The 72,089-nt window shown below is 36.9% G+C and overlaps 4 protein-coding genes and 1 long non-coding RNA gene across 5 annotated transcripts; 2 read left to right on the top strand and 3 right to left on the bottom strand.

The window, feature by feature from the left end:
- Positions 1 to 40,591: 40,591 nt before the first annotated feature.
- LOC108853099 (uncharacterized) lies at positions 40,592 to 41,176 on the top strand. Its single transcript, XM_018626559.2, has one exon. The coding sequence runs from the start codon at positions 40,749 to 40,751 to the stop codon at positions 40,989 to 40,991; it is 243 nt and encodes an 80-aa protein (XP_018482061.2). The 5' UTR covers positions 40,592 to 40,748; the 3' UTR covers positions 40,992 to 41,176.
- Positions 41,177 to 49,898: 8,722 nt separating this feature from the next.
- On the top strand, positions 49,899 to 54,189 carry LOC130510558 (uncharacterized). Its single transcript, XM_057006985.1, has one exon. The coding sequence runs from the start codon at positions 50,442 to 50,444 to the stop codon at positions 54,069 to 54,071; it is 3,630 nt and encodes a 1,209-aa protein (XP_056862965.1). The 5' UTR covers positions 49,899 to 50,441; the 3' UTR covers positions 54,072 to 54,189.
- Positions 54,190 to 54,898: 709 nt separating this feature from the next.
- On the bottom strand, positions 54,899 to 56,239 carry LOC130511169 (uncharacterized). The gene is made up of 2 exons (XM_057008042.1): positions 55,946 to 56,239; positions 54,899 to 55,874 (listed from the first exon to the last, which is right to left on the bottom strand). Exons 1-2 carry the CDS (start codon positions 56,237 to 56,239, stop codon positions 55,041 to 55,043), a joined length of 1,128 nt encoding a protein of 375 aa, XP_056864022.1. The 3' UTR covers positions 54,899 to 55,040.
- LOC130510739 (meiosis-specific protein ASY2-like) lies at positions 56,161 to 57,645 on the bottom strand. Its single transcript, XM_057007335.1, has 2 exons — positions 56,592 to 57,645; positions 56,161 to 56,511 (listed from the first exon to the last, which is right to left on the bottom strand). The coding sequence occupies exon 1, from the start codon at positions 57,536 to 57,538 to the stop codon at positions 56,840 to 56,842; it is 699 nt and encodes a 232-aa protein (XP_056863315.1). The 5' UTR covers positions 57,539 to 57,645; the 3' UTR covers positions 56,161 to 56,511; positions 56,592 to 56,839.
- Positions 57,646 to 59,750: 2,105 nt separating this feature from the next.
- LOC130511949 (uncharacterized) lies at positions 59,751 to 60,739 on the bottom strand. Its single transcript, XR_008945462.1, has 2 exons — positions 60,454 to 60,739; positions 59,751 to 60,127 (listed from the first exon to the last, which is right to left on the bottom strand). It is a non-coding gene; the product is annotated as an uncharacterized LOC130511949 (long non-coding RNA).
- Between the last annotated feature and the right edge of the window lie 11,350 nt (positions 60,740 to 72,089).

The following is a 72,089-nucleotide window of genomic DNA, read 5'->3' as shown; positions in this document are numbered from 1 at the left end:
ATAAACCATGAACCCTAAATCATAAACATAACCTTAAACTCTTGGTAAACCCTAAACCCTTGGATAAATTTTAAATCTTTGGATTTCTTAAAAAAAATATTTTTAACACAGTCAATAAAACACTAAATCCTAAATCCTAAATACTAAAACCTATATACTAAAATCCTAAACTCTTGGATAAACCCTAAACCCTTGGATAAATCCTATAGGATTTATTCAAGGGTTTGGGATTTGCCGAAGGATTTAGGGTTTACCCATGAGTTTAGGATTTATGATTTAAGATTTAGGGTTTAGTGTTTGTTGACGGAATTAATAATATTAGTTTAAAAAGACGTTTTTTTTTGTTTGCAATTACTATTATTTTTATTTTTTATTTTATTTTTAATTTAAAAATATAATATAATTTGATAATATTTTATTTCTTTGTTAAAAAGATAGTGGATATGAAATAAAAAAATTCTATTAATTAGAGAACCTATAGATTAATCATAGGGGTGAACCCAAGAACTTCTCGTGTCAAATTTTTTTTATTTTAAGACCTGAAACAGAACTTGTCTGCAAGCATTTTAACCTACACCACTCGAGAGAAATGGTGAGGATCCAACCTACACCACTCGAGAGAAATGGTGAGGATCCAATGATCAGTCATTGAACAGTTCAACTGAAATTAAATCAACAGTTATTTACAAAAATAAAGCTTATAAATCTAAGCACCATTTTTCTTATGACTGAAGGAAAAGATCTCGTACTTGTTTTCCCTCAAGTGTAGTCACCAAAATTAAATGAAATCAGTGAATTAACCCATTTTTGAAGCTATTTATCAGTTGAATAGCTGTCACAGATCAGTTCATCATAAAAGTAGTCCGAACGGATTCTTACCAAATCGCGAACATGCAAAACGTCAAGATCCAAAGAACCTGGAACGCAATGCATCTTAAGAAATACTACCACTGATCGAAACGTGGAGAATAAACAGCTACGATATGGCTTGATCCCCGAAAAATGGTACGTAGGCAACTCGCCAACCGGCGAGTTCAGCTATCACCCCATTCAAAAAGGGGGGGGGGGTGGGTGGGTACGTATACTCTCGTATACTCCCACAATTTTCATAAACTCGACATTTTTTGAAATTATTTACAGAAAACGCGATCTTATGGTTATCACCAATCTCTTATCGCAAATCACTAATTACTAACGGCTACGATGGCAAATCCAGTATTCGCCTACAATGCCTTAGCAAAGAGCAAATAGTTACAGCATCAAAAAGTGGCAAAATTATCCGAATACTTTAAAGAAAAGCATTCCTCGGGCCAAACAACCAATTCATCCAAAGCCCGTAAACATAATACGGCATAAGAAAATACAACTTCCAGCACTGCGAGACGTCGCTTCGTGTTCGAATAAACATTTTTGGCATTTTCAAAACGAATTCCTCGTTTTAGAAACTCAACACAAACCCTGAACTCCTTTAAAAATGGCAACATGCTTCCAAAACGGTATTATTTCGTTGTTGCTGATCACAAAAAATGAACTTCTACTTCCTAAACAGACATTAGCCACCCTCGAAAGGATATGCTCTCTTACATCCTACAAGGATAACATAGCGCTCTATATAAGAAATCCAAAATTTTGGTTAGCACCTCTAAACAGCCTTTGGAAGTAGCTCGATTCGTGCCTAGACAAATCATATAAGCCGATAATAATTCGCGGATTTTAAATTAGTACGAATCAGGTTAAAATCGCAAACATGCAAAACGAAAGCCGACTTGTCATCGTAAAGCCTTAGTCCGAGAGTAAACCTAGGTCTTTCCCTAAACCCAGCCATGCTGGATCTTGACATCTCATAGGCATAGTATCAACACCAGATACGAGATCCCAAAATTTGTCTCTTCACTTAAGTCTATTCATTTTACGAGCTTTCACATGAATCAATAAACTGCGAAAAATCCCGCGTTATACAAACGATAGGTACGGTGATCATCCGAGGGGAAGGAATGAGATGACAACTCACACCCTCTCCCTCTAACTTCCAAAAACAGAAGTTCTCTCAGTTTATAGAATAATCCGAAAATTTTAATAGAATGAGCCAAAGTTTTACAAGAGCCCTAATAGGACAGGGATTCGAAACCACCAAAGGCCAGTCCTAGAACATACATCATGGCCTCGTAACAGCTGAAACATAAAACAAAATAAAAAAAAATTCCCGAAAGGATTGATACCCTAGGTACTCCTCGGAGCACCACCTTCATCCTCAACCTCATCAGAACCGGGGACCGAAACACCATCGCCTTCCTCATCTACGTCACCATCGCCTCCCTCGATCGCGCCGCCACCTGTCTCGTCTGCATCGCCTCCGCCCTTCTCAGCTATGCAGCCTTGTCCCTCTGGATCATCTGAACACGGCGCAAGGGTACACTCGGACTTCACCCCAGCAAGGATCGAGTCGAAGTCTCCTTCGGAAGCCATCAGCTCTTCCTTACGAGACAACAGCCTGGCTTCTTCAGAGTCCAAAGTCGGGACCTCTTCACCTTTAAGCAGCTGGAATTCGCTCAGACTCCCCTCGATACCTGCCAAGGCCAAGTCCTTCTTACGGACAGCCATTAGAGACTCGAATAAGACAACCATTCTCGACAGGCGGGCATGAAATTCAGCACGAGGGTCAGCGGCCTCTACCGACTTGTGAGTCCCTGATTCCTCTTGACTCTAGATATTTTGTTGGAGACAACGAACATTGGAAGCTTTGTTTCTCTTCTCCTTCTTCACCTTGAGCAACGAACTCGCAGTCTTCCCAAGGTCCCACTCAAGATCGCCGATTCGGACTTCGAGCTGAGATGTTTCGGCAGCGTGAGTGCTCTCGATGGTCTTTAGCATGGCTTCGGTGCGCCTCGACGTTTCCTGCGATATTGCTAGCTCCTTTGTCAGACTTTCGACCTCTGATCCACAGTCGTTGATCATCCCATCGATCAACGATACAAACTTCCCATAAAAGAAAATCAAGGATAACCATAAAAGGAAGTTGCTTGTGATCAATAAAAAAAAATCATATTCACAAACAAACCTTGGCACGATGCTGCGACAATAGTCCCGAAGGCTCGCCTTCCTCGCCCTTGGTGCATCTCCTGCTCTTGACCGCCTCGGTTGCGGCACTGGTCCTTTTGCGACCTTTGGGTAACGGTGCAACACTGGGCGCGGGAAGTGCCAAGACGGTCTCCCTCTTGTCAGAAGGCGGAGGCATTGACTCCACCGCTTCCTCTTTTTTCGACAATGATAATCGGCGCAGTGGAGGAACCCGAAGGATGATCCAGGTCGTCCGGTGCTTGTTTTGATGTGACGTCTCGTCCTACAGAAAGGGCATCATCACATGGGGATTTGGAACCGGTGGCCGAGGCCGAGAGTGCGGAGAAGAAGGAACGGCTGATACCGCAGCGTGAGCTCGGCTAGACTCCTTCTCAGCACTGTGTCGAGATAACTTGTCCTTAAAGGAAAGGAATCCAGCGATAAAGGACGTGGTAGCATCGGGAACGGCCAAGGTCGGTAAGTTTGGACTGGCCTCACCCATCTCAACGTTGGAATCCTTCTTTTCATTTTGGGAGGAAGACATTTTTGCTTGAGAGGACTATGAGAGAAAAGTTTAAAGAAATAAGATGTATGGAGAATGAGGAATGATGGGTTGCTACTTATAGAAGTATGAGGGTGACGTGGATTTACGCAATAAAATAATAAACCGCGAGAAAACATATTCTTAACCGAAAATTCCTATTAAAAACACTTCAATCGCCCGCAAAACCGTCTCCGAAGCTTGCAGGCTGGGTGGCTAACTATTGGTGTCGAAAACGGTTATCTCGAAATCAACGGTTAAGATCATCGCTCCTTACAAATTCTTTCCGGAAAATCCACTCGAAAGAGATATCAGAACAGTGCAAGTGTCTACGGACGACGACACCAGAACCAAAAGTACGGAAAAAGACGATCGGAAGGTCCGAGAGCCAGCCAGGCCACCTCGCCCAAGGGCGAGGAAGACCAGACCAAGGTCACCTCGCCCAAGGGCGAGGACGACCCGACCGAGGTCACCTCGCCCATGTGCGAGGACGACCCGTGTCTTGGTCACCTCCCCCATGGGCGAGGACGACCCGTGTCTCGGTCACCTCACCCATGGGCGAGGTGGCCTGTCTCGGTCACCTTGCCCATGGGCGAGGACGACCCTGTGTCTCGGTCACCTCGCCCACGGGTGAGGACGACCCATGTCCCTTTCACTTCGCCCTAGGGCGAGGACGGTCCCATCCCGGTCAGTCCAACTTGTATCAACTCCCGTACCCTCCGTATGGTCGTATCATCCAAGCCACGAACCTAGTATCTCTTGATTCGTCTTGATTGGAGTTATTATCGAAGTTTTACGACTAAAATTGTGAAGGTTTGTTTTTCTCGTAAAAATACATCGTATAAAACAGGAACGGTTAGCTCGAACATTTATTTCTTAAGCTATACGGTTCTTTTACGGAAACGATGATCTTTCTGAGAAATCGTGTAAACGTCTAAAGGCCTGAAAACGGCCTGGAATGACTTTTAACGTGCCTAGAGGCCCACCTATGATTTTTAGGATTCAAGCCCAAGGGGACTATGACGGTTTATCTTTTCTCCCGAAATATGATAAATGTCAAGTTTCCGAAGAAAAATGTTAAAGTTCGAGGATAATTATGAAGATCGACGAAAATGGAATATTCCCGAAAAGAGATTAACTTGGGCCAAAGGCAAAGGAGTAAAAAAGGCCAGCAAACTATAGAGCTCTATAAGGAGGGATGAAGAAATTAGGTGGTTAGCCTAGCACGGCAAGGCTTAGGACTTTTTGCTGCCTTTAGTTCTATTTTTTATGTCTTAGCATATCTTTTCTCTTCTCGGAGAAATCTTGTATCCATATCATTCAATCAATAAAACGCCCCTGAGTGACTTTCTCTTTACGTTTTGCTATCTGTTTACTTTTTCGATTTCGAGTGATTACGCAGAGAATCCGGACCTTCATGGAAAGTCTAGTTCACTTGACTCTCCTCCAATTTATTCATTAAAATCTATGGAGCGAATTTCGGTTCCCACAATAATTTTTTGTAACGTAACAAGTTCTATGATTTCCACAAGGCATCAATCTGATAATAGAGTCCAGTTCTACAGAGGTAATCCACTTTGATACCAAATAAAATTTCAAGGCATACCAAAAACTAGAAGTCGGGTTGTTCGTAGTCAAGTGGCTGCTGAGCTCTGCCTTCGGGCCCTGACGTCTGGGGTTCGACCCCTACTTACCTCAGTTTGAGGATTAAAAGGTCCAAAAAGTGACCAATTGACAAAAAAAAAAAACCAAAAACTAGAAATACATGCAGAATCAAGAACATGCTTCTTGTATATTAATAGAAATTTGTAAAACAGTCTCTTCTGTTTCGGTTAAATTTATATTGAGTTGTATACATACTGAGAAAAAAAAATTATAAGATCAAATTATTTTTCACTGCATCAAAACGTACGTTTTTCTAAGTATTTGACATTTGAGGACTGCATAAGTTCATTGGCTGAAAAAGTGTTAAGCAGTTCCAAGCCAGGTTTGAAAATGCAGCGCCTTAGCCCGACTAAGCGGCAAAAAAGCACTGTCCGGTGGCCAAGTGCAGAGATTTTGACTTATTCGGCCAACAAATCGGATATATCAACATAATTTATTTTATGGGGGGTTTCCGTGGTTTGTGATTGATTATTTAGTTGGGTACTTATTAAAACTGAGTTTTTAGTGTGAAATGCAAAGGAAATCGACAAGAATCAATGAGAGAAAGAAGAGGCGGCTGGAAATTAGGTCAAAAAGTTGCTGACAAAAGGTAGAAGGCGAGAGTAGTTTTGTACATCTACTGTTTATTAAACAAAAAAAAAGAAAAGATAAACGAAGAATGCCTAAACGGGTATCGAACATTTTTCCTCAATATCTAGCACGCTTAAGGATCCACTAGACCAAGGCATATTTACGTGTTATGCCCGGATTAATTTACGATTAATCCCAACTATTGATTAGGCGCTAGGCCAGGATCGATCGCACGCGTTGGCCTAGCGTAATCCCGAACAAGGGTTCCAAGTAACGGACTAGAACACTTTCGTGTGACATCAGTATTGTGTAAATGGCTATCCCCAACTTGTAGATGAAAAAGTGGAACAAATATAGTAACTACTCAAAACTTCAAATTTGAAGTTTCATATTTTTATTTGTATTTTATTCCTTACAATTACATATTAAATTTATGATTCTTAAATATTTTGTCAATTAAATCTTTCAATCCTTAAAAAAATTATAAGTCATAAATATTTCAAATTATCATTTACAATTTAAATTTTACACATAAAATTAAATAAACTTTAAAATAAAGACCTATTATTTTTAAAACTAGATTTACAAAACAACAATATTACAAAAAAACTAAACAAATGCACTTATTAATCATATATAAAAATATTGCAGAAACTAGTTTTTAGGATAATTTGGTATTTTACTTGTAATTTGATATTTAATTGTGTGTTCTATGTAAAATTTTATATAGTGTAAAATTTTATGAACTAATATTTATATAATATTTTTACATAAGTGATATTTATTTTTAAAGTTGTATGAATTTAAACTAAGTATGATAAACATAGGACTTTATTATAAAATATAAATACTTATGAAGTTAAGTTTGAAATTTTGATTTTGGAGAATACTACCTTTAAATTTCAAATATGAAGTTTTGGAAACTTTAAAATAGGGTATCTTTTTTTGGAGATGCTCTTATAATATTTTAATAAGACTTTAATTATAAAGCAAAAATATTACAACAAACTTAATAAAAACTCTTAAATAAGATACATGAAGACATAATTATTAGACAAATTTAAATATTACGAAAACACTAATAGTCTGATAAAATTGTTCCGGAACCTCAAAAATTTTTAAAAATATTTTTCCAAAATTATTTTTGTGTACTCGAAGATAGACATTATGGATATAATTGTATGGAATAATATGATATTTTTTTGTATTTTAATATTTAATCATGTATTTCAATTTATAATTGTATATATTTAATGTAAGATTTTATTAATTAATATTACTTTAATATTTTTAAATTTTATATATGTACAAGATTTATAAAAGCTTTATGGATTTATATTAATTATAACAAATATAAGGATTATAGTGCAAATTAAAAAAAAATTTGAAGTTAAGTTTGAAGTTTTTCTTTTGAAAAAAAATACTTAGAAACTTCAAATTTAGAGTTTTGTAAAATATAAAATAGAGTGTATTTCTGAATATCCTCTCGGTTGATAAACAGGGTTCTTCTCATAAGTTATTGTGCACTTATCCATAGAGACAAAAAAAATTATATAATTGAGAAGGATAACACTTGCCTCCCCATTTCCACCGCCAAAATCCGTCGTAATATTATAGCATAAACAATAGAATTATTTGGTTATTTTGATTAACAACGTATAAATAAACTTTTATCAAAACGTTCCCTTGAAACTTAGTGTTCATACTGAAAAATACTTTCGCTTAACAAATCCTAGCCTAAAACTGAGAAAACAAAGAATCTGATGATGCTTTTCAGTCCTCACATTTCTTTTAATTTTCAATATATTGCACAAATATATATGATAAATGACAGATCAAAAGAGATATGGATATATGTAAAACTGGGAATTTCCAAGTGGTCATTCTTTTATTATTATTATTTTTTTTGAAATTGTTGGAAGTGTTGATGCCCATCTTATTATATATGATCCAACAAATTGCAGATATGCCCATCAACAAATTTTGTGCGTATTATTTGTCAATTCTTTTTGTTGGGTGTTATAGATCACAAACCATGTGCAAGAGTTGCTTTCAAGTTGCCATGGAAGATAACCTAATACAGCGAATCATGGTTTGAACCCCATTGACCACACGGATATTAACTATTGTTTTCGATTCATTAAAATATATAAGAGAGGGTATATCCGTAGACTGTACCTCTATTCGGGAGTTAGGTCTATGTCTTTAATAGATCCAGATTTAACCTCTTTTTATCAAAAAAGTTGTCATGGGGTAAAAAAAATGCATATATACCTATTTTTTTTTCTTTTTTGAATTGCATATACCTATATTATATGTTACATACGACATGAATAATAATGAAACTTATATCGCGATAATATAATTATGAGTCATATATCAAATCCAAAATCGTTATACATATAACATACAAAGAGATGCCAAAAGATTTAAAAGATCTAACAAGGTTAAATGATTATAATCGTTGACAAAAAAAATATGACTAATAATTTCTTTAAAAAAAAAATAAAAAGACAGAAGAGTAAAGTTTACAAAACTATGCTTATGAGAATATTAAAGAGTTGACATATCACTTATAATCAATGTTCAAAATTCGCTAGGCGTAACGCGTGCGGTCGGATAGAGCCTAGCGCCGAATCAACTAATCAGAGATTATACGGGGATTAATCGGGCCGTAATTTGTGAACTTTTATACATTTATAAGATTATACTGTAAATACCGTGTCACTTTAGAATAATATTACTTTGGTCTAGTGGTATTTTGTACATTCATGTCCGTAGAGGTGAGGGGTTCAAATATCATATGTGTATTTTTAACTTTTTGTGTGATTTAATGAAGGGCAAAATAGTCTTTTCGGTGTCATCTCCCTCAATGTGACTTTGCAACCATAAAAAACGTACGCAGACATTCATTTGTAACCATTCTTTCATTTTTTTCTTTCAAGTTCCCTCATAAATCTAAGAAAAATTCATCAGATATTTAGCAAAAGTGAAAGCTATAGCCAGTTTTTCCAACATTGACAAGTTTATTGCCGAATTGATCCAAATCGCGGCGGTCCTCCTCAGTGGAGCATCTTTCCGCCGAGTAGGCGGCCGCGTACACCGCGTTTTTCAACATGGCTTATAATACTTTAGGTCACTTTCAAACTGTTGGGGTAGCTACGACTCCTGTTTCAGAATGGAAGATTAAACTTAGTTTTTTTTTGCTATACGCCCAGAAAAAGTATCAGGTCTTGATAGCCTTACAAAATTTTGTTCTATCAAAAATTATGGAACATTATAAAGAATGATTTGATTCATATGGTTAACGAATTAATTTTTTCGATGGAATTATGGCTGATGTTTGTCCTATCAATGATGTCAATGTTTGTCTGATCAAAAAGAAAGAAAAAACAAATAAAATGTCCCAATTCCAACCTATCAGATTTCACAATGTGAGCTATAAAATATCCAATATCTTATGTCATAAGATATGTCAAAGATTAAAGAAAGTATTAGCAGAACAAATATCTGAAACAAAATCAGCTTTTTTTACTGGATGACATATATCTGATAATGTACTAATAGTGTAGGAAATGTTCCATGCGCTACGTACATTTCCTAGAGGAAGGAATAAGTGAATGGCAATTAAGACTGATATGAGCAAAGCTTATGACCAATTGGAGTGGTAATTTATCAGTGCAGTCATGAGGAAAATGAGATTTTCAGAGCTATGAATTGAATGGATGTTGTGGTGGGTATCATTATAAATTACCATGTTGAGGAAAATATCATGTTCTTTTCTACGGTCAACTGAGAGAAAATATAATCCCTAAGAGGGGTTTATGTCAAGGAGATCCTTTGCCTCTTTTCATTTTTATCTTATGCACGGAAGCGCTCTTTAGTCTTCTCAATCATGAAAGAGAATTAAGGAAAGATAACGGAGATGCTTGTTTCACACGCTAGCCCCCTGGTATCACACATTCATATTGCTTATGATAGCATGTTCTTCTGTAAGGCGGAGCCCCGTGAATGCGATGAAGTCATGAAAGCAATCAAGACAAATGGGAAAGCTTCAGGACAATGCATTAACTTTGACATCAGCCTTACTCACTACAAGAAATTTGGGTTTTAATAGCAGAACAACATAGCATTTTTTTCGATTATGCTATGGTTGACATACCTCTTACCTTTAGATAGCGTTTGTTAAAATACAAATGCTATATTTGGTGTCCAATTTTAATTCTGCAAACGATTTTTCGAAAAGCAATATATATCATTTTCAGTTTTGAAACGCTATGCATAATTAAAGTGGGAAATAATTGATTTTCCCTCTCACTCTTGTTTCATTTTCCTCTCACTCCATTTTATTTTTCTCAAAAAATTATAAACCTTAAAAACCCTAAACTTGAAGCACAACCCCTAAACTATAAATAAGAACTTTAAGCTCTAACACTTTAAAATTAAATCTTAAATTTAACTTCAAATCTTAAATATAATTTCAAAATTTAATATTTTTAGAAGTTAACGTCAAATCTCAAATCAATACCCTAAGCCTTTAACCCTCGCCCATCTCCACCTCGTCTATGTCATAACCTCATCTCTGTCAGTTTCTTATCTATGTCGTAACCTCGTCTCCGTCAGTTTCTTATCTATGTCATAATCTCTCTCTCTCTCTCTCTCTCTCTCTCTCTCTCTCTCTCTCTCTCTCTCTCTCTCTCTCTCTCTCTCTCTCTCTCTCTCTCTCTCTCTCTCTCTCTCTCTCTCTCTCTCTCTCCCTCTCTCTCTCTCTCTCTCTCTCTCCCTCTCTCTCTCCTCTCTCTCTCTCTCTCTCTCTCTCCTCTCTCTCTCTCTCTCTCTCTCTCTCTCTGTTTTGATACTGATTCATCGTTGATTGATTAGATGATACGGGTTTAGGATTTTTGTTCCTAAAGTTATCACCTTTTTCAGTTAAAAGACTTGTTTTTTTAAAATTCTCAAGAAAGATGATATAGTAAAGCTCTGAGCTTCCTGAGCCTGCTCTATTGTATTAATTCCAGTAGAGATGGTATGCAGAGGAAATATTGGTTCTGTCTTGTTGCTGTCCATATATAGTGAGACTTTACTGTTTCTTTCTACTCTACTGTTTTTTTTTAACAAATCTGTTTTTGTTACATTACATGTAGTTGTTGTTAAGTTTCCATGTGTGTGAAATGATATCCTTGTTCTTTTATGATGTATTATCGGTTTTAATTAGAGGATCAATTGTTCTGTTCTGAGACTTGCCTTTTGATTCTTAATGTAGAGAAATGGAGGCAACAAAGTCACCGAGATCATGCGACAAAGCCTGTGGAGGTGGAGATGGAGCCGCCTAGAATAAGAAGAAGAAGAGAGGCGGAGAAGGAGAGAATTCAGAGACACAGAGGAAGAGGAGGATGCCGCGAGGTGAATGGGAGAGGAATTTAGCGGTGGTGGTTGAGGTGGAACCAAGCAAGAAAAATAAGAGAGTGGTGGTGGCACTAGAAGATAGAAGATGAACTTTAAGTTTAGAAATTTTAGGTTTTGTTTTTAATTATTTTTTCAAACAATTTGGTTTAGTGTTTTTTTATTTTGACATAGCGGTCATAGATGTGTAACCAATTACGACATAAAATAGTTTAAAAATAATTTTAATTTTCTTATTTATTTTAATAATGTTTATAATAAAAAAATCAAACACTATCAAAAGATATTTAGTTGTATACAAAAAACGTTATAATAAATCATAATACGGTAGCAATGCAAGAAAACACTATCTAATGTGCTCGGCCTATTATAGCGGCCGATGATACAGCGTACCTACTAACACTATCGTATTGTTACATAGCTTTTTCTGGCAAAATTATTACTCATTGTCTTGTAGTGACTCTTTGGTAAGAAGATATCAGTTCCGATGAAAAATGCAATCAAGGTCTCAATAGGGATAGCAAATGAGGGAGGGATGGGATTTTATCTTGGGATCCTAGAGGATATCAGTGGCTCCAAACGGAAAATATTTGCTTTCCTGAAGGAGAAATTACAAAATTGACTTAATGGATGGACCTGGAAATGGTTATCAAGAAGAGGAAAAGATATTCTGATAAAATTTACATTATTGGCGCTGCGTACTTACGTAATGTCAACCCTCCTGTTTCCAGTAGAGACTTGTGAAAACTTAACTAGTGTCATTACACAGTTCTGGTGGAGTTCAAACCCTCCAAAAGAGGCATTCACTAGACAAACTGGGAGAAATTGTGCAAATCTTGGATCCATGAGTTCAATCTTGCTCTGCTACGGAAATAACTTTGGAGACTAGTGCAAATCTTGGATTCATTTCTAGAAAGGGTACTGAGAGGAATATATTACAAATGTAGTTCGCCTTTGCGACTAAAAAACGTCGATAATCCCTCATATTTCCGCAAAGCCATTAATAACTAGGGATAAGTCAAAAAGACAACTCAGGGCATGAGCAGAATTTGGGAAGACCTTTGGTTGCCAACAGCGCCAGCCCGGCCGGCTAGACCCATAGCACCAGTGGTTCACCCAATGACACCAGTAAGTCAACTCTTGACGGAGAACCGAAAATGATGGAACTCGTAATTATTGGAAAAATATGCCAGCACAAAAGATATCTCATTGATTAAATCCTTGGCCATAAGTCAGGAACATCAGAGAGATGAATTTTGTTGGAGCTATACAAAGAGTAGGAGATATAATGTTAAATCTGGCTAATGGGTAACAACTAACATTCTTAACAGAGTTATGATTGAGCCAGTACCAAAACCAAGTATTGTCAATCTACAAGCATAAGCTTGGAAGATTAAAGCTCCTTTGAAATCAAACATCTTATATGGCAAAAACTCTCAGGACAAGAGTGGTAACAAGTAACTTAACATATCCTCATATTTGATGTGATAACCATTGTCCTAGATGTGGCACTGAAAATAAAACAGTAAACCATGCCTTATTTGAATACCCGCCAGTGTTATAAACATGGGCACTAGCAGCAACCGCATCTCCCAGGGCGAGTCAATACACAAATATAGATTACTTATTGTGGAGGGAAAATTATATTGAGGATCCTCAACTAGATTAAAATCCATACCCATGGATCATATGTTATATTTGGAAGACGCGAATGTCAAGTTGTTCAGGGGAATATACAGGGACGCACTTGAAACTGTTAGAGACACATAAGTAGAATGCCATGCATGGTTTGAAGTGAATAGTAAATCAGAAGAGATACCACCAGAAAACCAACCTCCAGATTTAGCGATAGACTCAGGGAGATGCATGATAGATGAATCATGGACACATGGTGCACTCTTCAGTGGTTGTGGATGGACATGGAAATAATTTAGTTGAAATATTCAACTTTTGGGAACAAAGAACCAACGCAGAAGAATCTCACCATTACACTCAGAAATTGAGGCTCTCTTATAGGCAATGGAATGCATGTTCCAGTCTTCGACATGTTAATCTTTTGGTGGCACCGATTGCGAGGACCTAGTATCGATGATTTAAGATCCTGAAACATGGCCAAACTTTTCCACCGATGATTGAAAACTGAAGAATAGATTCACTGCTTTCTCAATTAATTTTGTACCTCATGCTGAAAATATATCGTCTGATTCATTAGATAAGATATCAATGTCATTTAAAAGGATTTGTACTACATTAGTTGTTCTGTTTTGATTTGGTTTCCCAGATCACCTCAAATTTGAATAATAGAATAGCCGTTTGATGAAAAAAAATGTTGGGGTAGTTTTTTGCTAATAAATGATAAAATTACCCAAAAACAACTAAAAGAGCTGTTATTAGATAGTGGATTTAAAGTTAATCCTCTTACAATCTCCTATATATTAATTGAGAAGCAATGCATCATTTGAGGTAGCCACGTGTCATCACTATGATAATTCTTAGAATCCTTAGAAACTAAATTAATCAATCTAAACATATATTATTTTATATTAAATTTATTGTCAAATTGATTAGTAGTGTACAAAAATATTCACCAATCTTTCTTTCAATAAAGCTACAGAATTACTAATATGATTACCATATATATGACAATTAATGATTTTGAATAATAAATATTCTATAACAATTTTTGTATACTCCATCATTGTTTTTACACTATAAAACAATCAAATTAACAACACAATAAAAATTTAAATTTTCTTATATGTTATATTTTGAATTTTTTAAATTACCATAAATCAATAAAATTGTTAAAAGTCTCAAATTGAAAATTTGTGAACAATAGTTTAATTTTGTTATAACAAGGTAGAAATGATCATAAATCATATGAATATAAAGTTTGGTTTAATAAATATTAAGATATCTATTTAATACTGTGTAAATTAAATTATATACCATATAAAATACATAAATATGTTAATTTTGAAATTTAAATATAAAATTTTCCTTTTATAAACCAAAACTCATCTACTGAATAAAATCTAACATAGCTGACTTGGAGAAAAAAGAAAGAAAACGTATCACACTATTATTCGAGAACATGCTTAAGTGAAAACATTATAATTTGATTGGTTCACTATTTCATAATGTTGACTCAGCTATTCACAATGGTGACATGGCATTAATTATTAATTCTCTCTAAACTGTTTTTAATTTTGCGGGATTACCTTCCCTAAACCGTTTGTTAATTACTGCTTTAAATCAATCTTGATTACTTTTTAATCTATTATGTGGTTATACTAATCAAACCTCCCTCGGTTAGTATCCTCAAATCTGGGTTTGGTCCCTAACCATTGAATTCTCTTAAGTCATATTCTTTTAAACCTTATTGTACATACAAATGATGCATGTTTAATTGTTTAAGCACATATGATATGGTTTCTTTCACAAAAATTAACGGAATGTATTTTGTTAAATCAGGATATTAGGTAGCTAGAAATATTCTGAACACAGCGGAAGACCAAGGGGAACCAAGCATTAAAACGCTCCAAGCATTTGCTTGGAAGATACGTGCTCCAACAAAGCTAAAACATTTCATCTGGCAAGCGATATCTGGACAATTAGCAGTTACAAGCAACTTAACAAATCGCCATATACGATGTGACAATCATTGCCCTAGATGTGGAGCAGACGATGAAACTATAAACCATGCAATATTTGAGTGTCCTCCAGCGTTACAGACATGGGCACATGCAGCGACCCCGACTCCACACTACAAGAAAACGTCTCATATATAGCATGACGAAAACGCTATCAGAAGATAGCACAGCGTTATGGCGAACGCTGTATCTTCCACCGCAATCTTTTCTCGTGAACTTTAGATAGCGCTTTTTCGTACGCTATTTAAATATATTATTTCAATAGCGTTTATTTGTTTTGCAATTATAATACTTATAATAGCTTTTAATATTTGCTATTATTTATGTAAAAATAGCACTATTTAGCTGTCATTGCTAGATTTAATATAGCGGTGCTCTTTTGTTATTGTTTCTGTAATTTAATCTGGGTTTTGTTGTATAATTGGAATCAACAATATATCCTTTTTCTTTTTTGCTCTGCCATATTTTTATCATATATGTAGACAATGTCATTTGCCAAACCATAAAAACAAGAAAACCCAAGTTCTGATTATCAAACCATCGAGTCTTACACACAACCAAACCAGAAACAAAGTATTCAACTAGCCAAACAAGTTCAACAATCCAAGTGAATCCAATATAAGATACTGGTTCACATATAAACAATCTTGTCATTAGGCCAAGCGACAGTAGAACCTAATGCATCAGAAACAAGCTGGAATTCTGAGTTTGGTCTCCATACACGGGCATCATCGATCTTACATACCTCAACCCATACCTTGCTGGTGTTTGGACCCAAAGGAACAAAGTGGACTTTGTCTTCTGGATTGTTTGATAAAACTTTGCCCTCTGCAACAGTTTTCCCTGATCCAAAGCAGTCTAAGAGCAAGCAGTGCCTCTTCGGAGAGCCACTTGTGTTTGAGCTGTTAGCCACACTCTACAAGTGAAAATTCATGCAAACATAACTATAAGAAGAAAAAATGAATGTCAAAGCTATATAATTATGGGTAGAGTTTTACCTTAGGTGATGAATATTTAGATGATGACTTAGAAAAAACTGGTCCTTTACTAACTGATGGAACCTTCAATGATGAATCTTTAGATGGTCTTGCTCCTTCACACAGTAGAACCTTCGAAATTGGCCATGCTATGTAATCAAACAGTGCATCGCCAATCACTTTCATGTCTTCACTTGGTCTCCACAGATAAGCCTCTTTATCAATCACCTTGTCAATCTTCACTTTTGCAGCATTCGGACCCAAATTAATATTATTGACCATCTCTGCTGGGTCAGTTGAAATCAAATAGCCCTCAGCAATCACTTCAGCATTATTAGTCCAAGCAATAATCTGGATTCTATCTTCCATTGCCTTAGAAGCCTAAGTAGTCATGCAAATACATAATACACCGATCACCTAACAAATAACATATCTAACCATATAATTTGTTAAACACACAAAAAAATGATAAGAAAGTTACCGAGGAACCAGCAGTCTTCTCTACAGTTGGCGATTCCATTGAGTCGAGAATGACCTTATCGAATGGCCATGCAATTTTGGTTCCCACTGCTTCCCCAAGTAAGGTGATAGTTGTTGTAGGCCTCCATACATATGCTTCTTTATCCACAACGAAGTTGACAATTACAGCTGCGGCATTAGGCCTAAGTGGAATACGGCCAATCTTGTAAGTTGGTTCGACAGAGCATAGATCTCCTTCACCGACAACAACCTCATCTTCCGAATACCAATCGAGTAATTGACACCTAACTTGACCTTTGCTTGTACCAGCGTTGGTTGATGGTGAACGATCCTCCTGAACTTTCTGAGAAGATATAAAAAATGAAATAATTGGTAGCAGTCAAGAATGCGGCTTGCTAGCTAAGTCATGAACCAAATAATTGACTTTTCACTTACACTTTTCCCTTTAGCTAAGTCATGAACCAAGTGTCTCAAATCTTCAATCTCAGTTACCAATGCTGCTTGCTTAGCTTCAAGCTTCTCCACATGTGCATCTCTAGCCTGTAAGAAAGCTAGCTTGGTAGCATTAATCCCTCTTCCCATTCCTCTGACCCTTCCATTCTTGTCTTTACCTAGAACCTTACCCACAGCATCTTCTTTAAGACTAATAGTGGAGTTTGAACCCATCTCACTATCAATTGTTTTAATTTGTTCCTATTATCAAATTTGTATGGAGAAAAAGTGAATATATATTAGTATATATAACTGAAAAAGGTTTGATAACTTCTTACAATGGTTTCTTGAAACTCTGGTCTCACGGGTCTTCCATCTCCATGGGTATGTCCAGCTATCCAGATTTTGCTTCTAGTAATCTGACTCAGGTCAGATGCCTTTTTCTTCTACAAGTAGCAAAGAAAGTAAGGCATAAATAGTATTAAACTCACCAATACAGTACATCACAGAGACATACCATTTCATCACCAAGGCGACCCATTCCTTTGCGACTGGTGGTGTGTGGAATCTGACGCATCCTCATATCTCTGAACTGGTCACTTCGTTCCTACAATCACAATCCAAGAATTAATATAGCAAAACATTTTTTTAAAATGGGAAGATTTAAAAGAACCCACCTTGAAAGAGGGATCAGTCCTACTCTTCACCCACTTTATCCAAACTGAGTCACTGTGAATGTTGCTTGGTTTTAAGGATCGTAGACTTTCCGTGTTCATTGTAGAACGCAGTTTCTTAACTAGCCTTGACTTAGAAGCTCTAAAAACGCAACCCATTTGGTGGAAGACAGAAGTCTTTTGCCACTCTTTGGTCAAATTGAACCTCGCCTGCAATATTTTCCTAAATTGTCAAATAAAATATAAAGAAATGATGCATTAAGTTTGTAAGAAGTAATAAGACTTGTACCTGCACCTCCTCCCACATTGTATCTTTTGCCCTCTCATCAACGTGCCTCCAGTCGTCTACAAGCACCGGTACATACTCTCTCACAAGAGGTCCAAGGAAAGAAGAAAGAGTAACTGATCCTTTACCAACAGGTTCACCAAAGCTGTTAAATTGAACTTCCACCTTCTCCTCATGCCTTTTAGCCACTTTGTTCATCTTTGTTGGACCTCTAGTTCTCCTTTTCTTGTTCTTTGACTGGTCTGTTAAACATTCTTCTTGTTCTTTTTCAACCTCTAGTTCGGGTTCTACGGCATCTGCTTCTTTATCTACTTCTTCTTCCGCATCTGATTCTTTATCTGCTGCTTCTTCTGCTTCTGCTTCTGCTTCTTCAGAATTTTCTATGTCATTATCTGCTTCTTCTTTCTCAAGCTCATCCTCAGGATCTTCAACATACCTCCAAGCATCAGGGTCTTCATCCTGAAGATCCCCAATCTCAGTTATTCTTACTTGAGCAGATGGACGTTGTCTTTTACGGCTGGCTTCTTCCCTGACCATTTGTCGCAAGCTTCCTTGAGCAACAGTATTTTGAGGTTTTTTATTTCCTTTTCTCGTAGATCCGTTAATAGGAGTAGCGTCAAGCCCCATCTGACGTTTGCTGCGTCTTGGATTGCCTGTCTTATTCATGAGTCTGCAAATAAAGACAATAGATATTTATTATAACCTGCTAATCTGCTATTACTAAACTCCACTAATCTGCTACTACTAATCCAAACTCTACTAATCTGCTATCTACTACTCCATTATGTACATCCCTTCACAATCATCCCTAACACAGAAACTCTCATCGTCAGAAGCTTCATTCTCTGAATTTTCACAGTGCTGAATGGATGATGTGGGTGCAACAAACTCTGCTTCTGTCTCCAACTCATGGTATCCCCTTGGTGGCGCCTTCATAACTACATACCAAGGTGATGAGTCATCTTCTCTGGAATAAAACACTTGTCTAGCTTGAGCCGGCATAATATAAGGATCTTGGCGAAATGCAGACTGGTTTATATGTTGGTTCACAAGAGTGAAGCCCTCTTCTTCTTTCACACCATGCCCTTTGTTGGCCCATTTACACTTGAAGAGTGGAACCTGGAACATGTGATAATCCAATAAAATTATCTCTTGTATAACTCCGTAGTACGCCACAATGTCTGCCTTTTGATTAGTATCTCGAGCACTGGAACGACACATGGTGAATGCTTCATAGAACACTCCACTGTTCTGAGTCTTCCTCTGTAAATTAGCGGTATGAAAGCGATGACCATTAACTATATATCCCTTATACGTTTGAGCTTCAGCTCTTGGTCCAAAAGCTAACCACTTAAGCTTCTTAGAATGATCCTTTGAGTTACTTGGGATCTAATAGCAAAGAAATAGAAAACAAAGAACTAGTTTTAAATAAAGTATAAGATAATATAAATAAAGTATAAGATAGTATACTTTGGATCATATACCTTCTCTTTAACCCACTGCGTGAACGTTTCCCCATGAAGTTTCCACAAAAAAGTTTCATTTCTTCTGCACCGCATATCTTTATCTTGTAACTCTTCCAAGTGCATACTATATTCAATTTGAAAAGTCAATATCATCGATAAAACTTATAGAAAATCAAGGAAGTAAAGGTCATGATACTTACTCAACATATGGTGTGAACATTTGTGTGTTCATCATAACGTATCGATGTGCTATCTCCCGCTCTTTCTCTGTAAGTGTAACTGATTCAGCCTTGTGAAATGGACGACCTTCAAGGATGACCTCATCTTGTTCAAGATCTTCATTGCGGTTTACATTTTCAGAAGCTGTTACAGATGTCTTAAGAAACTCCAAACAGAAGGCCATGCATTCCCCTGCCATGTATCCCTCAGCCATACAAGCTTCTGGTCTAGCATAGTTTTTTACATATGCTTTGAGTGTCTTCATGTACCTACATATGAAACAGATTCCATATTAGTCCAAATATTCATTAAGCTAAAAAAAAAAAAAACAGAGTAAAATTAGTTTTAAATAAGTACCTCTCAAAAGGATACATCCATCTAAAATGGACAGGACCACCTAAACGTGCCTCCCTTGCTAGATGAACAGGAAGGTGGAACATGATATCAAACAAAGATGGAGGAAAGAACCTCTCCATTTGACACAATGTCTCCACAACCTCATTCTCCAATGCTACAAGCTTCTCCGGGTCAAGCACACGCTGACATAATTGATTGAAGAAGTTGCATATTCTATTCACTGCAATACGAGGCCCATTTGGAAGCAATCCTCTTAGAGCCACAGGTAACAAGTTTTGCAGTAACACATGGTGATCATGAGACTTCAAGCCACCAACTGTTGGTGGATCAACTGAAACACAGTTGGCTATATTAGCACAGTAGCCATCTGGTCCTCTAAACTCAGACAATCTCTTGCAGAACTTTTTTTTCTCCGTCTTGGACAACCAATAAGCAGCAGGTGGCAGGAAGTTTCTCTTCCCACGTACTTGTGCGTGCAAGTTTTTTCTTATCCCCATATCTTCTAAATCATGTCGGGCCTTCAAGCCATCTTTTGATTTAGCACTTTGCATCAGGAGGGACAGTATGGCATCAGACACATTCTTCTCAACGTGCATTACGTCAAGGTTGTGACGTACAGGCAGATCCTACGCAATAGATTCAAGAACTAAGTTAGACAGTGATAAAAATTAAAAATATTTGAAGCTTAGAGAATCATCCCTAACCTTCCAGTAAGGTAGATCGAAGAAAATAGACCGCTTCTTCCACCTCCATCGATCACTTTCTTCATCAACTTCATCTTCTGAAAGCTCTTCATCCTCAACCAAACCAGATCTCTTTCTTTCTCCTTTGTTATCTAAAGGCCTACCAAAATCATTCCTAAACTCTTTCAACTGCTCAAATATCTCAACCCCTGACTGAATTCTAGGTACTGTACCTTCTTCTACAGTGTTATCAAACCAACTCTGTCTGCGTCTGTACGGATGACCTGGTCTGAGTCGTCTCCTATTGCGCAAGTAGACATGTTTTCTACTAAATTTAAGCCACCTAAAAGGTGTATCCTTCCCACAAACATGACAAGCTTGTTTACCTTTGACTTTACAGCCTGCCAACGTCCCCAAACCAGGATAATCACTGATAGTCCACATCAACATAGCTCTGAGATTGAAAGTTTCCTTGGAGAAGGAGTCATAAACCTCAATACCTTCACTCCATAAATCATGTAGATCTTCTATCAAAGGTTGAAGATAGACGTCGATGTTGTTACTTGGTGCAGACGGTCCAGGAATCAACAGGGTGAGCATTACATTCTCTGCCTTCATACACAACGTAGGTGCCATGTTGTAGTTGACAAGTAACACTGGCCATGTACTATGCTTTGTGCTCTGATTCGAGAACGGGTTCATCCCATCTGTAGACAGACCAAGTCGGAGATTTCTCTGTTCAGACGCAAACTCCGGCCATTTTGCATTCGCCTGAGACCAAGTTATTGAGTCCACTGGGTGTCGGATCGTTCCATCTGCTGAAGCATTACTGAAATGCCAACGCAGATCCTCGTCAATCTTTCTTGACCTATACATCCTTCTAAATCCGTCCTTGATCGGGAAGTATCTTAGAACCTTAACCGGAATCCCATTCTTTTCCTCCTTTGTGTGCTTATCCACTTCCCATCTAGAAGCTTTACATCTAGGGCAGCTTGTCAAATCCTTATACTGCCTCCGGTATAGGATGCAGTCATTCTTGCATGCATGAATCTTTTCATAGCCAAACCCAAATATCTTCAAGTAGTTCTTCATCGCATCGGTTGATGTTGGAAGGACGTTATCTTCAGGTAGCATGTCGTGAACTAGCTTCAGGAGCTGATCAAAATAATTCTCTGACATTCCGCTCTTCACTTTTATTCTGTAAAGCCCCATGATCGCAGACACTTTGGTGTAGTTAGGACATGTGTTGTAGAGAGGAGTTTCAGCATCTGCCAACTTCTTCGTGAACTCTAACTCTGCTTCATTTTCAATACCATCCTGCTGATCTGCTTTGTCACTCCGGGGCTGTAAATTGTCATCGCCATCGAATAAAGTAGCTCTAAACAACTCATACGCTTCAAACTCAGAACTCTGCTCATCAACTGCCTTCAATTCACTTATCTCCCCGTGCTTACCCCAACTTTTGTTTCGCTTGTACTTCTGATCCATCCCTTTGATAACCAGATGATCCAAGACTGTAGCTATTGGTTGGTGGCACAAATTACGGCACTGGAGACATGGACAAAACATCTTTGCAGGATAACCCAACCTCTTTGCTGACCCATAAACAAAATCTGTTGCTCCTTTCTCATACTCAAGGCTAGTCCTATAAATGAGAAAACATTTGACAATTCAGTAATAAGAAACTCAGTTGTAAGTGAAGAAATTAACAATAATAACTTATAAATCCATACCTTGGAAGCCAAACCCAAGACTTGTCCATTTCACTCCCCAACCACAGCTCCACGGTCAAAGGGTTTCAAATAAGAAGGATATATGTAAAGTATATCAGCCCAGAGATACTAACACTCAACAGAGATATACGAGAGAATATGAAGAATATATATAAAGTACCTCTTGTTTGCAAAGATCTTGTAAATGATAGTCTGCAAAAGAAAGGAAAATATATATAGGTCAGTGAGAACAAAATCACTTAACGCCACAATCGGACTAGAATCAAATGAAGATATTACAAATACCTTAGCTTGAAGGGAACACCAAAACGGACTATGAAACCTGTATGAAAAGCGATAATCAGTTAGCAGAAACATCGAAACCCATGTCTGAAATAAAAACCCTAAAATTTCACATACCCGAGCTTTGGAGATAGATCTAGATTCCCCGAAAGTTCCCTGTAAAAATCCCAAATTAGGTCAACAATCAGAAGTTATTAACATTTTAAAACCCTAAATCTATATGATTATCGATAACCCAAACAGATCAAACCTTCAATCGAATTACGAAGAGAGTAGCTAGAGCCCCAAGAGTTTTAAATCGAGATCGAGGAGAAAGAGGAAGGAATAAAGATAGAAGCTGTTGAGATCGATAGGAGATGAGATAATATTTCTTGATTGTGAGAGTTTTTCCCGATACAGAGATAGAAGTGAAACCAAGAGTGAGAGGGAAACTATCGAGAATGGAGGGAAGTGGTGAAAGTGGTGAAAGTACTGAAATTTCTCTAAGTGTTTAGCCGGGAGAATGAAATAATTTTCCGCCATCAATATACACAGCGTTTCAGGATTACAAAAGCTATCTAAAATATGCTTGTTTAAAAAAGCGTAACACAAATTAGGATCCGGAAAATATATCATAGCGTGTCCATTAAAAAACGCTATCGTAAAGTAAGCGTTGTGTCAAAGATTGCATTTTGGCCTAGAACGCTATCTTCTTATGCTATCTTTGCCCCCTTCCCTTGTAGTGCCACCGTCGATGTTTCCTACCACAAGTCATTACACGAACATAGACTATCTTTTCTGGAGGAAAAATGATATAGAAGATCCTGAGCTGGATAGAGACCCATATCCCTGGATTATGTGTTATATTTCGAAAGCAAGAAATGACAAACTATTCCGAGGAATAGACAAAGACCCGGTGGAAACTGTCCGACATACTGAATCAGAATGCTATGCTTGGTTTGAGGAAAATAGTAAACAAGAAGAACACATGACTAGAATGCCTCCAGCACAACAATCAAATTCTGAGAGATGCATGATAGATGGTTCATGGACACATGACGAACTCTTTAGTGGTTATGTATGGACATGGAAAACTGCAGAAGGAACAACACAACTATTGGGAGCAAGAAACCAACGACGAAGAATCTCATTACTTCACTCGGAGCTTGAGGCCCTTATATGGGCGATGGAATGCATGCTTCAACTATCCAGGTGCAAAGTTTTTGGCACTGATTTTCAGGATCTAGTCTCAATGATTCAAGACCCAGGAGCATGGCTCAACTTCTCCATTGAACTGGATGAGTTGCAGAAGCTGAAGAGCAATTTCCTTGATTTCTCAATTGTTTTCTGAAAATGTATCATCTGATTCTCTAGCTAAGATAGTAAGATCCTTCTATAGGGACCTTTACTACATTGGTTGTTATATTCCAGTCTGGTTTCCCAGACCATCTCAAGCTTGGGTAATAGATCAGTCGTTCGATGTCAAAAAAAAAACGAAATGTAATTCCAATTTCAAAGTTACATGTTCTATGATTTATGGATTGTATTTTGTGTTTGTATATGTTTACAGTTTAGGGTTTAGGGTTCATCATTTATGTTACTACATAATGTATGAAACACAATATTATGTCGTTTATATATTTATAATATTTTTAAGTCTGGCTGATTTGTACTGACGTATAATTTCAAACTATGTCATTATATTGTTTCCAAAAGTCACAATTACAATTGATATTCAAACTACGAATTCACCATTGTAAAAGAGAATACCTCATGGTATATGCCATAAATCATTTAAACATATCACGCATTATGGTGGCTAAGATACTATATTTATTGTTAACCATTTAAACATGAAATTCGAGATATTTGGGTATATTTGTCGGTCTCCTAGTTTAAGCAGGCAAATCGTTTTATTTTTTTCTTCTATTTAATTTTTCGAGATTCCTTCCCAACTACTCTTTCTTTTTTGGGAAAATTGTTTTTTTGGGCCAAAAAAATAGTAACTATGTCCCATTAGTCTAATCTTATATTGGTTATGTCCTATTAGACTAATTTTTTTCTAAATGGCAATACTGCCCCTAATTTCAATTAAAATACGAAATAATAATGAAAAAAATATATTAAGTATTAAATTATATTTTCAAACGAAAATGATTAAAAGAATATATTAAATGCCAAACATATCAACTTATTTTCTCATACATCTCATTGCTCATACAAATGAATCTTGACCAAGAAAATCGAGAAGTCAATTGATATGCGGTGAGTACTCTTGCTGTCAACTATATTTTCATGTAATATTTATCGTAATTTATCGAGTATTGTGTATTCTATTATTTCTGCACAATAGATTTCTTACTAAAACAAATGAAGCTTCACTATGCTGTATATCAAAAAAGTAGGAAAGCAATGTCTAATAAATTAAGTAGTCTTGTCACTGTATTGCCCTTAATATTGATCTATCATTATTCTATCAATTGTTTTATATATGGATATGTTTAATATTGGTGTGTTTGATATAAACTGAATGCCAAACATTTCAACTAATAAACATTTCAACTAATATACATAGACGGAAAGAACACTCACTTCATTTCAACATATTTTCTTTCCGTCTATGTATTTCCCTTATTGATATGTTAGTATCAAATTTATAAAACAAAATTCATATATTTATGTCTTTTTATCTAATGTAGAAGAATGAAAAATACTATGAGAAGCAAGAAAATATGAGTAATAAGCAAATGATGTAGGATGCGTAAGAAAGTTTATGGTCCATATGTTTTCAAATTTTATGGAGGAACACATCATGTCATTTCCGAGAACTTACACAAAGATTAGGAAAGTATAAGTTTCTTGCATCTCTATAAATAGTGTAAGACTAGCTAGGTAAAGACATGCGCATTGCGCATGATGAAATTTTTAGGTATATAACTAAATTTACCATACATTTTCAGAAATCTTGAGTTGTAAATTATATTTTAGTATTACATTTTGGGACTGTACATTGATATAGACCATGATATGTGGAAAATTAATTAGGTTCAGAAGAAATTATGAGATCATAAGCTGAAAAACTAATCATTTGGCCTCATCTATGTCAAAAATAAATAAATTATGATTTTATTCTATCTAATTCATTTATCGGCAATGTCAATAAACTTCTTTTATCTTTATTAATTACTAGTGGTTTGTCCGCGCTTCGCGCGGAGCGGTTGTGTATTGTGTTTATATATATTTTGTTTATGTTGTACTATTTTTTGCTATGGAGATTAGTATTTGTGCTTAATTCTTCATGAAATTAGCAGTCATCATTTTGCTATCCACGATTAGGATGAGTTTGTTTTGTCTATATGTACCATTTTATATATATATATTTATTGGTGTATATATTGTTTTATTTGCAATGTATATACGTGGTTTAAAATGAAGTACAAATATTTTTATTGATTTTCCCGGCAGAAATGAAGTATTTCATTTGTTGTTGTGATTTGTTTTTTAAGAGAATGTAACGGTGAGATTGGAAAATATTCATAGTAAGGAAAAATAATTATTGATTTTGGGTGTTAATTATAAATGAAATAGAAAATATTACAAAAATGATATTGGAGACTAAAACATGATTAACCCCCTTATTTATTGTATTAAAGTTGGAATCATAAATTATTTTTCCTTGAATATGGGACAGTTTATGTTTGTTCTAAGTCATTTTTTTGAATGAATTGTTCGAAGTCATTGATCAATGCAAGGGAAATGAAAATTGTGGCCGCAAGTGAGAGAGCTAAGATTGTTTCTGTAGTCGTAATTTTCAAAACATATTATGCATATATCGTTTTTCTCTTCTGTAGTTGTAGATTTATTGGCTCCCTCTAGATATGTGATGATAAGATCAACGTCAAGTCTTGCAGTATTGTTTTGTTTGTAGTCTTTGATAGTAAAAGTAACTTGAAAATCGTTAGTTAAGATATTGTCATTGTTTTTCAGTACATTCATCATGTATTGGGTATTTTCTTGAATAAGGAACACTGAGTTTGGGTGGTGAATGTCATGGTATGTTAACATGAATTTTATGGCTTCAGTTGTTGAGTCATTAAATATATCTCGATTTTTGATAGTAGACAGTAGCTGAAAATCAATGATGGATTGTTGTGTGTTGGGACGGTGAATGTAGATTTGGAGTGTTTGCCGTTGATTTTCTCCTGAAGTTCATGTTTGGTGGGAGAAGTGATGAGAGAGAAGTGGTTCAGGATTCATTTTTGGTTACGTTTTGGGAGCATAAGGTGGTGTATAGGCCTGACCGTTCGGGTCTTCGGTCGGGTTCGGGCCGGTTCCTTTCGGGTATGGGTCTTTTGGGTCCAAAATATTTGGACCCAATAGGTACTTCTAAATTTTTGGTCCGCATTTGGATTGGTTCTTCTCGGATCCGGGTCGGTTCAGATCTATAATTAAAATATTGTAATATACCCATTATTTTTCGGGTCCGTATCGGGTCCGGTCTGGTTCGGATATTTAAGATCTAAAGAGAAACAAATACGCAAATTTCATCAAAATTTGTCAAAATATGTCATGTATATCTAAAATTTACAAAATAACTTAAAAATAAACTATTAAAAACTAAAATAAACATTTTTAAATTCTAAATTAACATTTAAATTTTCATATTACTTGAAAATATTACAAAAATAATAACAAATATTGTTAACAAGCAAATATTTCAACTAAATCATAAAATAAAATATAGAAAATAGAACACAACAAAACAAAACAAAACATAGTTTTGGATATTTATGTTTTTAAATTGGGTATGAATTATAAGTTTTTTGTGTTGCGTTCAACCTCATTAATAATGAGTTTTTTATGTTGTGTTCAACTTTCGACTTTTAGTAGTTAAGTGTGTATAGGAGACGGTGTTTTAAAACCATTGGAATCATAGGTTAAATTTGTATGAGTTTTATTATATGGTTTATTTCATATAATTTATGTTTGTTGGAAATTAGTTTTGTTTAGTTTATGCAAACGCTGGGTGATATGGATTGTTGACTTGTTGTTTTGTTATACGTAGTAACGTAATGATTTGTAATTGTATGAGTGTTATATATTGTCATATATTGTGGTTTAATAAAAATTGGAGACTAATATGTGAAAGGGAGTTATAAGAACGACATTAGTATATAAATTTCTGAGTTTGGTAAGTAAATTTGTCTTGTATACTTGATGTAGTTTTTGTAATATTTTTTTTTCTAGTATCAAATCCTGAGTAATAAATTTTATATTGTGTAACTGTAGAAGCGGTTTTCTATAGTAATATGTGATAACTAATTTTTCATGTGATTGTGAGATGAATTAAAAGGAATTTATTTGAAGTTGATAATGAAAATATAAATATGAAATGCAGAAATGATATAATCACTCTAAATGATGAAAACAAATTTTGTTATTTGTTTATAACCCAATGAATAATTGGAAAACCCACATATGCTCGAGTTTAAAATATAAAAAAAGAAGGAAAAAGAAGAGCCGAGAGTTTGAAGCAAAGGCAAAAAAGAAGCTCTTCCATTGCTTGCCACGTGTCGCAATTTGGAATAGGGTGTGCTGAGGTGGCTTAATGAGGAGAGTTTCAAGTCAACTTTATTAGTATAGATCTGAAAAGGGTTAAAGTTCCTTCTGCAAAATGCAACATGCTTCCTTTAGAAAAACTTTTGAGATTTTTATCCAACCAATTATTTTGTTACTGGACGACCGACCACCTCTGGTGGGAAAAATGATATATGGGTGATCATGGATAGACTCATCAAGTTTACTCTTATCCTAGTGATTAAGAAAACATATGGAGCTGATCATTTGGCACAAATTTGCATAAGAAAGTTTGTGAGGTTGCATGGAGTTTTCGTCAGTATTGTATTAGATCATGATGCAAAAGTTCACATCGACATTTTGGAAAACCTTTCAGAAGACACTTTGGACAAAGGTTCACATGAGTAAAACTTATCATTCGCAGACCGATGGACAGTCAGAGAGGACTATTCAGACTTTAGAAGATATCTTCAGGACTTGCGAAAAGTATCTAACTTTAGCAGAGTTTGCCACAACAACAACTATCATTCAAGTATAAGATGGCATCATATGATACACTTATGGTAAGCCCACCACTTTGTTGGAGAAAAGTGTGAGAGATACGACGAGACTTAGTACAAGCAATGGTTCAGGAGATAGTGGAGCAAGTTGATATGCTCAAGACTTGGCTTACGGAAGCCCATGACAATCAGAGAGTTATGCAGATAAGCGCCGCAAGGATTTGGAGTTTTGGGTGGGAGACTTAATATACCTGAAAATGAGGACTTTCAGAGAATATCTAAGACTCAAAAGCTAAAGAATCTTAAACCAAGATATATGAGACCATACCCCGTTGTCGATCGGATTGGAGCAGTGGCTTATAGATTGAAGATATCAGTAGAGTTGTCAGGGTTTCAAGACGTAATCCATGTGTAAGTTTTGAGGAAGGTCAGGAGAGAGAAAAAAGCTAATTTTGAAGCAGCCGCCAAGTGATCATGGTAAAAAAAATTGTATGCACTTTGTCAGCTAGTGGAGATTATAAACCGGAAAGTAAAAGAGGTTCAGGGGATGATGACCATGTTGGTCAAAGTTTGTTGAGAGAGAGAAAAAATCCAGGAGGAGATATGGGAGACCGAGACTCAAATAAGGATTGACTGTTCAGAGCTTTTTTTGGGACAGTATTGGACAGCGAATCATGATTTGAATTCAGGGACAAATTCTTTATTAGTGGAGCAGAATTGTAACGATCCAATTTCTTAAAACCGGTTTGCCTGTTTTGATCAATTTCTTGACTGATATACCATGGATTTTCCTATTTTTACCCATGGTATATAAGTGTTTTATATACTTTTTATTATGTATTGGAGTCTATTTAGAATATTTACATGTTCAGGGACGATTTAGAGATATAAGGTGATTTTGGTGCCTTTTGGAGTCTTTCGCAATGCAGAACTGCACATATGCTTCAGTTTTTAGCTCTCGATGGAGACCTTCCCACCGTTGGATTTAGCCCATATTTTGACACAGGATAGAGCTTTCAGTTAGATTTCCAATGCCACCGGTCAGAGGTCAAGCCGCATTCTGTAGCAGAGGTTATGACCGTTTTATTAAAGAGTGGTCAGTCTACCTCGCGAGAGGAAGCTGTCGAGAAGAGGATTTTATGTCGATCGATGCAGCATACTGCATGTCGATCGACAGGGACATCAGTATGTGGGCCGAGTATATTTCATGACCGACTGAAGCCAAGGAGTCAACACAAATTATCAGAATGCCCTTGGACGACCAGAAACCCTATTTATGATATTTCTAAGCCATTGTTGACGGCTACGCTTTAGACGCTTTATACGCTTTCTTTTGATTCATTGTTCTTAGTTTAGGAGAGAAGAGAGGAACTCCTTCAGAGTCCTCTTGGAACTCCTTTTCTTTTGGTTTATTTATCTATTGCAATTTCATCTATTCATTTATGATTTCTGTGACAACTATCATGTCTGAATAGATCCACCTGTTAGGTTTAGGGTTCAGATAGGTTAAAGGGATTAGCCCCAAATATAGAATTGCTAAGTTGTGATATTCATCATTGAAGATTGTTCTTAATGCTTGTTTAGGAGTAATTGACCTGAACTTGATCATAGAATCATTAGGCACAAGCGAGAGCTTGGTCTCTTATCGGACTTGTCTTCTCTGAGCTAGGATTGCTAGATAACAGCGAGAGCTGGTTTAGAAACCCTAGTGAACATATATTCAACTCGCGCTCAAAGCTTACTAGTATCGTATCGATTCTTCTATAGAGATATCGATCGGTACGACACAAGGCTTGTCGATCGATACGCCTAATCCGGCATCGATCGATGCTTTCCTAGAGTTGACATCGAGAGTTGGAGTTCTTGGATCTAATAATAGATAACCTAGGCAACGAGAGTTGATCGGTTATTCTTATAGGTTGAGTTCTATAATATCATGCCTTAGTCTCTATATCATTATAATCTCTAACACCTGAATAGAAGCCCTAGATCTAGCTACCATCTTTCCATCAAACAACTCTTTGCCAAGCTGAACAATTATATTGTTCATCTTGTTTACTGTTTTATTTTATTTACTGCTTTACCATATCTATTTACTGCTTTATAAATTATTAGCCTAGCTTAATCTTATAATTATTAGATCTAGTGTGTGCCTTAACTCCTTGTGGATTCGATCCCTAAGTACTACAATCGAACCTCTTATTTGAGAGAGTAAGATCACTTGTTAGGGTAATTTGAGTGGTATCAAATTTGGCGCCGTTGCCGGGGAGCTTTGATCGCCATTAGATCTTTTCTAGTTAGATTTAGTCTAGGTTTTATTATTATTCAAGAAAAAACTCATAATTTTTTTTTTGTTTCAGGTACATAGATATGAGTACCAGTAGCAACATGGGAATATGGCTCTTATTAGCAGAGCCACTGGATTTGGAACGTGTGATCCATAAGTCTAAGAGGGCAGTCGACACCCTCTAAAGCAGCGATCAACATTGTAGAAATCCGATTGTCGATCGACGCTGACCATCAAGTATCGATCGACACCCCCCTTTCCGAAGCGATCGACAGCGTGGATCAAGCATCGAACGACACGATTCATCCTGTGTCGAAAAACACTGTTCACGCGGGTACTGTTCACAGAAGTACTATTCATCCCGGTACTGTTCATTCGAGCACTGCTCACCGAGGTACTGTTCATCCGACATCGATCAACACTGTTCATCCGACGTCGATCGACATTGTTCATCCCGTATCGATCGACACTGTTCATCGCGACACTGTTCATAAAAACACTATTCATCCGAACACTGTTCTTCCGAACATTGTTCATCCTGTATCGATCGATACTGTTCATCCGAAATCGATCGATACTGTTCATCGCGATACTGTTCATCAAAACACTGTTCACTGCGACAATGTTCATCCGGTTACTGTTCATTCGGACACTGTTCATCCGACGCCGAGAAATTATGTTCATCAAGAGTTGACCGACACCACTTGCGGGGAGACAAAAGAGGTCAGAGCACTCATACTTAAGATTGATAAGAGAGGTATCTGGCGAGACGAAGAAGGTCGTCCTTGCAACACCAGAGGTCAATTGATTAATGTAGAGGGTGTTGTAATCCCTGATGTGATTGATGTTGCTGAGACAAACGACTTTAATCTGACAAGCCAATGGTATGATTGGGTAAGTGTGAACCCTTTTCGAGGTCTTCCTCACCAAGGTCTTAGAAACCACATAGAAGAGCTCGAGGATCTTGTATCAAGAAGCGAGCAGAATGAAGTGTCTGAATACCATATGCTTTGTAAGATCTTCCCATATTCTATCTCTGGAGATGCGTTTAGCTGGTTCAGTCAACTTCAACCAGGATCTCTAAGCAGCTGGGGTGACATTGTGAACGCCTTCTTCGACAAATTTCTCTATGATACTGCAGAAAATCTAGAGATTGAGATGAGATCTATGCTAGAATATATGGTAGAGGATGATGAACATATTGGATATGAAGAGCTGAGCAGATTAGAAGAAGCCGATATTGGTGACACAAGCTCAACATCGATCGACCCCATGACCTCCACATCGATCCACACCAGCACCTCAGAATCGATCGATACATACTTTTGTCATCGACCGATAACACTCGAAATCCCTAAAAAATTGAGTAGTCCTCAGGACATTGCAGACTCGACAGAGAAGATCATTGATGTACCAAGTTGTTATCCTGCCTTAGATATGGACATAGATATTACCATGGATGATTTATTGGAGCTAGAGGATAGAAAACAACTTGGAGATTTGGATTCGAGTAGAGAAGTTTCTACAGAAGATTTCTTGGAGCTAGAGGATGAAGAACATGACTCAGAGATGAATCTTAAGGATCCATAAACTTCACTAAAGGTTAGCATCGTTCAACACCAACCTGATGAGATCGCTCGATACCCGCCCTTCACCATCGATCGACACACGTCCTTCATCATCGATCTACACCCACCCTATATCATCGATCGACACACATCAAACTGCATCGATCGATACTCATTGTTGGACGAGCTACCAGGATGCACAGTTAAGCTGGAACCAATTGAGGAGAGAATGCACAAGTCTGAGACCTCATACCTTGCTGTCCCTAAACATATAAGACCCATATGCGCAGAAGAAGCTGTTGGGATTTGCAAAAGAATGAAGAGGATACATGACCCTGTGAAGATTGTGGTTCCATGTACCGTGGTTGAAGCTGAATCTCCTATACCACCAGATAGAGGTATACATCTAGATTCCTACAATGGAGTACTTAATGATCATCAACATGTAGTAGCTTCTCAGAAGGGGATGAGGTGTAGAACTGAAGTTGACAAAGGCCCCAGAGAAGCAGCATCGATCGACACTGACCATACACCATCGATCGATATCGAACGTATAACAGAGCATAAGGAGTTTGATGTGTGTGGAAATATTTTTGATGGAGATACCACCACGCGATCAGACAAGTCTGGGGGAAAGAAGAGGAGGAATTGGGAAGAAGGGAAAACGAACAAAGAGAAATCCTCAGTTACCTTTGATTCTTCACTTCTGAGATGGTGTTAGGAAATCAAAAGTGCGCAGGAGAAACTTCTCACAGCCGTTTGCAAAGCTTCGAGCACTTCTTATTGCTGAGATGATAGACAAAGGAGAAAAGTCTATGGAAGAGGCTTTTACACAAGAATGATAGAGCCTCAAAGATTGGACATTGAGATCTGTTTTGGAGCATATTATCATTCTCATCCGCACTAAATCAGATCTCCAGAAGTCAAGCTAATGACTAAAAATAAGCGCTGAGTGGGAGGCAACCCACTGTTAGGTTTATTTTAAATATGGTTTTATTCTCATATACTACTAATTTTTGTTTTTAATTATTGCAGGTAAAAAAAAAGAGGTGAACAGTACGCATGATATTGTAGCTATAGTACCGAGCGACACTGTAGCGAGGACATCGATCGATACTGTAGCAAGCAAACCGAACGACACTGTAGCAGAGTTACTGTAGCAGAATCACTATAGGAACGCTACTGTAGCAGAGTCACTGTTCATCAAAAAAAAATTATTATTGGTTTTATATTTATCTGTTACTGACTTTTAGTGTTTTATTTTAGTGTTTTATGTTAAGTAAAAATACAGGGGATAGAATCAAGGAAGATGAGTTTTCACAGGAATCGACCATGGCTGGCCAGCATCGGTCGACAGAGCATCACTAGCATCGATCGATCGCCACTTAACTGTGTCGATCGACAGAGCATCAAGGGTAACGATCGTCACTTAACTGTGTTGATTGATATTCACATCAAAGTTAGGTATACTGTTTTTCCTTGTTAATTATTGTCCTTATGATTTATTCTTCCACCAATCTTAGATTGTATAACACTGGTAACAATGTTGTTTTAAGTCTGGGGGAGGTTCTATTGATATTATGTTTTAGTTAGTTTACAAAAATATCTAAAAAAAAAAGATCCAGGTAAACGATTGCTCAGCACATTGCCCGATGAGACCAGTTCGATATCGATCGCCAGCACTTCATATCACACGATCGATAGTCTCTTCATTGTGTCAAACGATCTCTCTAGCCATCGACTGATGAGACCATATCCGATATCGTTCGACAGCGCTTCATCTACAACGATCGATTTTCACTTCATTGTGTTGATCGTCACTGACATTAGCGAGCTGGTATATCGTTCTTACTTGTTAATTTTGTTCTATTGCTTTATGATTTTCACCTTACCACCGACTGTGTTACACTGGGGACAGTGTAATTTAAGTCTGGGGGAATTACTAACGATTATCTACTTTATGAGTCTTATTTAAAACGTTTTCAAAAAAGTTTTTATTGAGTCAAGAAGGGGATATAATCTTAATCGATTTACTACTTGTCATCTAACCACTCTTTATACCAGTCTTAGACTTACTGACTGCAGAAGTACTAGAGATACTAAAGTGGATCAACATGTCAACTATGTTTGCACTTGCTGAGATTGTTTGAAGGAACCAAAGCTGACCTCCAACCTAATTTGACATGATTTGCTTGTCTTGGGGTTTGGTATACAAGGGATCAGAATCCTCCTGCAAGTCTGGAAGGTAAAAAGTCTGTGTGTTTCTGGTTCCCCTCCTTCTCTTTCTTCGGCATCTCAAGATCTAATTTTTTAAAGAAAAGATTGATATGATTTCTTGAGAGGCAGAGGGATAGGTAAATTACCTGCGACCCCATTATTCTAAATCTCAAGGATGATCACACATTGTGGAAACGAGGGATAGGTAAATTTCCTGTGACCCCAATATTCGCTACACTTTGTCAAAATGTATGAGTTACAAATGCAATGTCAATGAGATTACAAATGCAATGTCAATGAGATAGACTAGATGAACTGTGTTGGCATCAAAACCTGTTGAAATTAAAACTAATAAGAGATTCAGAGAAGAGAGATGAGGGGAGAAAGGGATAAGAGAAGACTACATGTGTGTTCAGAAACTTGTTTGAGTTGAATCCATGTGTCCTTTGATCGATACTCCTAAGGTAAAGCCTACACATTTATTTTTATGCAAGAAATGATGTTAGTAGAGGGGATTGTCAGACAGGATCTGTTAGGTTGTTGACTAGGTGAATTTGGTTGCTATACTAGGATATTGTATAATGTGCTTCTAAGGTTAGGATGTTTAATGATTTGGTTTGCACTACTAAAGAGATGATGAACTGAGTTTTTAAAATCCTTTGAATCTCTGCTGTTTTCAAACCTCTTTCAGAGAGACTGCCTGTTGGTTTTGCTTGAAGACAATCAAAAGGGTAAGTCTGGAGGAGTTGATATACCATGAATTTTACCTATTTTTACCCATGGTATATAAGTGTTTTATATACTTTTTATTATGTATTGGAGTCTATTTAGAGTATTTACAGGTTCATGGACAATTTGGAGATATAAGGTGATTTTGGTGCCTTTTGGAGTCTTTCGCAGTGCAGAACTGCACAGACACTTCCGATGTTTAGCTCTCTATGGAGACCTTCCCACCGTTATATTTAGTCCATATTTTGACACAGGATAGAGCTTTGAGTTAGCTTTCCAATACCACCGGTCTGAGGTCAATCCGAATTCTGTAGCAGAAGTTATGCCCGTTTTACTGAAGAGTGGTAAGTCTGCCTCGCGAGAGGAAGCTGTCGAGAAAAGGATTTTATGTCGATCGATGCAGCACACTGCATGTCGATCGATAGGGACATCAGAATGTGGGCCGAGTATATTTCATGACCGACTGAAGCCCAGGAGTCACCACAAATTACCAGAATGCCTTTGGACGACCAAAACCCCTATTTATGATATTTCTAAGCCATTGTTGACGGCTACGCTTTAGACGTTTTCTACGCTTTCTTTTGATTCATTGTTCTTAGTTTAGGAGAGAAGAGAGGAACTCATTCATAGTCCTCATGGAACTCCTTTGCTTTTGGTTTATTTATCTATTGCAATTTCATCTATTCATCTATGATTTCTGTGACAATTATCATGTCTGAATAGATCCACCTGTTAGGTTTAGGGTTCAGATAGGTTAAAGGGATTAGCCTCAAATATATAATTGCTAAGTTGTGATATTCATCATTGAAGATTGTTCTTAATGCTTGTTTAGGAGTAATTAACCTGAACTTGATCATAGAATCATTAGGCACAAGCGAGAGCTTGGTCTCTTATCTGACATGTCTTCTCTGAGCTAGGATTGCTAGATAACAGCGAGATCTGGTTTAGAAACCCTAGTGAACATATATTCAACTCGCGCTCAAAGCTTACTAGTATCGTATCGATCAATTCTCCTATAGAGATATCAATCGGTACGACACAAGGCTTGTCGATCGATACGCCTAATCCGGCATCGATCGATGCTTTCCTAGAATTGACATCGAGAGTTTGAGTTCTTGGATCTAGTAATAGATAACCTAGGCAACGAGAGTTGATCGGTTATTCTTATAGGTTTAGTTCTATAGTATCATGCCTTAGTCTATATATCATTATAATCTCTAACACATGAATAGAAGTCCTAGATCTAGCTACCATCATTCCATCAAACAACTCTTTGCTAAGCTGAACAATTATATTGTTCATCTTGTTTACTATTTTATTTACTGCTTTACCATATCTATTTACAGTTTTATAAATTATTAGCCTAGCTTAATCTCATAATTATTAGATCTAGTGTGTGTCTTAGCTCTTTGTGGATTCGATCCCTAAGTACTACAATCGAACCTCTTATTTGAGAAAGTAAGATCACTTGTTAGGATAATTTGAGTGGTATCATTGACCAATCCTTTTTTTATTAAACCAAATTGAAAAGCCTTCTTCTCTTCTTAAGCGCAGGCGTACCCTTCACTTATATACATTCTTATGCTTCTTTCATCCTCAAAAAGAAAACCTAAAAAAAGCTGCCGTCATGGCCGTGAAAAAAGATGACGTTGTGTTTCTCTTTAGTTTCATATCCTTCATCTCCTTCTTTGATCTATCCCATGGTTTATCTCTCTTTGTTATTCTCCACACCTCACGTGTTCTCATGTGAGCAAAGCCAAGAGGAGATGAAGCCGTGACTCTTTATGTCCATCACCAATCAGTGTTCATGGGAGAGCAACGCCTTCGTCGCTGGAACAGTCACCAGGAGAAGTCCTACTGTTGTCTGATATCATTGATGCTTTTACGCAATAGATCCGAGAGGTTAAGATCTTGGGACGTTGGGAAGAGACAAACGCAGCCGGAGCCGCCACAAGTCCCTAACCACGAAGACAAAGGTTTAATGTCAGGGAAGTGCTTTGTAGCCGTAACATACTGGAGCCAAATAATTATGGAGAACGTGAGCAAAGGTTGAGTACTTTACTCTTAGCTTTCTTGCGTAACAAGCTATCAAGGCATAGCCCTAATTATTTCCTTTTTTTGTTTATCTTTATCCAAGATGAGATTGTGGGTCATCACTGATTTATTTTCTTGAGTGTTGAGATGTGTGGCCAAGACCCAGATGTGAAACTCTAGTTTTCCTTGGTGATCAAGTCATCTTCTCTATTTTCCTAATTTCATCCGGTTCTCCGATATTGGCTAATGTGAGGGTCTATTCCGTAAATCCCGTACCAGTATAGAATTCTTCTATCATAGTTTAGTTTTCGATGCATGAATTGAATCTGTTTGAGTCGTATTTGGTAGTTAGTTTATTCATTGTAACCTGAACTAGGGGTCTAGTAGATTCAACTATTGATTGGTTTGTTTGATGTTAAGTGTTGATATATATATATATATATAGTTATATAGTACAGACTATGTGGTGTACGGGGGTTCAGAAATGTCTGAGCTATCAACGTGGATATGGTGTGCGGGGGCCCAGAGATGCTTGAGTTAGCGACACAGATATGGTATGCGGGGGCCTAGAGACGTCTGAACTAGCGACGCAGATTTGTGTGTAGGCAGGGTGCATAAACATTTGCATATCTACGCAGATTATGGTGTGCGGGGTTACAGAGACATATTGTACTATAGTATGTGTTATATACTTATGAGGAAATGCGGGTGTATGGGTTTGCTGTGTACTATCATCGCATTGTTTTTGTTTGTGTGGTGAACTAGACATCGTGTGTGTTCATGTTAGAGCTAAACTTTCATAATGAGAGTTCTACTTACTCAAGTCAGTGGTTTGCGTGTTTAGTATCCCATACCCAACTGAGTGACTCCCATATTACTCAGTCTCCTCTTTTTCATCCTCTTTCGGGTGAGACTGGTCAGTAGGAGTAATTGCTTTTGAATTTGTGTTTTTGGGAGTTTATTTCTTATTTTAAGACATTTGGTTATAAGCTTTTATCTACATTTTCGGGATTTATACTATTATTTGGATTTATGGTTATTTATTGGATTAATGGTGATTTGAGATGATTTATGATGAGTAATAAATGAAGATTTTTAGAGATTATTATTTATTATATTATTTTGAAAAATATGGGTGTTACAGCCACATTGTTGTAGGACAGGATATCTAGTTGATGAACAGCATGCCACATCACATTTGTTTCTGCAGCCAAAGGTGAATGAGCTCCATTGCAGCACTTCCTTGAAGTCTTTAAGTGCCTTCTTTCTTGAACAAGGACCACTCAATACCGAGTTTTTCAGTTGGAGACTTCCATGAAGCATCTACGATGCTTAATACTCTGCATGTGGTGGGAGAATCTCAGTAATGATTGTTGGTGTATAATTAAATCTAACCTGTGTGGGTTCTCCATCCATTGTTATCGCTTCTTCCCACAGCATTACATCCATTACTGCAGTACGTATAATGTTGTTGATATGTTCTCTTTTATTTTCAAACGATATCTTGGGTCTGATTAGTAATCGCTATAGCTATAATTTTTAGAAAAAAAATTGTAGACTTTTTGTTGTGACTTTAGATTTTATTGATGTAAATTTTATAGAAAGCCCTAAAAATTGCTTTAGATATTTGGCTCTGTAGAGTACCATGCAGCTGTAAATTATTTCAAAAGCTGTGGTTTAAATAAAAAAACTTAAAGCTTGATTGCTCTGAATTTAGTGCTGTATAAATAAATAGGGCTATGGACAGCACTTACATCACCTACCTATCACACCCCTTATTGCTCGATTTTCCAGATCCTCCACCCCAGGAACAGCATGAAGCTAGATTGTACATCTACGTGATTTCCATCTAGCACATATTGCAGCAAATTGAGAGCAGTGTTATAAGCCAGTAATGATCCAAATTAAAATTAGAACCCTGCGTCCTAAGAGATCATAGTTCTTTAGCAACGCGACAATGAAGGAGCATATGGTCAGTACTCTTCTCATGGTCCACCAGAAAGTCTTGATCTTAGGCCGTACATTTGCCCTCCATATTTTCTTGATCGTTTTAGTCCAGACTTGAGATTGGGGTAATGGCGGATCTTGTGGGTTGGAGCCTCTCTGTCTAGTGCACTTTGAAGATAGTATCCCAGACTTGGCAGTGTAGATACCCCAGTTATTGTAACCCCAAGTATATCCTGACTTCATGTTAACTAGACCTCATAGATAGATTTTGCAAGCATCTTTTTCACGAACCAAGTGTCTTATAATATGTTCATTCCATATATTAGTACCTGGTATGAAGAGATCTTTAACAAGCAGTTCAGGATACAACAGGACACCAGGTCCTGTTGGTGCTGTGTCTGCCTCTTCGATTAACCAATTGTCTTTCCAAACCCTGACTTTATAGTCATTGCCTATAATCCATTTAGCACCCCTTCTAATCAGAGGCTGGGTTTGAATGATACTCATCCATGCATAGCTTGACGTTGGGTAACTAGTGTTTGTAAAGAATTCTGTGTTCCTGAAATATTTGGTCTTGTAAACACGGGAAAACAAAGAGGAAGGGTTAGTGATTAATCTCCATGCTTGTTTAGCAAAAAGGGCTTTATTGAAAGCAAGCATGTCTCTGAAGTCTAACCTACCATCCTGTTTTGCATTTGTGATCTTATCCCATGTTATCCATGGCAAAGTGTGTCTCTTTATATGTTGACCACCAGAGTCTACGCATTGCTTTTGTGATGTTCTAAATCAAAGTTTTTGGCAGTAAGAAACAGGACATAGTATAAGTGGGAAGTCGTAACATATTTGGTGTCTGATGACTTCACACCGTGTTGGGTTAGCTCGAACCAACTACAAAGAAAATAAAAGTCAAAATTTAACAGCTCACACTTACGTAAGATTGTTGTTTCTTCAATAAGAAAACCTATTGGTCTCCTATTACCCAATAACATTCTACTTTCTACAACGTTTTGCTAAAACTATTTTTCAGTTCTTACTTTTTTATTTTCTTTAAAAAATGGTTTTTCAACCTCTATATAAAAGTCGTATAGTTCAACAACATCTCTTGTAGAGAAGCAGTGGTATTTGGAAAAACTCATTTGATATTCACTTGTAATATGAATACACGTTGTTTTGTCTAGCTTAATAATAGTAAAAAACTTAAAAATAGTGAAAAACTGGACCAAACCAATCCAATAAAAAATTAAAAAACGCGACAACAAAATGAGATAGTCTAACATTCTTGGTCAAGAACTAATGCTATTTGCTTACACACGCACACACACACAAACACGCTTGTATATAAAAGCAAAAATTACGAAGCTATTGTTCTTTAAATTCAAAAGAGAGAGAGAAGAAGATAGAGAAAGAAGTGAAAGGCAGCAAAAGATAAAAAATGGAGAAGAAGATTAGTGTGTTTGTTATGTGTATGATATTTTTATTGGTGGGCTCGTCTTTGATGTTTAGGGGAGTGAATTGTAGAGCCCTACAATCAAAGCACTTGAGAGATATCAACGGCCAAGATCAATCGGTGGTGGCCATGAAGGTGAAGAGCAGCTCGAGCAGTCCACGTCTTTTGATGAGGAGCTATGGTTTCCGGTTAGCGTCTGGACCGAGCAGAAGAGGACGAGGTCACTGATCAAAAATTACCATTTACTCTTTTTAAAAATGTTAATCTTTACTCTATTTCTGTTTCTTTTGGTTAGATCATCTTAATCGTGTTTCATTAGTTTTGTTGGACGTTTTGTTCAAGATGTAACGTGTAACAAGAAGTTACTAGATTGATCCCTCGATTCCATAAATGTATGGAATTTTTTCTTTCAATGGAAAGTAACAGTAAAGTAAAATTATTATTGGACTACAAAAAGTAAACTAAATTCCGTAATTGTGGATAGAAAAGCAATTTCAGTAAATAGAATAAAGTTGTAAAATCATTAAATAAAAGGTGGACAACATACGAGTCAAAGATCATAGCGAATACTTTCTCTTTCGCTATAATTGTCATTCTAACATTTTTTCTGGTTTCAAAATAAATACTCCCTCCGTTTCATATTATATGTCGTTTTAACCTTATGCACACAGATTAAGAAAACATTTAATTTTACATATTTCCAAAATAAAAACACTATTACCAATACACCTAACCATGTATCAACCAATAGAAAAATAAAAAATAGAATATTGTCAATAAATTTTGCATTGAAAACCGAAAACGACATTTATTTTAAAACAAAAAATTTCCTCTAAAACGACATATAATTTGAAACGGAGGAAGTATCATTTTGTATTTTTAATACAATTTTTTACATATAATATTTTTATTACCATTTTAACTAATCAATAGATATTTATTTAATTTTTTTATTTAAATAATTATGTATTAAATAAAAATACTTATCATTTTTTTAATATGCGTAAAATATGTCAAAGTAATATTTCTTATGAAACATAGAAGTTAGTAGTCAATATATCATATTCAAGTGGCCGCTTGATGTTAAAACAATATTGCATTAAGCCAAAGATGATTTGCTAAGCATTTCGCGTTATGCGTTCATGCGTGTTATAAAAGAAGAATGGTGATATAAGTTTTCTTTTTTTTTTTTGCCGAACTTTTGCTATAAGTTTTCTTCAAGAACGAATATAACCTGTCTTGTTTATATTCCTTAATGTTTTTACGGGTTAAGTATTGTATAAAAAGCAAACAATAAAATCAAAGCCGGACTCAGTTAGTCGTGTTTGGTAATGTCAAATTGTCAACCATCGGTTTGTTTTTGACTTTTTTTATTATATGTGATTTTTGGTTTATGCTTTTGTAGTTTTGTGGGACTTTTTCCTCTATAATTTCTAAATAGAAGTTTTAAATAATCCTTTTCAATCTTTTCATTCACTCACTTTATCTTTACAGTATATATAAAAACATTAAGGAAACTATCCTTCAAATTACCGCATCGTACACTCTAATTCACATCCTCAAAAAAAAATTTCACATCCACATAAAGTCACAGTTATAACATTGGTTCACGACCATTTGAATGTGATTATATTTTTGTTCTCTCCACTCTCCATGACTCGTTCTGGTAATTGTTTAAGACTGGACTTGAAACCTATAAATTTGAACAGATTCAGAATCCAAAACATGCATATGAATTTTTGTATCATAAATTTAGTAGTTGATTGATTTATGAACTAATAGATAATAAATATGTGTCAATCTTTCACTCCTTCAGCATTAGATACACCATCTTATTATTTCTATTTCTTTAATAAATAATGATAACGTAATGCAACATATACAATATTGATGAACAACTTTGAAACATCCGCCTCTCCCAACAACAAACCAAGAATCAAGCTTAGGATTAGAGACACTTGACTGCGCCACAAGGCAAACCACTGTATCTCGCCAATGGTCTCAGGAACCCAAATGTGTTTTCTTCTGTTTAAATACACCAACAAACAATATCTACCACCTTTACTTACAGTCTCAAACATAATGGACAAAGGAAGGAAGGACATGAGTAAATGGATCATACATAAATACCCGCTTGTGGCCCCTTGGCTCTAATTCTCTGGCCATCTCCCCTTGCGGTACATATATTCATTATGGCTAGACCGGCATGACTCAATCTTCCTGGTGCCCCTTTCTCCCACATCATTCACCTTATTCTTCTTCTCATCTAAATGCCACTCATTTTCGGTGTCATAAACAAAACTCTTATTCAGTTCTCCTTCTTATTTCGTAACACATTCATACTGTAGTTTTAGACACCACCCGTTCTCGGTGTCACACAAACAACAACTTGCATCCATAACCTACACACAACCTATCATTCGTATATTCCAGTTCAATCAATTCATCTAATAACCTACTCGTTTAGTTATTCTATCAACCTAGCTCATAAAATACAATCATATTAAGCAATCATAGCAAACAATCAAACAAAGACCAATCAATCTCTTGCATCAATATAAGGCAGTCGATTAAGTCCTTTAAACAATATGAGTGTTCTTATGCAACATGAAATATGCATCTAACTACCTAACAACCATTATGTTCTACCAACCTAAAGAAAACAAGCCTAACCAATCATAATTCCAACATCAAACAATATTAAACAGTCAAGTGAGAAATTTAGGTTCAAAACACCTCACCTGGAAAGTAGGTTTAGAGAAAGATCTGGAAAAATAATAGATCTGTAAAACATAGACCTGAAAAAATGAAAAATAAACAATGAACAAGCCACACACAAGGAAGAAGGATCCAAGCACTCGGTGGTGGCACACTATGATCACAGTGGTCCAGGGAGAGAGAGAGAGAGATCTACAGGATTTCACTCTGAGTTTGTGAATGAGAGATAAGAGAGGGGGGAAACTTCTATTTATAAGAAAAGAAAGAGAAACAGTAGGTTTAACCTTAATGGTCCCTGGACTAGCAGATTTTTTCTTTTAAAACACAAAGATTTTTGCGAATTTTTTGATTAAATTTAGATTAAATCATGTATCTAATTATATTATAGTAACTTAAGCTTCACATATAGAGTTTAGGAATTTATCTGTGTTTAGGGATTTAGATAGTCAAAAATGTGACAAATTTGTGGCTATTTGGATTAAAAAGTAACATTCTGAACACATTTTTTGTAAATGTGTCAAAATAGCCACAAAATTCGATGTGACAATAAGTGATTAAAAGTTTTCATGGAAAATCAGTGACAAAATTGTGTCTTTTAGCCACAAACGGAAACAATTTGTCGCATCTATTTATTTTTTGACTATTCATAACCATTCCATGAATAACTTAAAACACACATACTTATTGTGAGTAAAATGTGTCTATATCACATTTTCTTACTAGTGATATTTAAAAATTTGAGAAACAAAATATTAGAAGTTGAAAGAAAAAAAGAGGGAAAATGTCTAGGTTGCGATAAATCTTTTTTTTTTGTTTCAAGGATGAAAAAGATAAAAAGTTAAATATTAAACTCTGAAGTTTCAATTTTAAATTCTCAAAAACCAATAGATGAACTGGACAAACTAAGGGTCCATAATTATTATTATGCCACAAAGAGAATGCAATCAATATATTGTACAAAATATCATGAATCAAAATCTAAGTTAAAAAAAACTCTCTCTTCATTTCTCTCTTTCAAGAGCCGTGATTTATCTTTTACTTTCTGTAGTTAGTGGCTTATTTTTGCTGTCTGGTCACCACCATTATCTCATGTTCTCTCTTGCTTTTTTACCCAAGTATTTCTTCATATCTATTCTTTTCTCTATGAGATGCTCTAGATCTTCACCAGTGGTTCCGAGGAACATAGGTGAAAGCGGTTTTAAATCTTATTTCGGTGTAATTAAGTTAAGGGCATGGATTTGATGGTGACTTAAAGATATTTATTGGAAAGATCTTTTATTGATTACAAGAGAAGTTATTGCAATCTCAAAGATTGTGTCTTTTTTTATTGATTGTGGATGTCCTTCCCTTCAGCGATTTCTTCTCTTTTTGTAAAGGGAAGTTGACCGACTTTCTTTTCTTTAAACTGTGTTTGACTTTATGCCGTGATCGTTATCTGATGGGTCATTAAGAGAGAGAAAAACTATATCTAACAATAAGTCTCTCCCATTTTTTTGCAAGAAACAAAGTCGATATCGACTAAATTTTAATTAACATGTTTATGAGATAATGACTTCGGCACTTAATGCATTTGATTTAGTTATTATTTGGTTGACCAAAAGTCAGTTTGAATTTGATGTTGAACAGTTTAGTCGATTTTCTAAGAAATTGAACCGTCATCTTTCTTAGATTGTGGAACATTGTCTTAAAATATGTCATAAACCTAATAATGACACTTATTTGAGATATGTGTTGTTTCCTCCTATATAAGTAATTTCATTATTGCCATTGTTTACTTCTCTGAAAATCGAAAAATATTTTTTTTCTCTCGAACTCTCTTTTTATTTTCCAGCACTCTTATTTTGATAGTTTTACCACTGCGCATTTTCATGTGAGTTCTCTGGTTTACTTTAAGTTCTTCCTCAATTCTTCACAAAAAAATTTTAATTTGATAACGCTCAACGAAGGTGAAAGAGGTTGTTCATGAAGTGAGTTAGCTCGGGATCTGACGACTATAACTCTTCTAATTCTTTTGAAAAGTTGATCATATGACACAAAGTTATATAACGGATGTCACTACCCCTGACTCGAATCAGTTGACCCTCATTCAATTTTTTTGAAGATTTTGAGTAAAAAAAATCAGAGTTCCAGGAAGATGATAATTGAGATGCCACATCTAATGACAAAATCATTGATACTGGGAGTGATGAGAAAGGTGATGTCGAGACGGGACCTACAAATACAATTCAAGTCAGAGATAAAAAGTGACACCAAAAATCTGGAAGAATATCCCTTTGTGCTCAAGAAGGCGGGCTCATCTTCCAGGATGAAATTCCCATCATCGTCATCAATTGACGAGAGATAACATTTTGAAGATCACTTCCTCACACTCTCAACTTTGAAGTCATTCTTGAAGGTATTGGAACCTTTATCCCTTTTGCGTCAGTTTTACATTTTTAATTAACCTTACTAACTCCCATGGAGTCCTATTGCAAATACTTTTCTGTGTAAAAATTGTGGTTCTTCAAAGCAAGACTTTGATTTCCCATCCTTGCACCTCATAATAGTTTATTGCGAAAGACTTAACATTTCGCTTTCACAACTCAACAACTCCAATCAGGATATTCATTACCTTGATGGTTTTGGCAGCAAAATGTAACATCCCTAAAGTTTCAGGATATGTGTTTGAGGAAATGATAATTTTGTGTTTGTAAACGTAACTGGAATTGGCTTTGCTTGTTTGATCTTTGGTGAATTTGACTAAGTTTTCTTGAAAATCTTCTCCCTTAGTTGTAATAAATCTGACTAAATTTGGTGTTATTGTGTTTTACTATTGAAGTTGTATCAATAACTTCAATAATGTCAAGTAATTTTGGCAAGATAATGTTGTGGAGAATGAACATATTTACTAAATTTTTCATTAATATCTCTTCAAATTTACAAAAAAAATCACATCAAAAAAGTACACATACAAATCACAAAACAGACCACAAACAAAACTATTATAGATCATTCTTCCACAAAGACAAGCTTTGACTCCACTTGATATGAGAGAAGACTCGTCAGAAAACTTCCAAGACTTCAAATAAGTCTTCCAAAATCTGACTCAGATCTGAAAGACCTACAAATAAAAAAAATGTTCAAATGGCTTCAGAAAGAGAAAATAAGTGGAAGATGAAATAAATCTACCTTAACGAACGCACAAAAGTACATATCCAAAAAAATTAAATAGAACTTTAAAGGAGTGGAGGATGAGAACCATGTGATAAAAACATGCAATAACAAGATAAATTAGTAAGAAAGACATTAGAAAAATGAGAAATTGATTTGAAGTTTGGTGTTTTCATGTTTAAGGAGACTACATAGAGGTTGGAGAATTTTAGGGTCCGATTGGTAATGGCTGTAGCTTCGAAATTATTGCTGTAGAAAAAAATCTGTAGACTTTTTGATGTAGCTTTAAATTTTATTGCTGTAGAATTTTATGGAAAGCACTAAAATTTTGCTTTGAATATTTGGCTCTGCAGAGCACTTCTACAGCTGTAGATTATTTCAAGAGCTGTGGTTTTAAAAATAAATTAAATCTTGATTGCTCTGATTTTAGTGCTTTAGAAATAAATGGGGATGTGGAGAGCACCCACAACCATTACCAATCACACCCTTAGTGTTGGGCCCGAATATGGCCCGGTAGCTGATTATTCAATAATAAAGATGATGATGGGCCACGACAAGCCCATCACGAATCTGAAATCTAAAAGAGAGCTAAGCTAGAACCGGAGGCTGAAAGCTAAGGATCCTAACTAAGGAGGTCACGACGAAGAGGAAGCTCACGTCGCAACCAGAAGAAGCGCAGGACCCGGTCAAGGGGAAGTTGTTGCAGATTCCACCTCAAGCGGAGAGGATCTCGGAGATTAGTTGCAAACAACCTAAAGAAGTCCAAAGCTATAAAAAGAGAAGGTCGAAGACCAAGAAGAGGATCCGATCCTATTGATATTCTACTCAATATTCATAAAAACATTCTCATTGTAATTCTCTTGTAATCTTTGTATTCATCAAAGATCATCTTTTGTAACCATCCCATTTCTATTATATCAATACAAATCGAAGTTCATTCATCAAGTTCTTACGGGATTCAGCCCGCGATAATCTTTCCCAAACCTTTCCTAAACATAAAACCTGATCTAAAATCTAGGTGTGAGTTTTACCCCTCACAATTGGCGCCGTCTGTGGGGAAGAAACAATCGAATCCCTTACTCTAACTCGAGGATGAACCCTACCGATCAGACAACAACCCCGTCTGACCTTAACCTCCCGATTCAGAGCGATGGCTCACCGAATGACGGAGGCTCTAGTCTCGTAATCACAGAGCCTCAACGTGGCGACCACCGATCTGGGCGACAGCTTCCGGTTTATGCTCGAACGAGCCAAACTACAACCGGAGTTACTAACCCGAGGTCATCAGGTGGAAACACCTCCGAGCTCCCGATTACCGAGAATCCTCAGCAGCAAGCCATTCCGAATCAAACGGAGGCTCAGCTCTCTGAGATCCGCCAGATGATGATACAATTAGTAGACCGAGCTCAGGAAAGTGAGCGCACGATGCATCAGCTGACTGTACGTCAACAACGATTCGAAGAGATAACTAGATCTCTAAACGCAACAACCCAACCACCGCAACGTCAAGCTCCGGGGGTCATCTTCCATGATCGATTAACCGATCCCTCTTTTCCCCGAGCACGTTTAAACTTTTCTCCGGATAGCACTGCCCCGGAAGGACGCGGATCTGCTTTCCAGACACCTCATACTGGAACAATTCCCGTGTTCAATCCACCTAATGCCAGTGCTATGGGAAGTAACATAGCGACAACTAGTTCCACACCCGGTCAGGTCACTGACAGAAGTACTCGTTTACCTCCTCCGCCACCTGATCCTAGGTCCGGAGCAGGAATATCCTTCCCATCTGGAGGCAGAGCGTCAGCTTCGGTTTATCAAACTAGAAGCTCGGTCCCGAATGGGGACGGTTATCAAAGGATAAACTCCGATAACCCAAGAAATGCCGAGCGACTTAGCCCACCAACCGCATGGGAAGATGAGCCAACTCGATTCCGTCAGGAACCTACCCATCGGGTACCTGCGAACGATCCAAACATCCTTCCGTTTGAAGGACCTGAAGCTATCCGTAGATATATGGAGCAAACTCACGCGGCTCTCCAGAAATTGGGAGCTCAAGTCCATAAAGCTACGAGTTCTGCTCCCGAAATCGATAGCTTAATCGAAGAAACCCGTGGAACTCCATTCACGGACAGAATTGCCAGCTCTCACATAAGAGATACCCGAAAAATCAGAATTCCTGAGTATGATGGGACCTCCGACCCGAAAGCCTATTTGAGAGCTTTCCGATTGGCAATTGTTAAAGCCCATTTCACTCAGGAAGAATGTGAAGCAGGTTACTGTAGAACATTCGCCGAAAATTTGGTCGGAACAGCCCTTGAGTGGTTCTCCGGTCTCGAGCCAGCCTCGATAGACAATTTCGATCAATTAACCAACGCCTTTATGAAGCAATACTCAACCCATATCCGGAAGCAAGCCTCCGAGGCCGACCTTTGGAAGGTCAGTCAAGGAATGGGAGATTCATTACGAGTCTACATTGAGAAATTCAGGGCAATAAGAACTAAGCTCTCGAATCCTAACGACCTAGTCGCCATCGAGGCCCTTAGGAGAGGTCTGTTCTATAGATCGAAATTCTGGTCAGAGTTAACACTCAATGCTCCTCCAACTATCGATGACGCTCTTCATAGAGCCACCAAATATATAACTTTGGAGGAGGAGACAGCTGCACTGGATAAACTCCACAAGAAACCTCAGAATCATTCGAAAGGTGATTCCTCCGAGACTAAGGGACCTCATAAAAAGGGTAACCCTCGAAATAATCAAACTCAGGGAGAACATTCCTACGCAATCGAGGAAGACAAGGAAGAGAAACCTGTTGCAGCAGCAAACAAAACTCCCTGGTCAAAAGGCTTCGATAAAGGCAAACGTTGCTCTTATCACGATCGCGAAGGACACTCAACCGAAGAGTGTTGGGACCTCCAACGCCAGCTGGCAGCTAAATTCGCAGCTGGAGAAATAAAGGGCGTGGACCTTAAAAAGCCGCCACCTTATCAGAAAAGAGGTTCCAGGGACACTTCCCCGAAACGCGAGAGGTCACCTGAGAAGGAGACCGATTCGCCACCTCCAGCTCCCAAAAAAAGAGTCGACATGATTCTTGGGAAATTCCCCCAAGGAAAAAGTTTACAAGTCGAAGCTCTCTTGAGCAAACCGTCCCCTCAATCAAGCCCCGACTCGAGGGTGGACTGTATCCTTGGAGGATCAGACATATGTCAAGACTCCGTCAATTCCATTAAGAATCACGTGCGGAAGGCTGTGTCTAACACTGGACCTAAGCCTCCTAACCCTGAATCCAATACTAAGATTTCTTTCTGGGAGAGCGAGACCTCAAACCTTGACAGACCTCACGATGATGCGTTGATCGTCACCTTGAACATCGCAGGATACGAGGTTCCTAAGCTCATGATAGACACAGGAAGCTCTGTCGACCTCATTTTCTATAACACCCTAAAAGGGATGGAAATAGACGACTACGAAATTATTGGCCAAAAAGCTAACCTCGTAGGCTTCTCCGGAGAAACAGCTACCTCATTGGGAACTATCAAGCTCCCAGTCATAGCTGGCGGAATAATGAAAATGACCAACTTAGTAGTCATCGATAGACCTTCCCCGTTCCACGCGATTTTGGGAAGACCTTGGATCCACAAAATGAAGGCAGTAGCCTCAACGTACCATCAGTGCGTAAAATTCCCAACACCCGAAGGGATAGCTACCATACATGGTAGCCAGAAGATATCCAGGATCTGCTATTTGGGAGGATTCGAAATCCTCAAAAAGTCCCCCCAATAGCAATTACAGATCCAGGAGGGTCGCGAAATGCAACAAAATATTCGAGGTCCCCCCAGGAACTTAACCGAAAAAGTTTGCATCGACGACTCAGATCCTGAAAGACAGGTGAGCATCGGGTCCGAGCTACCTCTTGAGACAAAAAAGGAGCTCATCGATTTTTTGAAAAGCAATGTCAAAACCTTTGCATGGTCCACCAACGACATGAAAGGAATAGATCCGAACGTCACCACCCATAAGCTAAAAGTTGACCCTACTTTCAAACCGATCAAACAGAAGCGTCGTAAGCTAGGTCTCGAAAAGGCTCAAGCTGTTAACGACGAAGTTGACCGACTTACGAAAGCTGGGTCCATTCGAGAGGTACATTACCCCGACTGGTTAGCTAACCCAGTAGTGGTAAAGAAGAAAAACGGGAAGTGGAGAATCTGTGTAGATTTCACAGACCTAAACAAAGCTTGCCCTAAAGACAGCTTCCCGTTACCTCACATCGACCGCCTAGTTGAAGCAACAGCTGGCCATCGACTCCTATCCTTCATGGATGCCTTCTCAGGGTATAACCAAATCATGATGGATCCTGAGGACCAGGAGAAAACTGCATTCATAACCGAACGAGGAACCTACTGTTATAAGGTTATGCCATTCGGATTAAAGAACGCAGGAGCTACCTATCAGAGGCTAGTAAATAAGATGTTTGCTGGACAACTTGGAAAAACCATGGAGGTCTATATCGACGACATGCTAGTCAAATCCTCAGCTGGGGAAGATCATATCTCCCATTTAAGGGAATGCTTCGATATCCTGAACAAGTACGATATGAAGCTCAATCCCACTAAATGTACTTTCGGGGTACCCTCAGGCGAGTTCCTAGGCTATCTCGTAACCGAAAGAGGCATTGAAGCCAACCCGCAGCAGATAGCAACCTTCCTAGAAATGCCGTCACCTAAGACGACCAGGGAGGTGCAGAGACTGACTGGACGAATCGCGGCGTTGAATCGATTCATATCCAAGTCTACCGATAAATGTCTCCCATTTTACAAGCTCCTAAGAAATAATAAGAAGTTCTTATGGGACGAGAAATGTGAGGAAGCCTTCAAGCAATTGAAAGCTTACCTCTCCGAACCTCCGATCCTATCTAAACCAGTAGAAGGAGAGCCATTGTACCTATATCTCGCTGTATCAACTGCTGCAGTCAGCGGCGTTCTAGTACGAGAAGAACAAAACGAACAAAGACCTGTCTATTACACCAGTAAAAGTTTGATAGATGCCGAAACCAGGTACCCTGCGATGGAAAAACTAGCTCTAGCAGTCGTAACAGCTGCCAGAAAATTGCGACCTTACTTCCAATCGCATTCGATCGTTGTAATGACCTCACAACCATTACGAATGATCTTGCACAGCCCCAGCCAGTCAGGGCGATTGGCTAAATGGGCCATAGAGCTCAGCGAATATGATATTGAGTATAGACCTCGAGCAGCAGCGAAAGCCCAGGTCCTTGCTGACTTTATCATTGAGCTAACATCCGAACAGTTAGACTCCGAAATGGAATCTCTGAAGTGGAGCCTTTATGTCGACGGAGCCTCATCAAAACAGGGCTCCGGTATCGGCCTAAGGTTAACTTCTTCAGCAGGAGAAACCATCGAGCAGTCATATAGGCTCGGATTCAACGCCTCAAACAACGAAGCTGAATATGAAGCACTAATCGCAGGGTTGAAGCTCGCCCTAAGCCTCGGAATCCGAGAGCTAAACGCTTATAGTGATTCACAGCTAGTAGCTAGCCAGTTTCACGGAGAATATGAAACGAGGGACGAAAGAATGGGGGCATATCTCGAAGTCGTCCAGAACCTCACTAGGCAGTTCGACAAATTCGAGCTAACGAGAATCCCACGAGGAGAGAACTCCTCAGCAGATGCGTTGGCTGCTTTAGCTTCCACGTCAGACCCTCTCGTAAAACGAATCATACCCGTAGAAGGAATCGAGAAACCAAGCATCGACATAGCTACTAAAGCTGAGAAAGAGAGCAAGTTAACAGCGCAACTCGAAGGTACCTGCCCTGAAACGGTAGCTACCCAGGTTTTCACAACATTTTGGTTTCCAAAAACCAGAATATGCAGCCCAAAAAAGCATACCTCCGGGAACACGATCCAAATCACGGAAGATATTCCTCGAAATTCAGACTCCTTAGAGCCTGATCTCGAGAATACCCCCGGGGGCACCAACTCAGACCCAATCATCTGCAGAGTTAAGACCAGAAGCCGTACAGCTCTCAAAAATTCATCTGGAGGTATTCCTCGGAATTCAGACTCCCTGGAGCCCAATCCTACCAATACCTCCGGGGGCACCACGACACCAGGTCCCGAACAGGAACCTCCCTCGTCTCTCCATAACAAAGTCGTAGGAAGGGAGGATTGGAGAATTCCAATCACGCAATACATCCTGGAGGGAAAGACTCCACCCAATAAATGGGAGGCTCGAAAGCTCAAAGCATTAAGCGCAAGATATTGCGTAACCGAATCTGTCCTCCTCAAACGAAGCATTTCCGGACCTTACCTAAAATGCGTCCATGGCTCCGTTGCTATGAGACTCATGAAGGAAATGCACGACGGTTCCTGCGGGAACCACTCTGGAGGAAGAGCTCTAGCCATCAGAATCAAAAGACAAGGATATTTCTGGCCTACCATTATTGCAGATTGCGAGGCCTATTCCTCCTCATGCGACAAATGCCAGAGGCATGCACCGATTATACACCAACCTGCGGAGAAGCTGTCTAACATATCCGCCCCTTACCCATTTATGAGATGGTCCATGGATATCGTGGGACCACTAGTACCATCAGGAAGTGGAAAGAAGAAGCTACGCTTCCTCTTAGTCTTAACGGACTACTTCACGAAATGGATAGAGGCCGAAGCTTTCCAGCAGGTAACCAGGTTCGAGGTCGAGCAATTTGTATGGAAAGATATCGTGTGTAGACACGGCGTCCCGTACGAAATCGTAACTGATAATGGAGGACAATTCATATCCCACGATTTCAAAATATTTTGTGACAAGTGGAATATCCGCCTGACCTTCTCATCACCTCGCCGACCTCAAGGTAACGGACAGGCGGAGGCTGCTAATAAATCAGTATTAGCAAACCTCAAGAAACGCCTCGGAACCCAGAAGGAATTCTGGTCAGAGAAGTTACTTGAAGTACTTTGGGCATGTCGGACCACCCCACGAAAAGCTACAGAAGAAACTCCTTTCTCCTTAGCATATGGGATGGAAGCCGTCGTTCCAGCCGAAACCATTGCTGGTAGCCTACGCCGGGAACTCTGTACATCCAATCCCGCAGCTAATGATCAACTCCTAACTGACAGCCTCGATCTAATCGAGGAAAGGCGGGACCGAGCTTTGATTCGCATTCAGAACTATCAGCAAGCAATGGCACGACAGTACAATTCCAAAGTCAGGCTCCGACAGTTCGCTGTTGGTGACCTAGTACTTAGGAAAGTTTTCGAAGGAACCAAAGAACCAAATGCTGGGAAGTTAGGAACCAACTGGGAAGGTCCCTACCAGATCATCCACGTGGTACGACCTGGCGTCTACAAACTCCGAAAGGTGCGAACTGGGGTACCTGAAATCAGATCGTGGAATGCCACGAATCTTAAGAGATATTATCATTAGGTACCTAAAACTCCTGAACTACGTTAGGCTTGATCCCTTGACTGGGTACGTAGGCAACTCCGTCATGAGTGCAGCCCCAACCTCATTTCAACACTTCGTTCACTACAATCAAAGGGGGCATATGTCTGATTAAAGTCACATAGCCCACGCAGCAAACGTATGATCGTTATAATACAGCAAGTGTATGATTACTATGATACCATGTATCCAACTATCAATAAAGAAATCATTTTCGATATCTCAATTCTTTAACCAAACAGGTCCCTGTAAACATGGACCTGGGGTCCTAAAAACCCTTCGGATTAGCTCAGGTCTCAACAAACCCGGACCTAAGGTCTTAAAATCCTTAACAATCCTAAAGGTCTTAAAATCCTTCGAAGAATATCAGGTCTCGACGAACCTGGATCTAAGGTCTTAAAATCCTTACCAAATCTCCAAGGTCTTAAAATCCTTGTCAATTCTCCAAGGTCTTAAAATCCTTATCAAATCTTCGAGGTCTTAAAATCCTCATCAAATCACAAAGGTCTTAAAATCCTTGTCAAACCTCAGAAGGTCTTAAAATCCTAAGCAAGTCTCAACGGGTCTTAAAATCCCACAAACAAGTTCAGGTTCCCAAGAACCCCCACCTAAGGTGTCCAGAACTTAGGTTCCTAAAAACCCTAAGCTAATCCCGATACTTCAAGAAATCCTCTTAAGGAACAAAAAAACGACCAAAGTCTTCCAGACTTATCGTAAGGATCGATTATGATTAAGCTGTCATATTTCACGACTAAAGCCAAAAACTAAAAACGAAACAAGAAAACCAAGTTTGAAATTAAACAAGGGTTTAAAAGCCTCCCCAGGCTAACCAAAGATTCAAAATGCAACAGATAAAGGTTTAAAAGCCTCCTCAGGCTATAAGTTTGAGAAACAAATGAAAACAAAGCCCATCGGGCAGAAATCCTAGAAAACACGAAAGAGCATCAGTTCTTAAACTTCCTTGTCATCCGAGCTCTTCTCAGCTCCCTTGCCAGCTGGATCTTCCTCCTCAGGAACCTCCTCCATCTCCTTGTCGCTACCTCCAGAGGCGGTTTCGACTGGGGCTGAGTAAGAACCCACCAATCCCAAATTAGAACCGAACTCTCCGGAAAAGGAGAGGTTAAACATATTAATCTCGAAAGTACCTGAACTCTCAGAGAGTTGGGGAAGAGGGAGCTTGCCAATCGAGAAGTCCGAAACCTGAGCCTTCTCGTACGCCGCAACAGCTTCCGGCATTAGCGCCACCAAGTTATCATACTCATCTTGAGTACTCTTAATCTCACCATCCAGTATGTCCTTCAGGAGCTCGGTGTTGGCTTGAATCTCTTGGGCATGAACTAGGAGGTCGACTTCATCTTTCTTCTTGGAGAACTTCTCCTTGACAATAACCAGAATCTTGTTGTAGGCTTCAGCTACCTCCTTCTTTCCCCTCCGGACGGCTAGCCTGACCTCAGCTTCCTTGTTCTTCTGGCTGTTCTGGGATGTGGAGATCAGCTCCTTGACTTGATACTCGGCTATCTTCCGGGCAGCATCCAACTCCCCAATCTTCCTATTCTTCACCTGGAGGTCAATCAGCTGGCTCTCGATCGTCCCTTGCTGAGCATCACACTTAGAGCCAAGTCTCTTCACCTCGGCTTGGAGATCCGAGATCAGAGCTCGAGTCTGGTTGAGCTCAGTCTTGTTGGCCTTGACCAACTCAGTGACCTGGGCTAATTCCTCAGCGCTAGGAGCATTGTGTACAGCGTCCTCAAACTTGAATTGAGCTCTGTTAATAGCTCCAGCCAGCTGCGGAAAACGGAAAACGATTTAGTAAAATCTTCCAAAGACAAAGCTGAAAGATGAAATAAACTTCATACCTGACCCATGTGATGAGCAATATCGACGTACTCATCCTTGTGCGTGATATTGGAGATCGAGGGGAGGGGACACCCGGGACTCTTCATGTGCCTCATCAGAGTAGCCAAACCCCACGGATCGTCCAAGACCGATCCAGGCTTTGAATGAGAAAAGTTCCAGCCAACGGTTCCTCCTCTAGAGGAGGAGGAGGAAGACCTCGAAGGTCTATCAACCTGTTCGGTTCGGGACCTCTTGTTCCTCGGGGGCTCAGACTCCGGAGGATCCCTCATTACTTGAGGATCAGCTTCAGTCATCGGGACCTCGGAGGGAAGGCCAACTTCCTGAACCTTGGGTTCCAAAGAGCCGACACCTTTAGCAGGGGCAGAGCCTCCTTCATCAAGAACCTCCTTCACAGAGTCGAGGAAGGATCCTCCTTGGTTCTTATCACTCCCTCTAGAGGAGCTGGCAGCCTTGGTCGATCTACCCCTGGAACGGAAGGAAGGTTGAATTGGCATCTTCTGTGATTGAGTCTTCGAAGAAGTACTTGCTCCGGAGGAAACTTCGAGAATGGAATCACCTTCAGAAACTAAGACATAAAAAAAAATCCATTAGTCGCATAAGACAAATTCGGATAGTAAAAATCATGAATTGTGAATAAAAAGATACCTTCTAAACCAGCAACCGTCACTGAATCAGGGAAGGACGCTTGGTACCGTTCAGGGAACCTAGCTGATCCAACTCTCGAAGTAGTGTAAGCTACCCAAGTGTTAGGGCTATGCTGTAGCTTCCTGTAGAGAGCTCTGGTAAGTTTGCTAGATAACTTGACAGGATCTTTGATTTCTGCAAAAAGAGTCAAAAGGCAATTAGCACAACATGACAAACAAAAATAAACATGTGAGCATATCCCTAAAATCCTAACCGGAAATATCAGACCATGCGTTCCTAAGGTCACGGCCTACAGGAACCGTGGAAGGGTCAATCTTGACATAAAAGTACTTCCTGCGCCAGTCATCATCACTGGCTGAGAACTTGAAAATGCCTAGCCCTGGACGACAGGGGAGATAGTAGGTACCGCTCCCGCCATCCTTGGAAGTGCTCTCCTTTATCGAGAAGAGACTCATTAACTCAGATAACCCAACGATAACTCCTTCCTCCTTGGCTCTAGTGATGAACCCGTTTATCACTCGGATGACCGACGGGCAAAGCTGAGGAAGAGCTAGCTGGTAATGATCTAAGAGATCCAGCAAAAGGGTGGGAAGAGGAAATCTAAGGTGGCACTTGGAGATATATTTTTCATGAACGCAGAACCAACCCTCCGGAGCGGTCTCGGGGTTCTCGTTTTCAGCACAAGCTCTAACTAGATCACTCTTGCCGTGAGCCTGAACGGCAAGATTGACAACGTCTTGACCCTTCAAGAGGGAAGGGAAGTGAGGACCGGAGGAGGCGCTCTTGCCGCCTTTCTTCTTCATCCTCTTAACTCTTGCTCCGATCGAGTCTTTACTCTTTTTCTTCTTGGCTTCCGCCATCTTCTCACCAGCTTCCTGTTTGACCTTCATAATACGGGCGCCGGAGGCTGAGATCTGAACTTCGCCGGAACCTTCTTTTCGACTCATGATAGGGAAGGAAAGGGAAAACAGGAAGTAAAAGAATAGAATCGATCTAAGGCAGAATCTCAGAGAGAAATTCAAGATGAAGAACTAGATTGATCGAGAGGCGGATAAAAAAATAATAACGACAAAAAACGGTAAAATAAAGAAGAGAGGTGTGAATTACCTTGGAAACCGTCGAGAGGCGTGGAGAAAGTGGAGAGACAAGCAGTTAATTCTCTCAGCTTTATATCCCATCACGTCTTGAAAGTCGGAAATTGAAATTTAAACTCGCTTAAATCTAAAACCGTTGATTTGACTAGAGATGGATTACAGCCGTCCGATCGGATATGAATAAATGCGGTTGAGATAGCTAGTAATCATGATCTCAACAAGAGAATCTAGCTTGGGCGGCTAGGTCTAGCTCCCGAGAATAACGAAACCTCATTTCGAGAGCTGGGGGCAACTGTTGGGCCCGAATATGGCCCGGTAGCTGATTATTCAATAATAAAGATGATGATGGGCCACGACAAGCCCATCACGAGTCTGAAATCTAAAAGAGAGCTAAGCTAGAACCGGAGGCTGAAAGCTAAGGATCCTAACTAAGGAGGTCACGACGAAGAGGAAGCTCACGTCGCAACCAGAAGAAGCGCAGGACCCGGTCAAGGGGAAGCTGTTGCAGATTCCACCTCAAGCGGAGAGGATCTCGGAGATTAGTTGCAAACAACCTAAAGAAGTCCAAAGCTATAAAAAGAGAAGGTCGAAGACCAAGAAGAGGATCCGATCCTATTGATATTCTACTCAATATTCATAAAAACATTCTCATTGTAATTCTCTTGTAATCTTTGTATTCATCAAAGATCATCTTTTGTAACCATCCCATTTCTATTATATCAATACAAATCGAAGTTCATTCATCAAGTTCTTACGGGATTCAGCCCGCGATAATCTTTCCCAAACCTTTCCTAAACATAAAACCTGATCTAAAATCTAGGTGTGAGTTTTACCCCTCACACTTAGTTTGGGGAAAGGGTACGAGCTTTATGTAACAAAAGATTACTAAATTAAGAAAAAAATAAGGAAAGTGTACTAGAATGATTCAAATTAGTTGAAAAATTACTAGAATAACTCTTAAAAGTTTAAAATTACTAACATTATTTTATGGTCGAAAATGCCCTTGACTCTAGTTATAATCAAAAGTAATATTACAAAAGTGCCATTTAAATTAATTTAAAAAAATCGTCGGCAGACTTATTTAGCGAAAAACAAATCTATCGTAAGATAAGTCTGTTATAAAAAACTGTTGTAAAATATATATCTGCCAAGTATTTGGTGACAGACTTTTTTGGTACGACAGATTTTTTAAGCCAGCAGATTTTTGTGGCCGATTTAAGATTAATGATAGATTTATCTATTTTAATCTGTCATATGTAGTAACCGATTTGTTGAAGTCACAAGTTTTTTTTTTGAAGTAGTCAGAGTTTTGAGACAGATATGTTTATCGGAAATAGACATATATTTTGCTGATAGATATGTTTGCCCGATTTAATTTTACGGCAGATTTTTGTATTCATTTGGTGGCAGATTTTTTAAATTGTAGTCTTTGACGGCAGATTTTTAAATAAATATTAATTACTAGAGTGGGACACAATTCGAATTTCTGGCTAAATTCATCTAAATTTTGGTGGCAGACTTTGTATAACTGACTTAAAATTGTTGGCAGATTTTTTTGTTTATGAAGTGGCAGACTTTAAATTTACGTTGTGGCAGATTTATTGACGGAAATCTGAGTTTATTTAAAGCAATTCCAATTTCTATCCAGTTTACAATAATTTTGAATTTGGTATATTTTTAGGTCAATTAAACTCAGGATTAGGGAAAAAAAATTCGGTTGTCGTCATCTCTTTTATCCCTATTTTCTTCCTTTTTGGGTTGTCTCTTTCATGGTTGTTTAATCATTTGTTGCAATCCTTATTGCTTGGAGAAACATGGTTGTTTAATCACCAAAATATCTTAAGTGATGTGCATTCGATTTAGTTTGAGGATTTGGTCATTGGATTTCATTTTGGTTGGTGCTACATTTGATGGTATACTCTTTTGATGTTTCATTACATTTTGATGTTCGTATTTCATTTAGTTCTTTTTTCAAAATTACTAAGAACTATTTAACCATCTTATTGCTCATATTACTCTAATGATAGACGTTTATTTTCAACCAAATATATATAAGATTTAGCAAAGTCTTACCAATGTTAATAGAGACTCATGTTAATATGTGGGACAATATACATACAGATACAGCCATATGATTTAAAAATATCTGAAAAAAACATCTTCCTAGAGCAAGACAACAACCAGAGCATGAACACAACCATGAACTATATAACTATCCTTCCCTTCGTATGAAACAATTTTTATGGAGTTTGATAATCTCTTGACTGGAAATCGACTGGTCAGAAAGTAGTGAACATATTTTGCAGACCAAGTGTATTCTGATTCCTTCAGCTTCATAATCACTCCAATAGCAGATTCCCGCAACTCAAGCCAAGCGTCTGCACCAACATTTTCTTCAACCATCTGAAAATTTGAGAAATAACAGCTATGGTGTTCTCCCAACTTCATATAAACGCGGAGTATACATTTTAATAGCAGAAGATGAGGCCATCATGCGATAAACAACAAACACAATAGGCTCAGTCAGTACAAATCGTCAATAGTCATTGCTGTCTTATATAGAAACAAAGGTTTTCAAAAAAAAAATTCTAGTATTGTATAGCTAACCTATGAATTCAATAAAAAAACCCCAGTTACGTGTTTGGAATTGAACTTCAGAGGAAAAGGGGATTTGGGAAATAGGGTTTCCAAAATATAAAATTACAATCAATCAAATAGTGTTAACAACAAAGAGCAACAAGCAAGATTAAGATGGATTTATGACTTACGTGTTTAAGTTTTTGGGAATTGCAGGCGGTGGTGTGGAGTTAGGGTTTCTCTCTCGCAACAAACAGGAAGAAGAGATGGGGTTGGGGTGTTCGGAATCGAAGACGTCTGTGACCTTCGAAGGTGGTGACGGAGAAGGATCTGTCTGAGATCAGAGATGAGCCTAGGAGAAGAAGTCGCAAGTTTCTATTTTATTTTTTCTGTCGATGATTCCTGTGAGAAAGAAAGAGACTTTCTATTTTTTCTTTACACAATTAAAAAGTTATTCTTATTAATAAAATAAAATGACAAAACAGTGAATAATGGGGTTTGGGCTGGTTTTTTGGTATTTTTGTTTCTCTTGAGAGTTATTCTAGTAGATACAAAAATATATGAGTCATTCTAGTCATTACATGTAAGATCAGAGTCAAAACGCTCACATCTGTAATGAAAGAGAAGTCTACGTCAGAAGACTTTGAGTAAGACTTCTGAAAGACTTTCTGGAAGTCTTCTAGCACATTATATTTTAGAAAACTTCCAGGAAGAATTCCAAATGTCTTCCAAAGTCTCCTCTAGATCTAAAAAACCTACATATCCAAACCCAGTTTGAAAAACCTGCATATCCAAAAACGTTCAAATGGTTTCAAAACAGAGAAAATGAGTGGAAGATTAGATAGATATACTTTTATACAACACACAAAAATATCCAAGTGTAAGATGAGAACCATCTGATTAAAAACCTGCAAAAAGATAGTTTAGTGAGAAAGACATGAAACAAAAAATGAAAAAAAATCATATAAAGTTTAGTGTTTTCATGTTCAAAGAGATGAAAGAAGGGTTTTGAGAGTTTTAGTTTGGGAAAAATGTAAGAGCTTTATGCAACATGAGGTTACCAAATGAAGAAATATCATACATAAGAACTTATCAAAACGCTCAGGTATGTTATGAAAGAGAAGACATGGACAAGACTCCGTCAGAAGACTTCCAAAATCTCATCCAGATCTGAAAAACCTGCATATCTAAAGTCAGATCTGAAAAAAAACATGCGTATCCAAAAAAGTTCAAATGACTTCAAAATAGAGAAAATGAGTGGAACATTAGATAAATATACTTTTATAGAGCACACAAAAATATATATCAAAGTGGAAGATGAGAACCATATGATTAAAAACCTGCAAAAAAAAGATTGAGTAGTGAGAAAGACATGAGACAAAAAAAAGAAAAATTCATATAAAGTTTAGTGTTTTCAAGTTCAAGGTGATTAGAGAGGAGCTAGAGAGTTTTAGTTTGGTAAAAATGTAAGAGCTTTATGCAACATGAGGTTACCAAATGAAAAAAAAAAATCAGAACTAAAAACTTATCAAAACGCTCAGATCTGCTATAAAAGAGGAGAAATGGGAGAAGACTCCGTTAGAAGACTTCCAAAGTCTGATCTAGATCTGAAAAATCTGCATATCTAAATCTAGATCTGAAAAATCTGCATATCCAAAAATGTTCAGATAGTTTAAAAACATAGAAAATGAGTGGAATATTAGATATCTGCAATCTATAGATCTGCTTAATAGAACACACAAAAATGCATATCTAAAATTTATAGATCTACTTTTAAAGGAGTGGAAGATAAGAACCATGTGATTAAAAACCTCCAAAACAAAATAAATTATTGAGAAAGACATGAGGCAAAAATGAGAAATTGATATAAAGTTTAGTATTTAATTCAAAGAGATTAGAGAGAAGGTAGAGAGTTTTAGAATGAAAAACACTACATTTTGTTTTAGCCATTTGAGAGGAAGAGAGAGAATGTGAGAATTTTTCTTTATATATGAAATTTCCATTTAAGTCAAATATTTTTGATTAATAAGACTTTTAGAGAATTCTTCTAACCCGTAAATACTATTCATCATAAGATTTCCTGGAAGTCATCTAGACCCTAAATATAAACCATAAGCTTAATTAACTAATAAGCACTTCATTAAACTTAAATTCAACTTAAAATGTTTTTAATGCACATAGAACCAAAAACATATAGGTAAAATTTTATTTTTTTCAAAAAAAAATGTTACATGTCCAAAATCTAACCTTAAGAAAACATATAATACTACAACATATGTTACCAAACCAAATAATACTATGACTCAATACATTCACTCATCTATGTTGAAAACAATTCAATTTTACTATATCTTAATTTATATCATTTACAAATGTTTATTATTACATGATTTCAATTTTTCCTCGAGCAAAATATTTTTCATAAAATTTATAAATTATTTTTAAAATATACTATATGAGAAGACTAACATAATCTCAGAAGACTTACAGAAACTCATAAGACTTTTTGAGGTTATATTCGTAAAAATGAATTATGTTTTTTTTTGGTCATAAGGGGATCACTGTAATTTCACAAGGCTTTTAGGTTAGTTGTAAATTTGATTAAAGTTTGGGTATACTTATCCATTTAAAATCAAGTTTTTAAGTTGAGCTATATATGTTTAGAAAACCTATAGAAGAGTTACAAAAGACTTACAGAGAAGTAGACATGTAGAAGACTTACAGAAAACCTCGAGAAGACTTACAGAGAAGTAGACTTCCTACATAGATCACAGTATTCCACAAGTTTTCCATGAGAATAATGCACTAGAAGACCTATGGGGAAATATTATCGTCGAATAGTAAATTTAGGGTTCAGAAGACTTTCTTGGAAGTCTTCTGGATCAAAAATATTCAACCTAATTTAAAATTTGTGTCCCCCTATATAAAGAAAATTTACACATTCTCTCTCTTTCTCTCAAATGGCTATAACAAAAATATAATGTTTCTCACTCTTAAACTCGCTAACCTCTCTCTAATCTCTTTGAACTGGAAAACACTAAACTTTATATCAATTTTTTTTATTATGTCATTTTCAATAATTTATCTTATTTTGTAGATTTTTCATTACATGGTTCTCAGCTTTCACTACTTTGAAGGTAGATCTAAAAATTTTGAATATGTATTTTGTGTGTTTTATATGTTAGACTTTTAAAATTTGTAGATTCAACATAATATGACTTTTTATTTATTATTTAAACATACAAAACTTATTTTAAAGTTTTTCTCTTTTTAATGTCATTTGAACGTTTTTGAATTTGCAGGTTTTTTCCATATCTGAGTCAGACTTTGGAATACTTCTGAGAACACTTCTCAGAAGACTTACTAGGAAGTCTTCCAAAGTCTTCTGAAATCTTCTGAAATCTTACGAAGTCTTCTGTAGTCTTACGAAATTTATGAAGTCTTCCAAAGTCTTATGTAGTTTCTGAAGTCACTTTTGGAAATTCTCCAAACTATGTTCAATTTATAAAAAAATTATGTCTTTCTCACTATTTTTCTTTTCTTTTTGCAGGTTTTTCATCACATGGTTCTTATCTTTCACTACTTTGAACATAGAACTATAAATTTTTATTATTTAATTTTTGTGTGTTTCATATTTTAGATTCTAAAAAGTTGTAGATTCAATATAATGTGATTGTTTTATTTATTATTTAAGCGTACAAAAAAAATATTTTTGAAGTTCTCTGTGTTGATGTCATTTGAACGTTTTTGAATATGCATGTTATCTGAGTCAAACTTTAGAAAAATTCTCGAAAGACTTACTGAGAAATCTTCCAAAGTCTTCTGAAATCTCCCTGAGTCTTCTGAAATCTTACGAAGTCTTCCAAAGTCTTCTAGAAGACTTCCCAGAAATTTTCTCCGTAGACTTAATGCAAATTAAGGGGGAAACTAAAATTTAAGCGATAAATTTAAGTGGGAAACTTAAATTTTAAGTGAAAGTTGAAATTTTAAATTTTGACAGTTTTTTTTTTGACAGTTAAAAGTTATATCTTATGAAATAAGAAAACACATTAAACAAAATGATTTGCTATTCTTCAAGCTACTTAACAATTTTGATTTTTTTTTAAACATAACTTGAAGTTACTTCACACTCTTTAAAATACAGATTTTACAAAAACCAACGCAGAAGACTTCCCCAAAAGTCTTCTCGGATTAGCTAGAACCATTAATAAACATGAATGTTTATAACCTCATAATTATCACAAATTGAGTTATAAATTCCACTAAGGATTCCCAATATTAACTAATAAATATGAATTAACAAGAAAATAATAGAAATTCATTTTAAGTTTGGAGAAATTTGCAAAAGAAGACTTCTTAAGAAATCTACTCTACAAAAGAAATCATGAGAAGTCTTCCATTGTAAATATTGGCCTACTTCTGAATTCGAAAATTCTCAAAAATGACAGAGAAAACTACTCGAGAAGTCTTCTCGGATAAACAGGTTAGCTTTTCAATTGACCAAAGTTTGTCAAAAATTTTGAATTTTTATGGAAGACTTCTCGGAGAAGACTTCTATAGAAGTCTTCTGAAAGTTTTTCCAAAATCTTCTCAATGCCGTAAGAAGTCTACCTAGGATGCTTTTGCAATTGACTATATTTAACTTTTCCAAAGAAGAATTCTCTAGAGGTCTTCCGTCAGAAGACTTTTTTTTTCTCTCTTAACCAAATGTTTGACCAAAAACCCGGAATAAAATTTGAGAAAAATTCAAGAAGTCTTCTCATTAATATTAAATGTTTTACTATTATTTTTCAATTGCATAAGTAACCACGCTGACATCTTGCGATAGTGAGAAGACTTCGAAAAAACTTTTAGAAGACTTCTATAGAAGTATTCCCCGAGAGAAGACTTCTATAAAAAGTCAAATTTCTGACAAACTTCGGTCAATTGCAAGACTAACCTTTTTATCCGAGAAGACTTCTCGAAAAGTCTACTGTGGGATTTTTTCAGTATATTTTCTTAACAAAGAAGCTTTAGAAGACTTCTAGGGAAGTCTTCTTGAGAGAGAATGCATCTAGCAGAGTCTTTTGGAAGTCTTCCCAGAGTCCTGAAAGTAGTTGTGAACAGATCTAAAAAAATGATTTCATACCTTAAACCTGTGAGATGACTTGCTTAGTTTTTCCAAGCACCCAGAACTTCACTACAAAAGCTACCAAGTCGTTATTGACCAAGAATCATGAGTTTCAATGTCTCTATGAACCTTACAAAGGTTGGAATTAAAGTCTTGGTTTTTTGGATGAATTTAAAGAGAAAGTGAAAGAGATGTGGTTTGTGTGAATAAATAATGAGATACTTAGAGTAAAAATTGAAACTTTGGTGCATTAAGAGCGTCAAATTGGTTGTTCATGGTGGTTAGTGTATTAATGACAACATCAATATTGTAAATATTTGGTGAAGATGAGGATGATAAGGTAAAAGTCTCATTTTCGAGAAAAAGAAAGTAATAGCATTTTCGTGAATAGCTCGAACTTCAAGGATGAATAAGAAAAAAAAGAATGTTTCAAAAATTTTAGTTCATATTTTCAAAAAGCTCAATATTTAATTGCTAAGATTTCTTTGTGTTTTTTGTTGTTGTAGAAAGTCATAAATCATGTAAGAAATGAAATGACTAATAAATGCAAAGGTTATATTCAGTAGCTGATCCATATATATTTATAAACCGGAGGCACATATAATAAAAATTTATATTTATAACTAAAATTTTCTTACGCATATATAACAATAGTAAATATTATTTAAAATACATATTTTATATTAAAATTAAGTAACTAAATATTTATTCAGAATATAAAAACAATATAGATATATTTATTTCTAAAAGTATTTCATTTTTCTAATTTATTTTTAATGATAAAATAATTTAATTTAAAGATATAAGCTAAATTTTATCAAGTATAAAATACTGAACATATATGCTATGAGTTGAAATTTAGAAAATGAAAAGAAAATAATTTGTTAACAGAATTAAAAGGAGAACCAATAGATCTACACAAACTTATTAATCCTAGTTGACCAATGATGGGACCACATGAGAAAAAATGATTGTAGTTGACCAATGATGAGATTACATGAGAAAAAAATGATAGCCTGACATATCAAGAGTGGTGTATTGAAAATAGAATTTGAAGTGATTTTATTAAAATGACAAATACATAGTTATTCAAACATAAATTTAAAAAATATATTTAAATTATGAGTTTTTAAATTTTATATTTTAATAAATTACTTTGAAATTTAATGATATTAAAAATATTTTAAGTTGTGAGTTTTTGAAGTTTTCAAGTGATTTCAGAGTGTTTGAATGAAGTTTCTTAATTAAAAGAAAAAGTCAATTCTCATGGTTTTATGTGAGATTCTAAAATAATTTAACAAATATCATATTTAAAAGCTCGTTAAGAAATTAATCACTTTAATTTTTGATTGAATACACCTATTTAAATGTGTGTGACAAGGCATTGAACTAACGATCTGATATTTTAATGGGGTAACTTGAAGCTGCTTTACCACAAAACGGTTAATTTTCAAGATAAAAGTAAAAAAAAATTATATTATTAACCATGGGCATGTTGCCCCATACCTTCTAATTTTGGTTCATATTTGGTTAGATATTGACTGGAAAAATTTAATGCTTAAGATTGTTTTGATAGTGACTAGTTTTATAAGAAATAAATTGAATAATAAAAGAAATGGTTAGATCTTGGCTGAAAATTTGAATGGCTAAGATTGTTTTGTCTTTTCTGGTAGAAAGTGACAAACTATATACAATATAAAGTGACTAATGAATGCAGTGACTATATATTGGCTGAAAAAAAATTAATGGCTAAGGTTGTTTCTTGTATTGGTAGAAAATGATAAACTAAATAAATCATGACGTGACTAATGAATGCAATAGTTAAGTCTATACATAAAATATTTAATGGTTAATATTTTTTCCGTTTTAATAGAAAATGACAAATTATGTATACCATGAAGTGACTAATAATGCAATGGTTAAATCTTGGCATAAAAATAAATAAATGTCTAAGATGTTTTCAACTTTTTGATAGAAAATGACAAATTATGTAAGAAATGCAGTGGCTGATGAATGCAATCTTTAGATCTTGGCTGAAACATATTCAATGGTTAAGATTGTTTTATCTTTTGTTTTATAAAGTGACAAATTAGAGTGTATAAAATGGCTAATTTTAAATTATGTAAAACATGAAGTGGCTAATGAATGTAACAATTAGATATATATTATCGGCTGAAAAAGATTTAATGGCTAAGATTGTTTGGTCTAGAAAGTGACTAATTATGTAACACATGAATTGACTAGGGGTGGGCACTTCGGTTATTTTTTCGGTTCGATTTGGGTTTGGTTCGGTTTGGTTAATTCGGTTCTAAAAAATTTCAAGTTGAAGTAAACCATATTTAGTTTGGTTTGGTTCGGTTTCGGTTCGGTTTTTATTAGGTTCGGTTTGTGTTTCGGTTCGGTTTAATCGGATTTTCTTAGTTTAGTTTTTTAAAAGAAATCATTTTTGAAACATCAACACATGGTCATGAAATCATCATGTTGGTGAAATAAAAAATAAATTATGTGAACTAAATCTAGTATAGAATTAAATCAATAATTTCTTTGTGTCTAAACATAAAACCAAACATTAAAATGTAATCTACTTATTTTAGATTATTATCTATGAACCTAATATAAATACTATAGGCAATAGGAATGGCACTTCCGTTGTGTTATGGATTCGGTTTCGGTTCGGTTCGGTTCGGTTTGGTTAATTCGGTTCTAGAATTTTTCCAACCAAAGTAAACCATAACTAGTTTGGTTTGGTTTTGACTCGGTTCGGTTCGGTTGGTTTGGTTTGACTCGGTTCGGTTCGGTTTTTTTGCCCACTTCTAGTGAATCAAACTGCTAGATCTTTTCCGGAAATTTGTAATGGCTTAGACTGTTACAATGTTTTGTACATGAAGTGACTATAAAATGGGTACCATCTTTGAAAGTAAGATCAATATCACCATCATTATTTATTTCTAGCTAGAGAAGATGAATTTTAACTAAGGTAGTTCATCTCAGATAAAATATTTTTCTTTATCATCATCTTTAGATAATGAATTTGTGATGATATCAAATTACCGCAGACAACAATTTTCTCATTTATCAAAACATAGTTGACTCCGAGGCTTTACACAGAAGATCTATACCTGGTCATATACTTTGTTTTCTGAGGGGATGTTCTGGAGAATATTTTGGATTATCTGTCCTTTGTTTTTGTGTATTTATGAAGATATTCAAAGACATGATATTTACTTTGTTCAACAAAGATGTGGTATCGGTAAACTTGGGTTCTCTGGTTTACAAAAAATAATGGTTTCTTTCGAATGCTGGCGTATGTTTAACTGGCAAATTCCACCGATGAGTATATAAAAGTAGGGGAATCTACAACTATTGAAAGTTTGAAGCAATTCTTTCAAGCTGTTGTCAAGGTTTTTTCAAGCCTTTATCTTCGATCGCCTAACGCGAACGATGTTGCATAGCTACTTCAAATAGGTGAACACCTTAAGATTTCCAAGTATATTGGATAGTTTAGGTTACATACATTGGAGATGGAAAAACTGTCCAACAACTTGTGGAGGAGGACGATATGTTGGCTGCAGTAGATCTCTCAATATTATTCTAGAGAGCGTTACTGATTAAGATCTTTAGATTTGGAATGCATATTTTGGTTTACCAGGATCTATCAATCATACTAATGTGTTAGAATCTTCTCATATTTTTGATAATCTAGTTGAATGCACTACTCCAACTGCCAAATAGGTTATAAATGCAAAAATTATAATATGGGTTATTACCTAACTAATGGTATGTCATGTCCCCGATCCTAGATAGGATCGTCCGGACGGACCGTGGTGCGAGGAGAGGCACCAGTCAGGTTGTAAGACCTTGATACAAGCGTATCATGGTCCATAATGATGGTTAAGGGCTTCAGGAAACTGAGACTTAACCAGGAAATGATGGAAACAAGTATAATGGAATTGGACGAGTGTTCCGGGAGCTGGACGAGTTTCGGAATGAGCTCAGTCAGCTAGGTGCAGCTGGGAATCAGTTCACCTTGATTTAATCAGTTCACATGAGCTGTAATATTAGAGTACTCAGTTGGGAGTGGTTTGGGATTAACTTATCTCAGCTGAGCGGAGTGTTGTGGACCGAACCGGTGTGGTCGGGTCCGAGCGGTTACGGACCGAGCCGTATGTCTGGGTGTGACGGTTACTTCAAGTGAATCATATGTCAAACTAGGGAGTCTAGGAAGGCTCAGGTTTTGATTTTAAAAGAAAAGAAAAGAGGAATAACCGCCAAGAGCAGTTACAGGCGGTTACGGGCGGTTGAGAAAAGGGGAAACTGCCCCTTTTGGTCTTATTGATTGGTAACTGCCTCCCAGGCAGTTATAGGCAGTTGGGGATCATTCTCACAAAGAGGAAACCTCAAGACTTGGTAAATACTTAGTAAAATGGTAGATCTGAAATCGGAATCAGTGGTATCAGACTGAATAGTATTGTTAAGTAAGGTGCGGTCTGGTTGGATTGAGGAATCTAGGATCGGGTCTTACATGGTATATATTCAAAGTGATCTACACTTGTTCAAAAACTTCTAAAGAAGTTTCATCAGAAAATACTTCTATAGAAGTCTTCTATTTATGTTACTTTTAAAATTACAAATTTACAAAAGAAGACTTCTTGAAAAATATTCCAATATATTTGGCTTAGATGCATGTGGCTCAAAAAAAATATCCTCAAAAGGGCAAGAAGCTTGTAGAAAAGATGTGGAATGTGCATTTGAAGTACTGCAATTAAGATTTGCAATTGTGGTCGGACCAGCACGTTTTGAGTAAGAGTATTATATGATATAATCAATTCTTGTAATATATAATGCATGATATGATTAGAGAAGACGAACATGATACTGATGCAACAATTAAAGAATGATTTAAAGACCCAACTACATAAGTTGAGATGGCTGGTGATGATGATGTTCGATTTTAAGAATTCTTAGCTAGACACAAAAAGGTCAGAGATCAATAAGCTCAACATGAATTTCAAAATGCATTAATTGAACACTTCTGGTCCGAGTATAATAATTCTGACAATTAGTTTGATTTAATATATTTTCGAAGTTAATACAATGTAATTTTCGTTTAGGAATTAGTACAATGTAATGTATTTAGTTAAAACTATAATTTATATTTAAATTATAATTATGAAATAATGAAAAATAACATTATTAAATTATTGTAAAATAAATTTATAATATGATAGTAAAAACTAATGTATTATTATTAATCACATTAAACATTAAGATAATATGTTTTTATTTTCTATTTAATAATATAGATAAACTAGTATTATTAATAAATTTGAAAATCTTATTAAAATAAATTTATCAATTTATTTTGTACTTTTCATAGTTGATCGTATACTTTTAAGTTGTAAATGATATTTTACATTAAATAAATTAGTATATAAACAAGTTAATAAAAATAATGTAAATTTAAAATAAATATTTTAAAAATATAAAGTATAACAAATATAAAACAAAAATGTGATAAAATAATAATTAGTCATTTACAAATACTTAAACAAATACAAAACTTAAAACAACATATAATATTGTTTTTTGGTATGAGATTTGGTGTTGTGAATTGAAAAAAAAAAAGTTAACACTAGAATAGCAAATTTAGTGATATTTTGACATCAAATTTGGTTTTATGGTTGGATTTGCTCTAACGAACTGATGTTTAAGCAAACATAGAGACCAGTTATACACAAGCTCAAACTTCTCTCTCTCTCTCTCTCTCTCTCTCTCTCTCTCTCTCTCTCTCTCTCTCTCTCTCTCTCTCTCTCTCTCTCTCTCTCTCTCTCTCTCTCTCTCTCTCTCTCTCTCTCTCTCTCTCTCTCTCTCTCTCTCTCTCTCTCTCTCTCTCTCTCTCTCTCTTGTTGGGCCCGAATATGGCCCGGTAGCTGATTATTCAATAATAAAGATGATGATGGGCCACGACAAGCCCATCACGAGTCTGAAATCTAAAAGAGAGCTAAGCTAGAACCGGAGGCTGAAGCTAAGGATCCTAACTAAGGAGGTCACGACGAAGAGGAAGCTCACGTCGCAACCAGAAGAAGCGCAGGACCCGGTCAAGGGGAAGCTGTTGCAGATTCCACCTCAAGCGGAGAGGATCTCGGAGATTAGTTGCAAACAACCTAAAGAAGTCCAAAGCTATAAAAAGAGAAGGTCGAAGACCAAGAAGAGGATCCGAGACTACTGATATTTTACTCAACATTCATTGAAACGTTCTTATTTGTAATTCTCTTATAATCTTTGTATTCATCAAAGATCATCTTTTGTAACCATCCCATTTCTATTATATCAATACAAATCGAAGTTCATTCATCAAGTTCTTACGGGATTCAGCCCGCGATAATCTTTCCCTAACCTTTTCTAAACATAAAACCTGATCTAAAATCGAGGATGAACCCTACCGATCAGACAACAACCCCGTCTGACCTTAACCTCCCGATTCAGAGCGATGGCTCACCGAATGACGGAGGCTCTAGTCTCGTAATCACAGAGCCTCAACGTGGCGACCACCGATCTGGGCGACAGCTTCCGGTTGATGGTCGAACGAGCCAAACTACAACCGGAGTTACTAACCCGAGGTCATCAGGTGGAAACACCTCCGAGCTCCCGATTACCGAGAATCTTCAGCAGCAAGCCATTCCGAATCAAACGGAGGCTCAGCTCTCTGAGATCCGC

The sequence above is a fragment of the Raphanus sativus genome, chromosome 4 (assembly GCF_000801105.2).
Source record: "Raphanus sativus cultivar WK10039 chromosome 4, ASM80110v3, whole genome shotgun sequence".
NCBI classification, from domain to species: Eukaryota; Viridiplantae; Streptophyta; class Magnoliopsida; order Brassicales; family Brassicaceae; genus Raphanus; species Raphanus sativus.
Note: the sequence above shows the minus strand (reverse complement) of the source record. Positions and strands in the feature narration are given on the sequence as shown.

Excerpts from the sequence above, each read along its gene's own strand:
- LOC130510558 (XM_057006985.1), top strand. The coding sequence starts at position 50,442 with ATGCAACAAAATATTCGAGGTCCCCCCAGGAACTTAACCGAAAAAGTT.
- LOC130510739 (XM_057007335.1), bottom strand. The coding sequence starts at position 57,538 with ATGAGTCGAAAAGAAGGTTCCGGCGAAGTTCAGATCTCAGCCTCCGGC.
- LOC130511169 (XM_057008042.1), bottom strand. The coding sequence starts at position 56,239 with ATGACTGAAGCTGATCCTCAAGTAATGAGGGATCCTCCGGAGTCTGAG. Across the intron at positions 55,875-55,945 it reads TTGCTCATCACATGGGTCAG|CTGGCTGGAGCTATTAACAG; the intron begins GTATGAAGTTTA and ends CGTTTTCCGCAG.
- LOC108853099 (XM_018626559.2), top strand. The coding sequence starts at position 40,749 with ATGGAGAAGAAGATTAGTGTGTTTGTTATGTGTATGATATTTTTATTG.